The sequence below is a fragment of the Loxodonta africana genome, unplaced genomic scaffold, assembly GCF_030014295.1.
Source record: "Loxodonta africana isolate mLoxAfr1 unplaced genomic scaffold, mLoxAfr1.hap2 scaffold_325, whole genome shotgun sequence".
Lineage (NCBI taxonomy): Eukaryota > Metazoa > Chordata > Mammalia > Proboscidea > Elephantidae > Loxodonta > Loxodonta africana.
In genome coordinates this window covers 34350-106438 of record NW_026975041.1, presented here as the reverse complement: position 1 = coordinate 106438, position 72089 = coordinate 34350, and the positions used below count along the sequence as shown (strand labels likewise).

General features: G+C 42.8%; 1 long non-coding RNA gene across 2 annotated transcripts; it reads left to right on the top strand.

Moving 5' to 3' along the window:
• Positions 1 to 15541: 15541 nt before the first annotated feature.
• On the top strand, positions 15542 to 44214 carry LOC135229509 (uncharacterized). 2 transcript variants are annotated; one of them, XR_010320192.1, is made up of 3 exons: positions 15542 to 18042; positions 34715 to 34862; positions 41968 to 44214. It is a non-coding gene; the product is annotated as an uncharacterized LOC135229509 (long non-coding RNA). The 2 variants fall into 2 exon arrangements; XR_010320193.1 differs by lacking the exon at positions 41968 to 44214 and adding an exon at positions 34978 to 36167.
• The last annotated feature ends 27875 nt before the right edge of the window (positions 44215 to 72089 follow it).

Genomic DNA, 72089 nt, shown 5'->3' with positions numbered 1-72089 from the left:
GTTCAGGCACACCTTAGTCCTCAAAGTGACATCTTCGATTTTTAACACTTTGAGGTCTTTTGTAGCAGATTTGCCCAATAAAACATGTCATTTGATTTCTCGAAGTCTGCTTCCATGGGTGTTGATTGTGGATCCAAGTAAAATGAAATCCTTGGCGACTTCAGTATTTTCTCTGTTTATTGTTCCAGTTGTGAGGATTTTTGTTTTCTTTATGTTGAAGTGTAATCCATACTGAAGGCTGAAGTCTTTGATCCTCATCAGTAAGTGCTTCAAGTCCTCTTCACTTTCAGTAAGCAAGGTTGTGTCATCTGCATGTCTAGGCTGTTAATGAGTCTTCTTCCAATCCTCGTGCCCCTTCTTCTTCATATGATCCAGCTTCTTGGACTGTATGGATTACATGTTTTTTTAAAGACACTGAGTTTTTGGTAATTTACTATGGCAGCCCTAGAAAATGAATACAGAGCCCTTCACCAAGGACAAGTCAAGTTAGCACCAAAAATGCTCCTGTAAGGGTAGCCACGTAACATGAGACATGGCAGTTTTTAAAAAGTATGAAGTAAAACTTTCAGCTTTGACAAAGAAAGGGCTCCTCTAAGTCCAAGTTCTAAGTCCATTGCTGTTGGGTCAATTCTATCTCATAGCGACCCTAAACGACAGAGTAGAATTGACCCATAGGATTTCCAAGGAGTGGCTGGTAGATTCGAACTGCTTGAATAAGTATTGTGAAAAAATACAACCCTGACACACAACTTTTCTGAGCTTAGTATTAAAACAAAACAAAACAAAAGTCGCTATTGAGTGGATTCTCACTCATAGGGACCCTATAGGACAGAGTAGAGCTTCCCCACAGGATTTCCAAGGAGCGACTGGTAGATTCAAACTGCAGACCTTTTGGTAGCAGCCAAATGCATAACCACTGCACCACCAGTGGCTTTCAAATCAGCTATAGGCTGATGATCTTCAAATTCTTAGAACCCAGAAAACTACTCTACCTCAGAGTGGTATCCACAGCTGGGAACTGTTCTCCACACTTGGATGACCTCAGACATCCAAATCTAACATGTACAGAAAAAAATCTTTTGGTCATTTTCTCAAGCTTGTTCCTCCATGGTTTTCCACATGGTAGAGAATGGCTCTGGTGACCATGCGCTCATGGTAGCCTGAATTCTAGAAGTCACCTTTGATTCTCCATTCCCCTCATCCCATACGTCTGATCGACCACCAATTCTTGGCAGCTCAAGCTCCAAAGTACACCTCAAGCCTGCCCACTGTTCCCATCTGCACTTCCACCATCACTCCTCACCCTGACCACTGCAGAAGCATCCTGACCGGTCCTCTGTATTTGCTGTCTTCAAGTTCTCCTGGGCTACAGTTAATTCCTGGGACACATTCTTTCTCAAGACCATTGAACAATAGAAGGAGAAGGGCATTTAGTTGTATGCTACCTCCTCCGCTTGAGCTGCATGCCCCTCAGAAATCACTTTTCAGTGTGCAGTCTATAATGTCTCTATCCCAATTTCCTGTCTTTGGCTGCACTGCTTTGATAGCGTGCATGCATGTGTGCTTCAGGGGTCATGTAGGCAGATGCTTGGAGGAATTTTTCTTAGTACAATCATGGTTGTGTGCCATCAAGAGATTCTGACTCATATCAACCCTGTATGACAACTTAGAACTGCCTCACAAGGTTTCCTAGGTTGCAGTCTTTATGGTGCAGCCCTGTTGGCCCCGTGGTTAAGAGCTCGGCTGCTAACCAAAGGGTGGACAGTTCGAATCCGCCAGTTGGTTCTTTGCAGAAAGACATGGCAGTCTGCTTCTGTAAAGACTTATAGTCTTAGAAACCCTATGGGGCAGTTCTACTCTGCCCTATAGGGTCACTATGAGTCGAAATTGATTCAATAGCAACTGGTTCGGATTTTGTTTGGTTAGAATCTTTATGGGAGCCCATCTCCAGATCTTTTCAACCCCTGAGCTGGTGGGTTCCAACGGCCCACCTTTCAGTTAGCCAAGCACTTAACCGTTGCACCTCCAATACTTAACTCTGCACGCGAGAGGGCCCTCTCCTGACGTCTCCCGTCTCCTCACCCCGCACACTTTGGCGTTGTCCTTGCTTCTAGACCCCACCCTCCCCTCTGGAGGCCCAACCCCCCCACGCCCGCCCCACACCCGGGCCGCTGGGCGGGGCCGGCAGCCATGTTCCTAGCCGTCCAGCCAGTTACTCCCGGAAGTGCTGGGACGGGTGGTGAGGGGCCCGGGCCGGATGGCGCGCCTTAGAGAGGATGGTGTTTGTGCTGCTTTCTGTGCCGTGGTTTCTGAAAGATAGGAAACTCCGGCAGCTGGGTGGAGGGACCCGCTCCCAGACTGAACAAGCCCGGCCCCTCGAAGGTGTGGAGGGAAGGTGCCAGGAGGGCGGTTCCCAGTCCCAGCAGTCTGTGGGCTCCAGAGGTTGGAGAGTCCGGACGTTGGGTTAGCAGCTGGCATCGCCCCCTCCGGCGTACCCCGTCCCGAGTGATCCCCAGGGGCGGACGCGGTGCGGGGCCGGGCGGACGCAGCCACTCTAGGGGCTGCGAGAGGGAGCCTCTGGCCCGGGAGACGCAGCTGGTCTGCGAAATTTCATCCCCATGGATTTGCGGGGGGGTGGGGATCCAGCTGCGGAGTGCCCTCGGGCCTGGGGGCTTGAAGGGCTTGGGGAGAAAGGCCGTGTCCAGGGCTGCGCCCAGGTCCCTCCTCTGCCCGGGGCGGGTTTGCGGGCCAAGCTGGGGGATGGGCGCCTGCCCCCCCGCCCCCCACCTGCTCCCTGTGCCGGGGGGGGGGAAACGAAGGCCCAGAGTTCGCCCGGGGGGGTGAGACTCCAGACTGAGGACGGGGCACTCGCCCCCGTTCGTCGTCCCACCCCCACCAGACTCCGTAGGGTGCCAGGGGCGGGGAGAGAGCGATCCCCCGCCCAAGGCCCCGCTGCCCCTTACTGTTTTGGGCGCTGTGCCTGGGAGGCTGAGGCACCCCGCGCCCGCGCCCGCGCCCGGCTGGTCTACTCTCGGGGCTGGGACGTCGGCGCGGCCCCAGCCCCACCTGGAAAGGAAGGGGTCCTGGGAATCTGTGGAGCAGCGCGGGGATCCTACTCCTTGTGGAAGCAGCAGCGATTCAGTGTGTGTTAACAGTGTGGGTGCCGGGTCCCGCTCCCCCTCTGGGTGGCGGGGGTGGGGGTAGCAGGAAGGGGTCCTGAGCGCCCATGTTGTTTGTTAACTTAAACGTTTGTGCGGCGCTGTGTAGCGGTAGCTGTGGACGCGGTCTCTGGTGCTGAGGGGATTTGAGGGTTCCTCAAACTGGTGGGATTTGGAGCCTCTACCCTGGTGGCAGTGGGTTCAGTGGGTTACCCTGGTGGCGTAGTGGTTAAGTGCTAAGGCTGCTAGCCAAAAGGTTGGCAGTTTGAATCCACCAGGCGCTCCTTGGAAGCTCTGTGGGGCAGTTCTACTCTGTCCTATAGGGTCGCTATGAGTCAGAATTGACTCGATGGCAACAGGTGTGGTTTTTTTTTTTAGGTTGGAGATTAGGTGTCTCTCGGGCTGACATTTGAAGGTCTGGAGCTGACGGTTTATGAGGGCTTGTAAGGGTTTTAAGCGCTCCAGCCATGGGCACCAACCCGATCTTCCAGCCCCTGCGGACTGACCGCCCCCCCCCCCGGGGGGGGTTGGCTGCTCTGGGACCCTGAGCCCAGAGGGCGATGAGAAGCTGACAAACGTGAGTGATGCCCTCCCTGCAGGCTCCAGTCGGCGGGGCAGCCCTGCTCACACGGTCTCAATAGGGGCAGTCGGCTTCGTGCCTGGGGGGTGGTTTCCGAATGTTTCCTCGTGGCCCACCCCCCCCCGTGCGGGGCGACAGCTCTCCCCTGGGCGGGGACCTAGTAGAGGCCTGCAGGGCATCAGGGTGTGGAGGGGCAGAGCTTGGGCGGGGAGGGCGCGGCCCTGCAGGTTCCTGTACATGACCACGGCAGGGGGGTGCGGGTCTTGAAGGCTGGGCCTGGTCGAGGACCCACTAGGTCTCACAGACGGAGTGGGTTAGGATAATCATAGCATTAATGGGAGTATTGAGAGAGCGCCCTGGGGCGTTGGGTCCCTCGGGAAGAAAAGCTTCTGCTGTCGCCACTGGAGCGGTACCCAGTTCGTCCCGTCTTAGGTCCAGGAGGTTCCCATGCTCGGAGGGTCTGGTGGGCAGAACAGAACCGGCGGTGCGCACGCCCTCTCGCGGCCTTGCGCCCAATCGCTGAGGTTCAGTGTCAGGTGATTCTAAGCCATGGTTTTGGAACTCAATAGTGAAGCAGAGCAAAGAAATGATGCAGTGCCTTGATGGGACCGGTGGAGACAACAAGAAGCAAAGCACAGCTGAAACTTCAAAATTCCACTGAGTGTTAGTAGGATTTGGAGGGAGAAAATAGACGGAGAGTCGAGAGGCCCAGAGATGCAGAAGGGTTAGAGGATTAGGGTTAGGGGTTAGGGTTTGGTGTTAGGGGTTCAGGTTTGGGGGTTAGAGGTTTGGGAGTTAGGTTTAGGGGTATAGGTTTTAGGTGGCTGGGGTCGGGGTTAGGGCTGGGGTTACTAGGCTAGGGCACAAGTGGTTTAGGGTTATGGTTAGGGTTAGAGTGAGGCTGAGGTTGATTCCCAGTCTTGTGTACCGTCTCTTCCTTCACCAGAGTTACCACATATCTGTCGTTTGGTTGGAAACCCTGATGGCATAGTGGTTAAGACCCACCAGTGCTAACCAAAGGTCTGCAGTTCGAATCCACCAGGCGCTCCTTGGAAACTCTATGGGGCAGTTCTAATCTGTCCTATAGGGTCTCTATGAGCTGGAATCGACTCGACGGCGGTGGTTTGTTTTTTTTTGGTTATTATTTAGTTAGCTTTTCTCTACCCACTCTCCGTCTGCCTGGTGAACATCAAGGATTGTTTCTGTGTGTAAATGTTTTCATGAGTTTTTATGATAGTGGTCTCTTAGTGTATATGTCGTTTTGTGATTGACTTAGTCAGCATGATGCGCTCCAGATTCATCCATGGTGTGAGATGTTTCAGAGATTCATCATTGGTCTTCGTTGTCGTGTAGTGTTCCACTGTGTGTATGTACCGTAGTTTGTTTATCCATTCCTCCGTGGATGAGCACTTAGGTTGTTTCCATCTTTTTGCTACTGTGAATAATGTCGCAGTGAACACGGGTGTGCATATGTCTATTCCTGTGACTGCTCATGGAAACCCTGGTGGCTAGTGGTTAAGTGCTACGGCTGCTAACAAAAAGGGTTAGGGTTTGAGGTTCGGGATGTTAGGGTTAGGGTTGTTAGAGTTCTGGTTGTTAGGGTTTGGGGTTAGGGGTTGGGGTTAGGGTTTTGGGGTTAGGGATGTTAGGGTTAGGGTTGTTAGGGTTTGGGTTAGGGTTTTTCGGTTGGGGTTAGGTGTTAGGGTTAGGTTTAGGGTTTGAGGTTAGAGTTTGGATTTACAGGTTAGGTGTTAGGGGTTGCAGTTTGGGGTTTACAGTTTTGGGGGTTTAGGGTTTTGGGGTTTAGTCGGTAGGGTTTGGGTTAGGTTTTAGGGGTCAGGATTTAGGTTTAGGGTTGGGGTTGGTGTTGGGTTTGTTTGGGATATGTGGTTTGGGGTAAGAGAGTGGGTGTTAGAGGTTTGGGGGTTAGAGATTGAGGGAGTTAGAGGGTGAGGGGTTAGAGGGTGAGGGGGTTAGAGGTTGAGAAGATTATAGAGTGAGGGAGTGAGAAGGTGAGGGTGTGAGGGGGTAAAGGTTAGGGTTTAGGGTTAGAGGGTTTAGGCTTAGGGTTCAGAGGCTTAGGGTTAGGGGGTTAGGGTTTCAGGGTTCAGAGGTTGGGGTTGGTGTTGTGGTTAGGGTTAGAGAGTTAGAGTTAGAGGGTTAGGGTTGGAGGTTTAGGGTTAGAAGATTAGGGGTATGGTTTAGAGGTTTAGGGTTAGGGGTTAGGGCTAGGGTTTAGGGGTTCAGGTTTAGGGGTGTGGGATGGGTCTGGGGTAAGGTTTTAGGGTTTAGGGTTAGAGGGTTATGTTTAGGGCTTAAGGCTTAGAGTTTAGGGTTTCAGGACTTAGGGTTTAGGGCTTAGGGCTTAGAGCCTAGGGTTTAGGACTTAAGGTTTAGGGTTTAAGACTTAGAGTGAGGGTTAGGGCTGGGGGCTGGGGTTAGGGTTTAGGGTTTAGTGTTAGGGTATTAGGGTTAGAGGGTTAGATGGTTTAGCGTTTAAGTTTAGGGTTTAGGGGTTAGGGTTAAGGGTGTTAGTGTTTAGGGTTTTGGCATTTAGGGTGTTAGGGTTGAATGTGTTAGGGGTAAGGGTGTTAGGGTTTTAAGTGTTAGGGTTTACAGTTTAGGGTTAAGTGATAGGGTTAGGCTTAGACTCATTCTTAGGTTTAGGGCTAGGGATTTGAGGTTTAGGGTTTGGCGTTGGGTTTGGGGGTTGGGGTTAGGTTTAGGGCTAGGATTAGAGGGCTAGGGTTAGAGGGTTAGAGTTAGAGGGTTAGGGTTTCAGGTTAGCGTTAGAGGGTTAGGGTTCGAGTGTTAGGGTTAGGGTTAGGGTCGTTAAGGTTAGGGTGGTTAGGGGTTAGGTGTTAGGGTTTAGGGTTTAGGGTATAGGGGTTAGAGTTTGGGTTAGGGTTAGAGTTTAGGGCCTTGGGGGTTAGGACCTAAGGGCTTAGGGCCTTAGGGGCTTTGGGACTTAGGGCTTAGGGGCTAGAGTTAGAGGGCTAAGGCCAGAGGGCCAGGGTTATGGTTTGATTCCTGGTTGGCAATTTTTTTCCTTCAATATTTTGTATAAGTCATCCCATTGCCTTCTTGCCTCCATGATTTCTGCTGAGTAGTCCAAGTTTATCATTATTTACTCTCCTTTGTTGGTGACTTCCTTTATCCCTAGCCTCTCTTAAAATTCTCTTTATGTTTGATTTTGGCAAGTTTGATTATTATATGTCTCGGTCACTTTCTTTTGAGATCACCTTATGTGGAATTTGATGAGCATCTTTCATGATATCAGGGAAGTTTTCTGCCAACAAATCTTCAACAGTTCCCTGTGTATTTTCTGTTAGCCCTCCCTGTTCTGGTACTGCAATCACTCATAGTTATTTCTCTTGATAAAGTCCCACATGATTCTTTGGATTTCTTCATTTAAAATTCTTTTATCTGGTTTCTTTTCAAATATATTGGTCCCAAGAGTTTTATCTTCTATCTCAGTAATTCTGCCTTCCAGTTCTTCAGTTGTGCTCTTCTTACTTTCTATCGAGTTTTCTAACTCTGTAATTTTATTGTTAATCTTCTGAATTTCTGATTGCAGTCTCTCTATGGTTTCTTGCAGCTTATTAAATTTTTAATTATGTGCTTGAGTAACCTTTTTAATTTCTTCAGCTGCTTTATCTTTGCGTTCCTTGGCTTGTTCTGTATTTTGCCTCATTTCCTTCCTGATATCTTTGAGAGTTCTGTATATTAATCTTTTGTATTCTGTATCTGGTAATTCCAGGATTGCACCTTCATCGAGAAGATTCCTTGAGTCTTAGTTCTGAGAGCTTGTTGAAGCAATCATGGGTCAGCTTCTTTTTTTTTTATTTTAATAATTTTTATTGTGTTTTAAGTGAAAGTTTACAAATCAAGGCAGTCTCTCACATAAAAACTTATACACAACTTGTTACATATTCCCAATTACTTTCCCCCCAATGGGACAGCCCACTCCCTCCTTCCACTCTTTCTTTCCGTGACCATTTTGCCAGTTTCTAAGCCCCTCTACCCACCCATCTCCCTTCCAGGCAGGAGATGCCAACATAGTCTCAAGTGTCCACCCAAACCAAGTAGCTCACGCCTCACCAGCATCCCTCTCCAACCCGTTGTCTAGTCCAACCCATGTCTGATGAACTGGCTTTGGGGATGGTTCCCGTAGTGGGTAAACGGAAGGTGTGGGGGCCATGATCACTGGGGTCCTTCCAGTTTCAGTCAGACCATTAAGTCTGGTCTTTTTATGAGAATTTGGGGTCTGCATCCCACTGTTCTGCTCCCTCAAGGGATCTCTGTTATGTTCCCCGTCAGGGCAGTCATTGGTTGTGGCCCGGCACAGTCTAGTTCTTCTGATCTCAGGATGATGTAGTCTCTAGTTCATGTAGTCCTTTCTGTCTCTTGGGCTCGTTATTATCTTATGTTCTTGGTGTTCTCCATTCTCCCTTGATCCAGGTGGGCTGAGAATCATTGATGCATCTGAGATGGCTGCTTGCTAGCATTTAAGATTCCAGATGCCACTCTTCAAAGTGGGATGCAGAATGTTTTCTTAATAGATTTTATTATGCCAGTTGACTTAGATGTCCCCTAAAACCATGGTCCCCAAACCTCTGCCCCTGCTTTGCTGACCTTCGAAGCATTCAGTTTATTCAGGAAACTTCTTTGCTTTGGTTTAGTCCAGTTGTGCTGACCTCCACTGTGTTGAGTGTTGTTCTTCCATTCACCGAAAGTAGTTCTTGTCTATCTCTTTAGTAAATACCCCTCTCCTACCCTCCCTGCCTCCCCCCCTCATAACAACAAAGGAATATGTTCTTCTCAGTTTAAACTATTTCTCAAGATCTTATAATAGTGGTCTTATACAATATTTGACCTTTTGCTACTAATTTCACTCAGCATAATGCCTTCCAGGTTTCTCCATGTTATGAAGTGTTTCACAGATTCGTCACTGTTCTTTGTTGATGTGCAGTATTCCATTGTGTGAATATAGCATAATTTATTTATCCATTCATCCATTGATGGGCACCTTGGTTGGTTCCATCTTTTTGCTATTGTAAACAGTGCTGCAATAAACGTGGAAGTGCATGTATCTATTTGTGTAAAAGCTCTTATTTCTGTAGGATATATTCCGAGGAGTGGGATTGCTGGGTTGTATGGTAGTTCTATTTCTAGCTTTTTAAGGAAGCACCAAATTGATTTCCAAAGTGGTTGTATACCATTTTACATTCCCACCAGCAGAATATAAGTGTTCCGGTCTCTCCACAGCCTCTCCAACATTTATTTTTTTGTGTGTTTTGGATTAATGCCAGCCTTGTTGGAGTGAGATGGAATCTCATTGTAGTTTTGATTTGCATTTCTCTAATGGCTAATGATCGAGAGCATTTCCTTATGTATCTGTTAGCTGCCTGAATGTCTTCTTTAGTGAAGTGTCTGTTCATATCCTTTGCCCATTTTTTAATTGGGGTGTTTGTCTTTTTGTGGTTGAGTTTTAGCAGAGTCATGTAGGTTTTAGAGATCAGGCACCGGGCAGAGATGTCTTAGCTGAAAACTTTTTCCCAGTCTGTGGGTGGTCTTTTTACTCTTTTGGTGAAGTCTTTAGATGAGCATAGGTGTTTGATTTTTAGGAGCTCCCAGTTATCTGGTTTCTCTTCGTCATTTCTAGTAATGTTTTGTATTCTGTTTATGCCATGTATTAGGTCTCCTAATGTTGTCCCTATTTTTTCTTCCATGATCTTTATCGTTTTAGATTTTATGTTTAGGTCTTTGATCCATTTGGAGTTAGTTTTTTGCATGGTGTGTGGTAGGGGTCCTGTTTCATTTTTTGGAGGTGGCTATACAGTTACGCCAGCACCTTTTGTTAAAAAGACTATCTTCTCCCCAATTAACTGACACTGGGTCTTTGGCAAATATCAGCTGCTCATATGTGGATGGATTTATATCTGGATTCTCAATATTGTTCCATCGGTCTATGTGTCTGTTGCTGTACCAGTACCAGGCTGTTTTGAGTACTGTGACAGTATAATTTGTTCTAATATCAGGCAGAGTGAGTCCTCCCACTTTGTTCTTTTTTAGTAATGCTTTACTTTTCCGCGGCTTCTTTCCCTTCCATATGAAGTTGGTGATTTGTTTCTCCATCTGTTTAAAAAATGTCATTGGAATTTGGATCGGAAGTGCATTGTATCTATAGATGGCTTTTGATAGAATGGACAATTTTACAATGTTGTCTTCCTATCCACGAGCAAGATATGTTTTTCCAATTACGTAGGTCCCTTTTGTTTTTTTTGCAGTAGTACCTTGTAGTTTTCTTGGTATAGCTCTTTTACATTTTTGGTAAGGTTTATTCCTAAGTATTTTATCTTCTTGGGGGCTGCTGTGAATGGTATTCATTTGATGATTTCCTCTTCAATGTTCTTTTTGTTGATATAGAGGAATCCAACTGATTTTGTGTGTTTGTATTGTAATCTGAAACTTTGCTGAACCCTTCTATTAGTTTTCTTGAGGATTCCTCAGGGTTTTCTGTGTATAAGATAATGTCTTTGGAAATAGAGATAATTTTATTTCTTCCTTACCAATCTGGATGCCCTTTATTTCTTTGTCTAGCCCAGTTGCTCTGGCTAGGACCTCTAGCACAATGCTGAGTAAGAGCAGTGATAAAGGGGATCTTTGTCTGTTTCCCGTTCTCAAGGGAAATGCTTTCAGGCTCTCTCCATTTAGGATGATGCTGGGTATTGGCTTTGTATCAATACCCTTTATTATGTTGAGGAATTTTCCTTCTATTCCTATTTTGCTGAGAGTTTTTATCATGAGTGGGTGTTGGACTTTGTCAAATGCCTTTTCTGTATCAATTGATAAAATTATGTGGTTCTTGTCCTTTTTTTATGTGGTGGATTACGTTAATTGTTTTTCTAATATTGAACCAACCTTGCATACCTGGTATAAATCCTACTTGGTGATGGTGGATTATTTTTTTGATATGTTGTTGAATTCTACTGGCTCGAATTTTGTTGAGGATTTTTGCATCTATGTTCATGAGGGATATAGGTCTGTAATTTTCTTTTTTTGTGTTGTCTTTAGCTGGTTTTGGTATCAGGGTTATTCTGGCTTCATAGAAGGAGTTAGGTAGTATTCCGTCCTTTTCTATGCTTTGAAATACCTTCAGTAGTAGTGGTAAGTCTTCCCTGAAAGTTTGGTAGAACTTTGCAGTGAAGCCATCAGGGCCAGGGCTTTTTTTTGTTGGGAGTGTTTTGATTACCTTTTCAATCTCTTTTATTGTTATGGGTGTATTTAGTTGTTCTACTTCAGTTTGTGTTAGTTTAGGTAGGTAGTGTGTTTCTAGGAATTCATCCATTTTTTCTAGGTTTTCAAATTTGTTGGAATACAATTTTTTGTAGTAATCTGATATGATTGTTTTAATTTCAGTTGGATCTGTTGTGATATGGCCCATCCCATTTCTTATTTGGATTATTGGTTTGTTTTCCTGTATTTCTTTAGTCAGTCTGGCTAATGGTTTATCAATTTTGTTCATTTTTTCAAAGAAGCAGTTTTTGGCCTTGTTAACTCTTTCAATTGTTTTTCTATTCTCTAATTCATTTAATTTTGCTGTAGTTTTTATTTTTTGCTTTCTTTTGGTGCCTGACAGTTCCTTTTGTTGCTCTCTTTCTCTTTGTTCAAGTTGTAGGGACAGTTCTTTCATTTTGGCTCTTCTTTAATATGTGTGCCTTTATTGATATAAATTGACCTCTGAGCACTGCTTTCACCATGTCCCAAAGGTTTTCATAGGAAGTGTTTTCAGTCTTGTTGAATTCTGTGAATTTCTTTATTCCCTCCTTAAGGTCTTCCATAACCCAGTCTTTTTTGAGCAGGGCATTGTGCAGTTTCCAAGCATTTGATTTCTTTTCCCTGGTTTTTCTGTTATTGATTTTTGCTTTTATGGTCTTTTGTTCAGAGAAGATGTTTTATAATATTTCAATGTTTTGGGTTCTGCAAAGGCTTGTTTTATGACCTAATATGTGATCTATTCTAGAGAATGTTTCATGTGCACTAGAAAAGAAATTATAGTTTGCAGCTGTTGGGTGGAGTGTTCTGTATAAGTCTATGAAGTGAAGTTGTTTAATTGTAGCACTTAGATCTTCCGTGTCTCTATTGAGCTTCTTACTGCATTTCCTATCCTTCACCGAGAGTGTTGTGTTGAAGTCTCCTGCTATAATTGTGGAGGTGTCTATCTCACTTTTTAATTCTGTTAACATTTGTTTTATGAATGTTGCGGCCCTATCATTGGGTGCATAAATATTTAATACGGTTATATGTACCTGGTAAATTGTCCCTTTAATCTTTATGTAGTGTCCTTCTTTATCCTTTGTGGTGGATTTAATTTTAAAGTCTATTTTGTTGGAAATTAATATTGCCTCTCCTGCTCTTTTTTGATTGTTGTTTGCTTGATATATTTTTATCCATCCTTTCAGTTTTGGTTTATTTGTGTCTCTTAACTCTAAAGCGTGTCTCTTTTAGGAAGCATACAGACTGATCGTGTTTTTTTATCCAGTCTGCAACTTTCTGTCTCTTTATTGGTGAATTTAGTCCATTTACATTAAGTGTAATTATAGATAAGTATGAGTTTAGTGCTGTCATTTTGATGCCTGTTTTTGACAATTTCATTTTCCATTTACCTTTTTGTGCTGAGTTTTTCTTTGTAGAATGTGTGTTCTTCCTTTTTATAGTAGTTGAATTTATTTTGGTGAGTCGTTATGTTTATCTTGGTTTTTATTTTGAAGTATGGAATTGTTAGACCTTGTTGTGGTTACCTTAATATTTACCCTGGTTTGAGTAAGTAAAAACCTAAGTTGTTTCGCCCTGTATCACCTTGGTTTCCTCTCCATATGTAATTTCTAAGCCTCCTGTATTTAGTCCCTCTTTTTTCACTATCGTAATCTTTTACATAATCACATCAATGATTCCCTGTTTTGAGTAATTTTTTTAATTAATCTTATTTTGTTTTTGTGATTTCCGTATCTGGGTTGATATCAGGATGTTTTGTTCTGTGACCTTGTGTTGTGTTGGTATCTGATATTATTGATTTTCTGACCAAAGAATTTCCTTCAGTAATTCTTGCAGTTTTGGTTTGGTTTTTGCAAATTCTCTAAGCTTGTGTTTATCTGTAAATATCTTAATTTCACCTTCATGTTTTAGAATTTTGCTGGATATATGATTGTTCGCTGACAGTTTTTCCTCTTTCAGTGCTCTATATATGTTATCCCATTGTCTTCTTGCCTGCATGGTTTCTGCCGAGTAGTGCAAACTTATTGATTCTCCTTTGTAGGTAACTTTTCGTTTATCCTTGGGTGCTTTTGAAATTTCTCTTTATCTTTGGTTTTGGCAGGTTTGATGATATGTCTTGGTGATTTTCTTTTGGGATCTATCTTGTATGAGGTTCGATGAGCATCTTGGGTAGATATCTTTTCATCTTTCACAATGCCAGGGAATTTTTCTGCCATCAGATCTTCCACTGTTCTCTCTGTATTTTCTGTTATCCCTCCCTGTTCTGGAACTCCAATCACACGCAAATTACTCTTGATAGAGTCCCCCATGATCCTTAGGGTTTCTTCATAGTTTTAAATTCTATTTGATTTTTCTTCAACTATATTTGTGTCAATTGTCTTATCCTCCAGCTCCCCCACTCTGCATTCCAGTTCCTCGATTCTGCTCCTGTGACTTCCTATTGAGTTGTCTGATTCTGTGACTTTATTGTTAATCTTTTGGATTTCTGAATGCTGTCTCTCTATGGATTCTTACAGCTTATTAATTTTTTCACTATGTTGTTGAATAATCTTTTGGATATCTTTAACTGCTTTATCCGTGTATTCCTTGGTGTTTTCTGTAGATTGCCTTATTTCATTTGTGAGGTCATTCCTGATGTCTTGAAGAATTCTGTATATAATTTTTTTATATTCTACATTTGGCAATTCTAGGAATGTATCTACATCTGGGAATGATTTTGATTCTTTGATTTGGGGGTTTGTAGAAGCAATCATGGTCTGCTTCTTCATGTGATTTGATGTCGACTGCTGTCTCTGAGCCATCTATAAGATATTGTAATATTTTCTTTTATATTTGCTCACTGAGTCTTATCTTCTTATTTTGTTTTGTTACAAGACACCCAGATGGGCTACTAGATTGTGGTATCGTGATTGATTTAGCTTTTGAATCACTTACGTCCTATTACCAGCTTGCCTGAGCTGTTACCAGGTATATAAGTGTATGAGTCCATTCACTATTCTTGAATAGAATCAGCTCAGGTGTCCTGATAGCTGGTCACCTAGTGTGTGGTGTAGGCTCTCACGTATTATCTTAGAGGAGTAGTGGTGATGGTTGTATGCACCAGTTTCTATTAGTGGCAGGGGGTCACATTTCGAGGAGGGCAGGATGCTGACAGCCTTCCTTCAAGTGACAGTGAGGTAGGTGTGGCTCTATTCTCTAGAGCACTCTGGTGCGTGGGCTTTGCAGCTGTATCTTAGGCACCCAATGCTTGGGTAGGCGTCACTATTCTCAGACCCCTCTAGCAGGTGGCTAGGTGATGTGGGTGGAGTCTCAGCCCTCAGTTCACTGGTGTGGATCAGCGAGGGCTCTGTTTAATAGGTAGAGAGGTATCTGACCTCCAAAACTTGCCTTTCCACTGCTGAGCTAAAACAATTATGGTCAGATCTCTATCAGAATTGCCTTTACATTGTAATAGCCACCTAGTTACCTGTAGGGTGAAAGCCAAAGACTATGGGTCTGTTAATGCCTGGATGGAGCTGATTCTGTACTGTTATTTCAGTTTAGGGAAGTCAGGGAAGGATTTTTTCTTTGATTGTTAAATGCTGCTTTTCTCAGGCCAGGAGAATGGGTTAGAAAAGAAAGAAGAAAAAAAATCCAGCAGTGCACTTCACTCTCTGGCACAGAGAATTCCAATGTTAATGAAGCTGGCTGGGGCAATGAGGGGTGGAATCAGATATATAGAAGAGAGTAGCCTGGCAAAATATAGAAAGTTACTTATGTTGTTTGGTGAGGACTGTTTTTTCTGAGATTCCAGAGCATTGTGTCGCTCGTGTGTGGTGGCTGGATCCCTGCTGAGACTGTCCCAGAGGGTTAGGGCTGCGTCCATGCTCACACCGTCTCAGGAAGCCACAATCGGCTCCCCCACACTTAGTCCAAAGCCCAGCACCAGGGTTTCCTTTCTGGGACGCTGCACTCCAGGCTCCAGAACCAGTCGCTGCTTCCCTATAGTTTTTCGTTTCCCTGTCAGCCACGTCTGTGTGGAGCCTGTGTGTGCTGCCTGGGTCCCCTCTGAGGTTGGTCCTGAGGGTTGGGCCTATATCTGTTCTTCCGTGTCTCAGTAAGCCACAATCAGCCCCACCACTCTGACACCAGGAAACCACGAGGGCTCAAGGCTGTGGCGTGGGACACTGGCTCTGGAAGTGGTCCCTGCTGCAGCGTGGCTTTTCGCTCCCCCGTCACTCAGGTCAACTCCTTAGTTCTGTGTTTGATGGTCAGGGTTTGTAGATTGTCCTTTATGTAATCAGTTCACTTGTTTTTTCGAGTCTTTGTTTCAAGAGGGATAAGCGGAATCTTCTACCTAGTGAGCCATCTTGGTCCTGCCCCCGTGTCTGCCTCTTTATGTGATTTGATATTGACTGTTGTCTCTGAGCCATCTGTAAGTTATTGTATTAGTTTATTTTATGCTTGCTTTTTGTATCCTAGCTTCTTGCTTTGTTTAGTTTTGGTATGCCCAAATAAGCTGCTTGAGTGCACTAGGTTGATTATTTTCACCTTTGAAGCTCTAATGTACTATCACCAGATGGCTAGCACTGTTACCAGGCATATGAGCCTAGGAGTTCATTTATTTTTCTTGTATGGATTCAACTCAGGTGCCCAGGTAGTTGGTCATAAAGTGTGTGGTACGGGCTCTGTCCTACAGTCTTAAAGGGGCAGGGGTCATTGGTGTAGGCAGAAGTATCTGGCTGCAGTAGGGGGTCAGGCTCTGATCAAGGCAGGGGTCTGACAGCTGTGCTCTGAGTGTCTGTGAGGAAAGTGCATCCCTGTTCTGTAGAGCACATGGGTGGGTTCTGCAGAAGGGCAGTGGGTACCCAATGCTTTTGGTTGTAAGTTCTGGGCGGTACTACTTATCCTTGGAGCCCTATCACAGGTGGCTAGGTATTGTGGGTGGAGCCAGCAGTCCTTATGCCCCTGATGTGGGTAGGTGAAGACCCTGTTTAATAGGCAAAGCAGTGTCAAACATCAAATACCCATCTTTCCACCGTTCAGGTGAAACAGTTGCAGTCTGGCAACAAGGGCCTATTCTCCTGAAATGGGCCCACACAGGTCCATGCTGGGGTGAAAGGTATTCAAAGCCCATGGACTGTTTGTGCCTGAACAAGAGCTGCTTCTGTCCTGAGCTCCCCAGCTTAATTGAGCTGGCAGATTATCTTTCCCCCAGTTGTGAACTTATACCTTCTTCAAGGATGGAAAAATGGCTCAGAGTGGTACCAGGGCCTATCTCAGGCCCAGGGAAGTTGACAGCCACTGAAGCCGGCTTGGGGGCTGGGGGCGTGGTAAAATAAACACAAGTAATTAGCTTTTGCTGAGAGTGCCGTTCTTCTCTTGTTCTGGAGGTGTGAGTAGTCTGTGCAACTTGCTGTCCTTCCCTGAGCTAAACGCCTGTGGAACGCCACTGCCAGCCCCACTGCAGTCGCTCCAGGGAACGGTGCCTGAGGGTTCCTGGCTATTCAGGTCCAGTAACTCCTCTCCACTTCTGAATAGTCTCTCCCTCCCCCTGCCGCTGAGTCCATTTTCTAACTTTACCTTTGATGTTCAGGGCTCCTAGCTTCTCATAAATATAATCGCTTCACTTGTTTTTTCTGGTCTTTTTTGTAAGAGGGATCACTGGTGGCGTCTCAATACTCAAAACTTCATCATTTCTTCCTTTCACTTTAGCTACTCGACATTCAAGAGCAACGTTCAGAGTCTCTTCCGACATCCGTTTTGGTCTTTTCTTTCTTTCCTGTCTTTTAAAGGATCTCTTGCTTTCTTCATGTGTGATGTCCTTGATGTCATTCCACAACTCGTCTGGTCTTCAGTCGTTAGTGTTCAACACGTAAAATGTGTTCTTGAGGTGGTCTCTAAATACAGGTGAGATATACTCAAGGTCATATTTTGGCCCCTTTTGACTTATTCTAATTTTCTTCAGTTTCAACTTGAACTCCCATATGAGCAATTGACAGTCTGTTTCACAATTGATCCCTGGCCTTGTTCTGACTGATGATATGAGTTTTCCCATCTTCTCTTTCCACAGATGTAGTCAGTTTGATTCCTGTGTATTCCATCTGGTAAAGTCCACGTGTATAGCTGCCGTTTATGTTGGTGAAAAAAAATATTTGCAGTGGATGAGTCACTGGTCTTGCAGAATTCTTTCATGAGATTTCTGGTGTCATTTATTTCATCGATGCTGTATTTTCCAACTACTTTTCCTTCTTTGTTTCCAACTTTAACATTCTAATGACCAGTAATTATCAATGCATCTTGATTGCATGTTTGATCAATTTCAGGCTGCAGAAGTTGTTTAAAATCTTCAATTTCTTTATCTTTGGCATTAGTGGTTGGTGCATCAATTTGAATAGTCGTATAAACTAGTCTTCCTTGTAAGTGTATGGATTTTAGCCTATTAGTGACAACATTGTACTTCAGGCTAGATCTTGAAATGTTCTCTTTGATGATATGTAACGTCATTCTTTTGACTCTAGTGGAATATCCATGTTTGTAAGACTGCTCACAGACTGTTTCACCAGAGAGTTTTCTGGTACTGCAACATCTACCACTAATCTCTGTGATCCCTGTGAATTGGCAAAATAAGAATAGTGCTATAGATTTCTTCCAAATACAGAAAACATAAGTATGAAAATGTTCTTGCTGTTGATTATATTCTTTACCAATCTGTTTGTGTGGGATTTTTGGTACTTCACTTGAAAAATGAGTCCAAGGTACTGTGATGTGATTGTTTACTTTGTGTGGCCTTTCTAGCCATGGTCTTATAACATCCACCCTGGTGCTTGGGCAGGACTGTGTGATAGGGTAATTGTGGCTCACCAAGGGGATTGTTTATTTTCCCTTCAAAGAGAACCAGTTCCAGAGCAAAGAGGAGGATTCAACTCCCATCAAGGAAGAACAGCCAAGAGCCGAGCGTATATTATGGACCTGAGATCCCTGCACTGAGAAGCTCCTAGAAGCAAGAGACTGAGATAGAGAGAGGAAGCTGTAACCCTGAAGATGGTAAGATGCCATGGCAGGAGAGACCGAGCAACAGGGACCTGGCTATAGGAGATGATGGCCCATGGAGAAGGAAAGCTGAGTGCCTTTGGAGAGAGGCCGGCCCAAGGCCAGGCAGAGGCACGCCTATCAGCACAGGAGGGAAGAGGCTGTCCTGATAGAAGAACTGTATTCTGAGTGTCTTTGAGCCTGAGCTATAACTGTTACTTCCCTAATAAACCCCATAATCGTGAATATGGACTATGAGTTCTGTGTGGCCATTGCAATGAGTTATTGAACCCAGCAGAGAAGTAGGGAGTGCTGTGTGAGGGACAGTTGGTGTCAGGGTTAGTGAAGATGGTGGAGAGAGGATAGTTTTTCACCAATGCCTTCAATGCAGCTTCGATTTCTTCCTTTTATACCATCAGTTCTTGATCTTATGCTACCTATTGAAATGGTTGAAAATTATCCAGTTCTACTGCAGTGGCTGTATTAATATCAGACAAATTATACTTCAGAAAAAGGAGTATTATTGGGAATAAGTAGGGACATAACATAATAAACGTTCAATTCTCCAAAAAGATACAACACTCCTAAATGTGTATGTGTCTAACAACAGGGCTCCAAAATACAAAAACTAATAAATCTGAAAGGGGAAATGGACAAATACGCATTTATAACTGGTATCAGTACTTTTCTATCAATAATTAATAGAGCCCTGCTAGCTGAAGTCCAAAGCATCTGTATGAACCACTCATGGATGTCTATGTGTGTGTATGTGTGTATGTATGTATATAGTATAAAGAGAAGTAATACAGAAATAAACATAGATACATGTTGTAGTCCTTGGGAGGTACAAACGGTTAATGCATTCAGCTGCTAACCAAAATGTTGGAGGTTTGAGTCCACCCAGAGGCACTTTGGAAGAAAGGCTTGGTGATCTACTTTTGAAAAATTAGCCATTGAACTGACACACTTGTGTGTCAGTACTACTCTGACACACATGAGGGGAGGGGTCACCATGAGTCAGATCAGCTTGATAGCAATCGAATGATTTTTTTATGCATTCTGCCAATGTTTGTCTTTTAATTGGTATCTTAGGCTGGGTTCTCTAGAGAAACAAAACCAGTGAGGTGTATATATATATATTTATATATAAATAGCTTTATATCAAGAAAATGGCTCACGAGGCTGTAGAGGCTGGTAAGTCTCAAGTCCATGGGTCAGGCTTGTGGCTTCTCCTGACTCACATAGATGCAGGGACTGCAGAACTCAAGATCTGCAGGTCATACAACAGGTCTGTGGCTCACAGGCTGCAAAGGCTGACAGATCTCAAGATCGGCAGGTAAGCTGGCAGGCCGTGGCTCACAGACTGCGGAGGCTGGTGAATCCCAAAATTGGAAGGTAAGCTGAGAGTTCAAGTCCCAAAATCTTGAGATCAGATGAAGAGGAGCCAGCTGCAGGATTCCGAGTGAGCAAAAACTCAAGAGCCTTGCCAGAAAGTCCACCTATATTGGATGCAGTCCACACTCCCGAGGAAACTCCCTTAGATCTGATTGGCTACTCACAGCAGATCCCATCATGGAGGTAATCACATTATATCACATCTCATCATGGAAATGATTGCATAGTTATACGACTGCTAAACTACATCATAACTGCCAAAGCACTGAGAATCATGGTCCAACAAAGTTGACACACAACTTTAATGCTCCCAATTGTGAATTTAATCTATTTAAATTTAGAGCGATTAATGATAAGGAAGGACTTATGTCTTCTACTTTGTAGTAGGTCATATACGTATTTTGTTTCTCATTTTCTTCACTACCGTCCACTTTTGTGTTTGACTGGTTTTTTTCAAGTGTACAATTTTGATCCTCTCCTTATTTCCTTTCCTTATATTTTTTAACTTCTTAGTGGTGATCATGAGGATTACAATTAATATCTTATGTTTATAACAATCTTCTTTTAATTAATACAAATTTAGCTTCAACAGTATACAACATTCTGCTTTTATTCAGCTCAGTTACCTCCCCTACTTACGTTGCTGTTACAAAAATTGCATCTTTATACATTGTGTGTCCGTTAAGAGAGATGTATAAGTATTTTTATGCATTTGTGCTTTAAATCATATATGAGAAAAAGAGAGGCGTGATATAAAAATATTACTGACTTTGTTTTATCTAAGTAGTTACCTTTACAGAGTCTTCGTTTCTTTTTATGGCTTCAAGTTACTGTCTAGTGTCCTTCCGTGCCAGCCAGGATGATTCCCTGTAGCATTTCTCATAAGGCAGTTCTGCTGCTAACATACTCCCTCAGGTTTTGTGTATCTGGGCATGTCTTAATTTCACCTTCATTTTTGAAAGATAGTTTTGCTAGATATTGACATCTTGGTTCATAGTTTTGTTTCTGTATTTTTTTTCCAGTACCTTAAATACATCATTCGACTATTTTCTTGTCTCAATGGTTTCTGATGAAAAATCAACAGTTAAACTTGTTGAGACTCTCTTGTACATTAAAAAAAAAATTTTTTTGTACATTAGGGGTCACTTATCTGACGCTGCTTTCAAGTTTCTATCTTCGTCTTTTGACATTTTGATTATGTCTGTCTGTGGATATCTATGTATTTACTGTCCTTTGAGTTTATTGAGCTTCTTGGATATCTAGGTGACATTTGGGAAACTTCCAGTCATTACATTTTTAAATATTCTTTCTGTCCTTTCATCTTTCTTTCCTTTCTGGGACTCCTTAATGAGTATGTTGGTATGCTTGATGTTGTCCCGCAGGTCCCTTAGGCTCTGTTCATTTTCTTCATTCTTTTTCCTTTATGCTCCTCAGTTAGAACAATTTCAGTTGTGCTTTTTCAAGTTTACATTTTCCTGCTTTCTTGCTCAAATCTGCTGTTGAGCTCCTCTAATGAAATTTTTATTTCAGCTATTCAACTTTTCAGCTCTATAATTTCTATTTGGTTCTTTTGTATAATATTTCTTTATTAATGTTTTCTACTTGTTCATACATTCTTCTCTTGGTTTCCTTTTTTTGTGTGTGTGTCTATGGTTTGTTTAGCTCTTTGAGGAAATTTAAGACAATTGGTTTAAAATCTTTGTCTAGTAATCCCAATATCTGTGTTTCCTTAGGGATGCTTTCTGTTCATTTCTCTTCTTTCTTTCTTCTTAACAAATGAACCATCCTTTTCTTTTTTCTTTTTATGACTTAGAATAGTGTGTTGCAAACTGGATATCTTAAATATTATAATGTAACTCTGGAAATCAGATTCCCTCCTGTCATTAGGGTTTGCTTTTTTTTTTTTTTTTTTAATTGTTGAGGGCCAGTCATCCATTTGCTTAGTGATGTTTCCAAACTATTTCTGCAGAGATTGTATGTCTTCTCATGTGTGGACACTGAAGTTCTGTTCTGTTATCTCAGCAGTCAGTTCATGACCTGACAGTGCTTTCTTTAAATGCTTGTAGCCAAAAAGAGAAAGTAACATTATCCCAGTCTTTGCAGATTGGCTCTGAACTGGCGCGTTCTTTCAATGCTAAGCAAGAGTGCCTAAAACTCTGCCCTAGCCTTCACTTCCTGCCCCCATGGAGCCCAAAGATCAGCCAGAGGTGCAAGCCTAAAGCTTTGTCAGGATCTTTATGAGCATATCTTCATCCTTAGGCAAGAACATTGCACTTCAGATTCCTCAGTATATATGGTAGCCCTTCAAAGCCCTTAAACCACCAACCATTGTCCTCTCAGCCCTTTTTCCAAGCTTTTGGATGTCTCTGCTGTTTTCTCTGTCCTTCATCCTTTGACCCTGGAGGTAGGACCAATTCTTTTTAGCTTCGTACTTCTGAGTTTCCATCACATTATACATTTTTTCTTGTGTGCTGTTGAGTCAATTCTGACTCATAGTGAATATAGGATGGAGTAGAACTTCTCCAAAGGTTTCTAAGGCTGTAATCTTTATGGAAGGGAACGGTCATATCTTTCTCCTGTGGAGTAGTTGGTGGATCAAATCAAAAGGTTTAACAGCTGAGTGCTTAACCACTGCACTACTGGGGCTCCTTTTGACATCATGCATCATAATAGATTTTTAACACACCCCTCAGAAACATAGAAGTCCATAAATTATCAAGGATACAGAAGATTTAACATGTAAAAAAATACCAAATTGATATATGTGTATGTGTGTGTATTATCTAACCATGAAAGAATATACATTCATCTCATGCACATACATAGTGTGTATAAAAATTAACTGTATACTGTGTTATAAAGCAAGTCTCAACAAATTTCAAGAGTCTGCAATAATATAGAGGATATAAGTACAGCATAATTAAAAAAAAAAACCATCTTAGAAAATGAAAATACAAAATCTCCATTTTTTTTTTATGTAAGTACACCATAATTAAAAAAAAAAAAAACCATCTTAGAAAATGAAAATACAAAATCTCCATGTGCTCGGATATTTTAAAATACTATGAGTCAAAAAAGACATCATAATGAAAATTAGAATACATTTTGAAGTGAACAATTATGAACATAGTGCATATAAAAATTTGGCAGTACAGACAATATAATATAGGAAACTTATAGCCTTAAAAATATAATTGGAAAGAACAAATCTTGAAAAATAAGTGAGTTAAACATCCATTCAAAATGTTGGGAAAAAACCAGAAACAAACATTCATAGGAATTTTTGTTTCTGTTAATGATTGAATACATGCAACAGACGATCAACAAAGACTAAAGTTGATTCTTAGAAAATGCTAGTAAAATTGACAAACTTTAGGCAAGATTGATCAAGTGAAAAAGAATGAAGATATAAAAAACGAATATCAGGAATTAGAAAGAAAATGACTACAGATCTTGTACAACATAAAGATAATGTGAGAATGTTATGGACCGTATTAGCCAATAAATTTGCAAATTTAGGTAAAGTAGGCAAACGTATCATACCATGTAAGTTAATAACAACGATTCAAGAAGAAACAGGAAGCAAAAGTAATTCCACAACTGTTAATAGAATTGAATTAGAGCTCAAACTATTCTCAAAAAGAAAACTTCATATCAGATGGCTTTTCCTGCAAATTCTGCCAAATATTCAAGAAATATTTCACAAATTCTTCAATATAAAATGAAATATATACCCAAACTCATTTTATAAAGCTTGTAGAATGAATATTGATACCAAAACCTGACAAGAGAAGCAGAAGATGGGAAAATTACAGGCCAATGTCACTGATGAACATAGATGCAAAATATAAAAATAAATAGGCAAAACAAATCCAGCAATACTCTAAAGAAGAATATATTATGACCAAGTTGGGTCTATCCCAAGAATTCAAGGTTAGTTTAACATTCGAAAATGAATCAGTATAATTTGCCATATGTACAGGAAAAATAAATGTGATTATATTAATAGGTGTAATAAAATAAGTATTTGATAACCTTCAGCATCCACTCATGTTTTTTAAAAGAACGTCTAGCATGCCATGAGACCAGAAGAACCAGAAGGTTCCCGGCTGCTGTCGCTGAACATTTTGATCAAAGAGTCCATAGAAAAGCCCTGATCAAAAGGGGGAAAATGCAGAACAGAATTTCAAATGAACCCTAGACTTTTTGGAGCCACTGAGGGTGAATGAACTCCTGAAACTATTGCCGTGAGATAATCTTTAAACATTACACCAAAAGCATTCCCTTGAATCATCTTAAAACCGAAGTATGAAAAAGAAAAAACCAAACTGTTGCTGTTGATTCCAACTCAGAGACTCTGTAAGACAGAATAGCACTGCCCCATAGAGTTTCCAAGCTGCAGGTGGTGGATTCAAACTGCTCTTCTTTTGCTTGGCTACCGTATCACTTAACCACTGTGCCATGAGGGCTCCAGAACATTAGCTTACTTAACTAATAAAAATGGTCTACCTTGAGCATATGCTCTTTTAAGAACTGTCTACATGGCATCAGATTGACAACAGCTACTGAAAAGATTAGATAGGAACCTTAAGGAGCAGTGGGTTTATGTTAATGACAGAGGAACAACTCAGAAAAGGAGGGTAAGAATGGTTGCACAACTTCAAGAATGTAGCCAGTGTTATTAAATTGTACAGGTAGAAACTGTTGAGTTGGTGTATGTTTTGCTGCATATATTCTCAACCAGAAAAAATACAGGTAATAATTAACAAAAAATGTCAAGGAGAGCTAAATATTTTGAAAATAAGACAGAGTTGCATGTGAGGGAATGAGTGGGGTGAGCTGTTTTAGATTAATAGTAAAGGCTTCTGGGAGCAGGATATTTGAGGAGATAACTGACCTATATCAAAGGAGAGAATAGCTGTATGAAGTTCTGAAGGGAGGGATATTGCCAATAAAGGAAAGAGTTGTTTCTGAGGCCCTTAAATAACCAAGTGTTTTGGCACGTTTGAGGAAGCTCAGGAAAGAAGTCATGGCTAGTGTGGAGTGAACCGAGGGAAGACTGTTAGGAAATGAGGTTAGTATGGTGAGCAAGCCCCGCATCATGAAAGACCATGGGAAGGATTTGGGAATTTTTCCTAATTGCCATGAGAAGCCACTGAAATGATGCTGTTATGTAGATTGTAAGAGGGAAGATCGGTGCATAGAGTCCAGTTTTAACCAAGAGATGATGGTGGATGTAAGGTGGAGGTAGTGAGAAGTGGATAGAGTCAGGATTTATGTTAAGGTAGTGCCAAGAGTCCAGAATATGTCAATGGATTGGATGCAAGATTTGAATAAAGGAGAGAAATCAAGGATGATTTCTAGGTTTTTGTCCTGAACGACCCAGAGGATAGTGAGAACATTTGCTGAGATAAGGAAGACTGGGAGGTAGATAAGACACTTGGACGAAGAATTTTGTTTGAACCACATTAAGTTTGAGATGCCTAGTAGACATTCAAGGGGAGATGTGAGGTCAGCCATTGGTGAAGGAACAGGGCAGAGTATGTAAATGAGGGTATCCTAGGGCGCAGGTGGAATTGACTGCCATGAATTGGCTCAGATAACCTAGACAGTGAGAAGTGATGAGTGACGTTACTTAAACAGGGCATGGAAATCAATGAAAAAGGTGTGGGAATGGCAGGGAAGCTAAGGTAGAGAAGTTTCTCTCTCCCTAAACCTGATTAGCTGGATTTGAAGACATCATAAGTTCCTGTATGAGAAATATCCAGCAAATTACCAGTTGATTTAATAAATTGATAACAAAGTCCACCTTTCAGCCAAAGATTGAAAAGCAAACAAACCAATTGCCATCCAGTGAATTCTAACTCTTAGCAACCCTATAGGACTGAGTAGAACTACCCCATACGGTTTCTAAGGAGCAGCTGATGAATTCAAACTGCAGACCTTTTGGTTAGCAGCTTAGCTCTTACCCACTGGACCACCAGGACTCAGACCAAGAATAACACATGTGAGGAACTTACTCCTTAGTTCAATCAAGTATGTAGAAATTGAAATTTGTAATTTTGGAGATTCCCCTCTTTTTTTTTCGAAATGGGGGGCATTGAGATGGAGGATTTTCCTATGCCCACCATCCTAAGGGATTTAATTAACCCATAGTTGAGACATTGTAAACATTTGAAGAAATTATTACCTTTGAGAAATTTGAGGGTGAGTAGGCATATCACCTGGCACCTCTTAAACTCCTTTTAAAAACCTGACTTGAAGACTCACCTGCCTTTTTGAATAAGTGCCAGCTTGAATAGGCAGGGTTCAGGGAATTGCCAACCAAAGGTATGGTTTCTCCAGAGGCCTCCAAGGGGTGTAAAAGAAGAGCGGAGCCAGACCCCGTGCTTGGGACACACCCTTGGTATGAAATATTTGAGTGTGTGTGTGGTGAGGGAGCACTGGGTGTGGGAGAGTGGGGTGGGTGGGTAATAGGGAAATGCCTGGTTTTTTTTAAGAAACAGTTTTTTACTTTTTTTTTTTTTTTAATTACAGTGAACAGTTCAGTGGAGACACGTTCCTTATCTGCAGGGGCTAGTGGAAGTGCTGATAGCTGAGAATGTAGCCTGCTCCCCAAGTGCCAGTTGGCATTTTGGAGAGAAAACTTGATGTTTGGAGCACTGACTGGCCCTGCCCTTTCTAAATAATTAAGGGTGGTGGGGTGGTGGTAAGAGAAAGAGGATGGTCTATGAACACTGACCCTGGAAAATTAACCCGAGTGTGTGGGTTGTGGATAGCAGGAAAAGAACATCACCCGCAAATGACAGCAGTGCCTTTATTTATTTATTTATGCTTCTTTTTAGTTCTGAGTTGTTTTTAAGCCACAAATTAATGGGGCCACCATTAATTTTCAGAGAATGAGTTTTACAAAAATCTAAGTGTTTTAAATATTGCAAGGATTTACTTATATATGCTGTATATGAGAAAAGTCCTTCCAGTTATAGGGAGGAGAAAGAAAGTATATTCAGGAATTAAATTTTCACAGTTCTCTGAATTCTTATATTTCTCCTGTTGTCCATTTTTCTTTTTTTGTCCTTCATCCACCCCTTCCACCTTGACCCACTGTCTTCATCATCTAGTGCTGCCGTAACAGAAATACCATGAGTGGATGGCTTTAACCAAGAGAAATTTAATACCTCACATTGAAGTAGGCTAATAGTCCACATTCAAGGCATCAGCTCTAAGGGAAAGCTTTCTCTCTCTTTCGGCTCTGGAAGAAGGTCCTTGTCCTTAGCCTTCCCATGGTCAAGGAGCTTCTCAGGTGCAGGGACCTTGGGTCCAGAGGACATGCTCTGCTCCTGGTGCTGCTTTCTTGATAGTCTGAGGCCCCCAACTCTCTGCTTGCTTCCCTTTCGTTTTATCTCTGGAGAGATAAAAGGTGGTGCAGGCCACACCCCAGGGAAAGGTGACCTGAGTGAGGGTGGTGTTACAATCCCACCCTAATCCTCTTAAAGTAAAATTACAATCACAAAATGGAGGACAACTACACAATAGTGGGAATCATGGCCTAACCAAGTTGAGACACACATTTTTTAGGGTCATAATTCAATCCATGACACCCACCAAACCAAACTTGTCACCATCAGAGTTGATTCCAACTCATAGAGACCCTAGTTGATTCGAACTCATAGAGACCCTATAGCATAGAATAGAACTATTCCATAGAGTTTCCAAGGACTAGTTGGTGGATTCGAACTGCTGACCTTTTGGTTAGCAGCTGAGCTCTTAACCACTATGCCACCAGAGCTCCTCTTGATCCACAGTCCACCCTAATTCACCACTGTGTTAGAAACTAAGGTTTTGCTACTCTGAAATAAGAACCTTTTACTATACTTTTGTGTTAGTGGTTGCTTTTGGTACGTCTTTAAGCACTGAACAGTTACCTCATACCCGTTAAAAACCCATTGCCACTGCGTCTATTCCAACTCATAGTGGCCCTATAGGGCAGAGCAGAACTGTGCCATAGACTTTCCAAGGAGCGCCTTGTGGATTTGAACTGATGACCTTTTGGTTAGCAGCCGTAGCTCTTAAACAGTACACCACCAGCGTGGGAGGGGTTTAATTGATAACATGATGTCTGGGCTCCAAGGGAGATGGAATGGATGTGCAGGAGAAGGGCATGCAGAGTCTGCCTGTATAGTCCCCAGAACTCTGTTCAAGATCATAACACACCTCAGTAATCACTTGAATCTAAACATACAACTTTAACAGTTGATGTAAATGACTTTACACATGAATTTTGGAACTCAACTCTTTCTCAATGGAAGTTCCTTCAACCTAGCCGTTTGTTTGTATTCCCTTAATAATTATGAAAGCTAACAATTATTGTGTTCATTCTGTGTGTAAGGCCTTTTTCTAAGTGCCTTGTGTGTTTTATTTAACCTGCGTAAGAACCTTTTGCGTAAGACCCATTTTAGAAATGGGAAACTGAGGCAGTGAGAGGTAAAGTAACGTGCCCAGATCACCCAGCTGATAAACTGAGTTAGGATTTAAACCCAGGCAGTTTGTTTCAGAATTTGCTTATGTAATCACTGTACATGACAGCAGTGAGCCCTAGTGGCTCTGTGGTTAAAGAACTTGGCTGCTAACTGAAAGGTCAGTGGTTCGAACCCACCAGCCTCTCTGTAGGAGACAGATGTGGCAGTCTGCTTCAGTGAAGACTTAGAGCCTTGGAAACCCTATGCGGCAGTTTTACTCTGTCCTTTGGGGTCACTGAGTTAGAATCGACTTGATGACAGTGGGTTTTGGCACATAATACTAATGTGCAGTGTATTCTGTATGCCGTGTATATGTTCAGAAACTAATTTTCCGAACATTTATGCCATATATAGATTACCAATCCAGTTTCCATTGTGTAGATTTTCACTCATGACGACCCCGTGAGTTTTCAGAGTAGGACTGCCCTCCATGCGGTTTTCAATAGCTGTGACTATTTGGAGGTAGATTGCCAGGCCTTTCTTCCAAGGCAACTCTGAGTGTATTTAAACTGCCAACCTTTCAGTTAGTAGCTGAGCACTTAACTCTTTGTGCCACCTAATACATATATATACTAGGAGGTTTTCCTCCTTATTTGTACTTTAACGTTTTTTAGACTCTTACGAATACTTGTTCCTGGCAGTGAACTAGATGCTAAAGAACAGAATAGGCACATGTAACCCTCTCTCACCTTCTCCCTCCCCTCTTCCACAGAGATGAAATGAAAAGGAATTAATGAAGACAGATCACTGGATTAGGGCCCATACTCCGGGCTATAACAGCATGGGGAGTTTCTCCTGTCACTTCAGTTCTTGTTCAGGAATTGGTACCTGCTTTTTGTGAATCACAAAGACCAGTGCTGTATATCAAGCCATTTAGATTTGGGGTATGGAGCAGTGATGTAAAAAAATTAAATTTTATTTTCAGAGATTTTTTCTATTAATTGTTTACATTTATTTTAATTGTGTATTCTAAAACCCCTACAAAAAGGCATGAAATAATTGTTTAAATTTTAATTCATATGGGTCAAAATGTATGTTAAACTACCTATCGTCACCTTCACAGTTGTCGTTATGTTTGAGCCAATTGTTGTGGCCACTTGTTACCAAGTATGACCTGCTTCTCCAGGGACTGATCTCTCCTGACAACATGTCCAAAATATGTGGGATGAAGCCTCGCCATTCTTGCTTCTAAGGAATATTCTGGCTGTACTTCTTTCAAGACAGATTTGTTCATTCTTTTGGCAGTCCGTGGTATATTCAATATTCTTTGCAAACACCGTAATTCAATGCCTTCAATTTTTCTTTGGTCTTCCTTATTCATTGCCCACCTTTCGTGTGCGTATGAGACGACTGAAAGCACCGTGGCTTGAGTCAGGCACACATTAGTTTTCAAGGTGACATCTGTACTTTTGAACACTTTAAGAGGCCTCTGGCAGCAGATTTGCCCAATGCAATGTGTCGTTTGATTTCTTGACTGCTGCTTCCGTGGGTGTTTATTGTGGATCCAAGTAAAAATGAAGCCCTTAATGACGTGAACATTTTCTCCGTTTATCATGATGTTGCTTATTGGTCCAGTTGTTAGGCTGTTAGTCTGTAGTCTTTGATCTTCAGCAGTAAATGCTTTAAGGCCTCTTCACTTTCAGCAAGCAAGATTGTATCATCTGCATATCTCAGGTTATTAATGAGTCTTCCTCCAATTCTGATGCCTTCTTCTTCAGACCAGCTTCTCAGATTATTTGCTCAGCATACAGGTTGAATACATATGGTGAAAGGATACAACGGTGATGCACACCTTTCTTGACTTTAAACCATGCTGTATTCCTTGTTCTGTTTAGATGACTGCCTCTTGTTCTATGTACAGGTTTCTCATAAAAACAGTTAAGTGTCCTGGAAATCTCATTCTTCCCCATGTTATCCATAATTTGTTATGAGCTGGAGTAGGTCTCAGAAATAATGTACCATTTCTTCCAGTTGGTTGTGCATGGCTGCCTACTTCCCTAGGTGGTAGCAGCTAAGGCCTGTCTCAGAAACACTCTCCTCCCCACTTAGCATGAGTTTTCACACTGCTCCATCTTCTTTCCCTTGTGTGTCTCCTGCCCTCCTCAGTGGCTGGGGAAAATGATAGTAGTCCACTGATGAGATTTATTCTTTTATTATACTTTATTTTATTATTTGTTTTTATAACATAGTTCTGTTAAAATCAAGGGTAATAAAAATGTTTGTATGATGGAAGTGGATAATCTCACCCACTGTGTCCATCTAAAGTTTCATGAGAAAACTGTGCCCACAACAGAGGGCTCCCACTCCTCTGGCTCACTGTATTTTCTCCTTGTTTATTTGCTCTTCCCTCTTTCCTGATGGATGCATGGAACCACTGAGCTTCAGGGCTCCACAATTCTGCTTTTCATACCAGTGTTACTGTAATCTTGGGTTCCTGGGCTGCCTTGCCACAGATTTACTCATTCTGTTTCTGTTAATTATTTCATTACTTAAAAATCTCTCATGAATTTTTCCAGAAGTACATTCTATTCCTCAAAAACTTGGAAGCAATGGGAAAGTATGCAAAAAAAAAACAAGAAAACATACGTAATGCATAGAATAAATTATTAACGTTCCGATATGTCTATTTTCTTGCTTATATTGGCATGTATGTGTATTAGAGTCTCTGGTTGATGCAAATGGTTAATATCTTGAGCTGCTGACAGAAAGTTGGAGTTCAGGTCCACCCAGAATTGCTATGAAAGAGAGGTCTGGCAGCCTACTTCCGAAAACTCAGCCATTGGAACCCCTATGGAGTACAGTTCTACTCTGGCACACTGGTGTCATCATGAATCAGAACTGACTCAGTGGCAACTGGTTTTATGTGTGTATTAGCACACACAGTTATGTATATTAACACAGATATTATATCCTGATATTTTCATTCAACATTAGTCTTTTCATGGTAATTTTTTTTGTTTTTTTTTAATGAGGGCATTAAATTACTTTATAATATTCTGTGTGCATGTAGTATATGTTTTTTAGCGATTTGACTATAGTTGCAATAATGTGCATGTTTCTAGTAATCTTTAAGCTATACTTACATCTTTTTAACATACATCTCTGCCATTAAATCTCTTTGTTTAAGTGTTGTTTAACACTCATTACGCCTAAGGGATGGTCTCAGAAGCAGCCCTGATCAATTTTTCTCCCTCTTACTCATGAAGCCCCTTAATGTATTTCAAGGTATCAACTACGAAGGATTTTACGTCCTTATCGTTTGTTTATTTTTCATTCAGTCAGTGTATTCCATGGGCCAGAAGTAGTCTATGTTATGCAGATACAGTGGTGAAAGGTACACACTGTCCCTGTCGTCATGAAGGGGACAACCCAGTGCAGGTGGGAGGAGCACTGGGGAAATGCAGCTGAGAGCAAGGACAGACAACCCTCCAGGAACCACACTGGACTTCAGAGAGGCTTGTTGGCTGCTGTTCACCTGGCAGGCTTCTAGATACCCGAGTACCCTTGGGCTTGGTGCCTACTCCTCTCTCTATTGACACCCTCCCTCTAGGATGCCTCAGTGAGTTTACTGCTGTCTATTTGTAGCTAAGGACGTGAGGTTTATACCTCCATCCATTCAAACTCCTCCTGGGTCCAGACTCATATATTCAAATGTCAGCCTAACTCTCTGTAATGACCTCTTTATGCATTATAATGATACATTCCTCATATGGCCATCATGAAAAGCAAACATGAAAGGAAAGCACAGGAGTGCCTGGCACCAGTGTAGGTACTCAATGAACATTAGCTGTTGGTATTATTCTTGACATCTCCGTGTGGGGTGAAGTTTTATTACCTGACATCTCCATGTGGGTATCTAACAGCTGCACCATGTTATCTAGGCTATGAAACAATTCTTGGTTCCAACCACCATTCCGTTCTTATCGATGAATTTCTCAAGGCTTCGGTGATGGGAGTGTGTGTTTTTCCACACAATGGACATGATTAGGAATGGTAGGCCAGGTCCTGCACAATAAATTGCTCCAACATTCCTATGGGTGACCATTGAGACAAGTTTCAGCCACTGAATGTAGCAAAGAATTGGAACTACTCTCAGCTGTTCATGTGACTACTCTCAATCCAGAATATCTGGTAAGTCGACTGTTAGGGATTGAATTGTGTCCCTCCAAAATGTATGTGGAAATCCTAACCCCTGTACCTGTAATTCTGACCTTGTTTGGAAATAAGGGGCCTGCTTTTATTATGTGAATGAGGTCATACCAATGTAGGGCGGGTCCTAAGCCTAACTCTTCTTAGTTATAAAAGGAGCAGAATACACACAGACACAAACGGGTGAAAAGGAAGACAGACAAAGAAGACAGATGCTTCTAGAAGGCCAGGAACACAAATGATTGCTGGCATCTACTAGAAGCTGAGGTAGACAAGGAAGGACCTCCCACTACAGCCATGCCCTGAATTCGAACTACTGCCTGCTAAACTGTGAGAAAATAAATTTCTGTCCTTTAAAAGCCATCCAGTTGTGTTATTTTTTGTTATGGAGGGACTAGGTAACTAACACACATACCCGTGCTTATAAGTTCAGCCCAGTGCAGAACAGTTTTCTTCCCTCCTTGGTCTAGCCCACCTGAACCTGCTCTTTCCCTATCAGTGTCCTTTGCTTTCACCTAAGAGCTATGACAGAGTCCGCTTGATGCTGACGCATTGAAATTTCAATTTATTTTTTATTTATGATTACTATTAATTCCAATATTTTCTACGGTTTTCAATGGAGACAGTCCTATAATCTATGAATAGCAGTTATACTTTTTTTGTATTAGCTTACACTTCCAGTGTTAAATGTTTAATAAAAATAATGATAGAAGCATCCTTATTTTATTGTTTATTAATTTTAAAGAGAATGTCCCACACGTCACCATGAACTATCATGCTAGTTGTAGTTTTCCACGTTCGGGAACTCCTTTTCTGTTCCATGTTTACTCCTAGTCCTTATCTCTCCGTGTGATTGGATTTTATCAACCTGCTTTGCCCCCATCTCTTGAGGTGAGCATATGTCTTCTCTTCTTTCACCTATGCATGTGGTGAATGAAATTACTAAATCTTTAATGTTCACTCAAATTTGTATGCCTACAATAAACCGCCTTGATCATGGCATGTTACGTGGTTTACCCTTTGCTGGATTTCCTTTGCTGGCATCTTGTGTAGGGTTTTGCATCTCAGTTACTGAGTGTGCTTGTCCTCTAACTCTTCTTCTACCTTCTTTCTCTAATTTGTTATCATTTTTAAACTAGCCATAAGGATCAAGTTAGGGGAGTGTCTCATGGTTTTCTAATCTCTGTTGACTATGTACTAGATTAAAATGACTGTTTCTTGCATGTTTGCTGGAACCTGACTGGAAACAATCTAGGTCTGCCATTTTCTTTGTAGGGAGATCTTGAACTACTGACCCATTTTATTTAGTGGTTAAAGGCCTCTTCTGGTGCTAATTTACTTGTAAAAAATTCTGATGCATGTTCTAGATTGCTCGAATCTCATCTTTAAATATTGATTATCAGGGCTTGTAGCCTCATGCAAGCCAATTAATCAATCCCAGATTTCCCCAAAGTCAGGCCCTGCAACGATTCCTGGTACCAAATTCCCTCATCTAAGACTTATTTGCAAAGAAAGAGACAACAGTATGCTATCTACGCAGTTGTGTATCCGCAGCCTTCTTGAGTCCATAACGTGAGGTTACAGTCTTCTAATACTTTTTTTGTAATTGTTCTCTTTCTTATTTTTTTTTTCCTTTTTTCACTGCCAATACTGCCCCCCCCCCCCAGTCTAGTAGTTTTAAAGTTGTGCGTTTCAGGTTCAAGTCTGTAATCCAGCTGGGATTCTGTGTGTGCTGCATGTGTGCATCAAAAGAACACGCTTCTAGAAGCAGTAAGCAGGCAGTGGGACTGTTGGGTGGTTGGCGGGGCGGGGGGAGGGGAGCTGCTGCCCAGAGAGGGCGTCCGAGGGAGGCAGGAGATGCCGGGCTGCCCACTGCAAGCCTGCAGACTCCAAGGGGGCGGAACCTGCGTGCGCCATGAGCCTTTTGAGACAGGCCCTAGCCCGCCCAGCCGGGTGCTAACCTCGCACCCGCCAGGCTTGCGGGTTCCCCCAGGACTAGGGGAAGCCTGAGGCCAAGGAGGGCAAGACCTAGGGTCTGGACCTGGGAACTGGTTCTGCCACGTGTGATCGCAGCACTTATGCTGGGAAGGGGGGCAGGAAGCATATCGCAACGTGCGTCCGGGCGATGACCCAGAAGGGCAGGAGTTGTGGTCACCCACGGACTCTGCGTCTGCATATGGACGCCCCCCCAGGGTGCAATTCCAGGAGCACAAGGCAAAGCCACAGAGGCCACAGTGCACCTCGCCGATGCTCCCCAGGGGCATTGCCCCAAATCTGGGAAACAGTCCCTCCTCTGGGCTAGGGACTTTGTTTCCTCCATTGTCATCACTGACTGTGAGCAGACTCTTGTCTAGGCAGACTAATGAGGAGTTATCAAAATGAGCTTAAAAGTCCGGATTTGAGTTAAGGATCATAAATTAACACAGAGAAATACGACTTTAGCAATAAGTGCCTGCTTGAAGCCCAAGTTGCCTGAAAACACGGAATTTCAGTCTTTCAGCTCCTCTGCTAATCTAGGGACTAAGAACTGGATCTCACTGGAGCTCAAAGATGTGGGGCACTGGAAATACTCCTGGGTCTGTCTGCTCATGGCTGATTGCCTGATTCCCAGTTTTATTATACAGCTTAAATACAGACCAGAAGAGGAGTTTGGGGCTTGACACCTGACATCTTAACACCAGTTCCTGTTTCTTGAGGAAGGAAGAGGTAAAATAAATCAGCGTTTACTGTTTCCTTCTCCATCCCCGGAAGTCCTGATGAAGACCCTCTCAGGTAAGGACTGGCAGGGAGTGGCTTGGTTTACTATTCAACTTTGTCCTTCAGTCACTTTGTTTATGTCCTGCATGTAAACTATTGTGCATTGAGAAGCATTCTAATTCTTGTGCAGAAGGACTAGACCTCCTGCAGAATGACTATATTGTGCCTCCCTCGGGCACCCCTGTCTGCGCAGCACCCCCCAACGCCAACTGCCCAACCGCCTCTCTCCTGGCATTCTGCTTCTAGAAGCATGTTCTTTTGATGCAGAGATGCAGCACACACAGAGTCCCAGCTGGATTACAGACTTGAACCTGAAGACCTTATGCAGAATGACTATTTATGAACCACTAAGCTCAGTACTAAAGCAGGTACTTACCCCTCAGAGAAGGCCCTGGGGGAGGTTGACACCTGCATTCCCCAGCGCTCCTGCTGCTCTAGAAGTGCCTGAAATGCCTCTCTGGGAAAGGCCTTCAGAGTAGTAGGCTCATGGCCCAGGTGGGAATTCAGGCCTATTTTTCTGTTAGAACATCTCATTTCGCTCTGAAAATATTATTATCCAGTTTATTCACCAGGCATGAGTACAGACATCTCATATTTTCAAAATTAACCCCATTCTCTAATACTAATTTGCCACCAAGAGTATATTCCAAAGTTTTTCCAATAGGCTAGAAAGTCTTTGCAAAGAGGGGAGTCCTGCGCCATGTTGTGCAGTGACAACAGGGTTAGCATAATATGTTTACCGAGATACCTACCACTTTTTTTTTATTTTTTATTGTGCTTTATTTGAAACTTTACAGAGCAAATTACTTTCTTGTTCAACCATTTATACACAATTGTTTTGTGACATTGGTTGCAATATTCATGATGTGTCAATATTGTCCTCTCCTGTGCTCCAGTTCCCCGTTTCCATCCACCATGATTCCTGTTCCGTCCTGCCCTCTTTTCAGTGCTTTTGGGCTGGTTTTGTACTTTTGGTCTCATACACATGATTGAACTAAGAAACACTTTCTTCACGTGTGTTATTGTTTGTTTTATAGACCTGTCTAATCTTTGGTGGAGGGCGAACTTCCGAAGATACTTTCCACTTTGTTGCTTTCCATAATTGCTGAAATTCCAAGCCTGCCACCTGAAGAACTTCCTTTAGTGTTTCATTTAGAGCAAGTCTGGTGGCGATGAATTCTCTTAAGCGTCTTTCACCTGAGAATGTCAATATTTTTCCTTTACTCATGAAGGAAATAACAGCCTATAGAACACTGGGTTAATGTTTCTTTTCTTTCAGTGTTGAAAAAATGTTGTTTTCACAGCCTTTTGGCCTCCATGGCTTCTGATGGTGAATACAGAGTCATTCCAATTGTTTCTCCTGTGTGAGATGAGTTGTTTTCTCTCTAGCTTCTTTGAAGATATTTTCTTGGTCCTTGTTATTCCACAATTGACAATGAGGCATTTGGGCGTAAAATTATGTGAGTTTAACTTGTTGGAGTTTGCATAGCTTCTTGAATCTGTAAGTTTATGTCTTTCAACAAATTGGGAAAGTGTTGAGCCAGTATTTCTTCAGATACTTTTTTCTACACCACATATTTTCTCTACACCTTATGGAATTCCAATAAATAAATGTTAGATATTTTTGAATTTTTTTGAGGCTCTGTTCATTTTTTTTCAATATTTGTTCTCTGTTTTCAGATTGGATATTTTCAATTGAACTGTTTTCATCTCACTGATCCTTTTGTCTGTCAACAGCATTCCGCTGTAGAGCTGATCAAGTGAATTTTTTATCTCTATTTTTCTGTTTTTCCTGTCTAAAATTTTCATTTGTGAATGGTTTCTATGTATTTTTCTATTTTTCTAAGTTGTGCCTGTTACTTCTTTGAGCATGGTTAAAGTAGCTTTTTAAAGTTTTTGTCTGTGATTCCAAGACTGTGTCTTACTTCAATCTTACAGAAAATGTCGATGTTGTTTGTTTTAGGAATCACTTGACCCAGTTATGTTCAGGCTGCAGGTTCTTTCCCAACTTCTGTATGCTGTGGCTCAGATGTCAGTTCAGATTTTGAAGACTTTGCAGTGATATTTGGATGTAATCTATGGGAGTGTCACTCAGTCTGGGACCTTGTTGGTGTTCTAACCCATAATGCAGTTCTCAAAGGATTGATCTACTTCTTAGGGTCAGAGCAAAGCATATGCAACTGTGGGAGTGGGGAGGGGTATGAAAAACAACTTTATGGTATCCCTCTCTTGAGCCGCCTGGTCTCTGTCTCTCTAAGGCTCTCTGATGTCTGAGCAGCTACCTTCCTGGTCCACTGGCAAGAATGTTGGGGCTTTAATCTCTTCATTCTGCTGCGCAATTAAGTGACTGGGTCTGCGTATGAGGCCAAATAATGGTAAGATGGAGAAAATGTAACAGAGATTCCTGTACATTATTTGGTCCTTATATACTTAGGTCAGAGAGAAGGCACACTGTTTCGGGTGATACTTTGAAACAGGTATGGAGAAAAAGGCATTAACAGGTCGATAGCTGCATACTCGGTGTTACGGATTAAACTCTGTCTTCCCAAAATGTATATATCAGCTTGACTAGGCCATGCTTCTCAGTATTGTGCGATTATCCACCATTTTGTCAGCTGATGTGATTTTCCAATGTATTGTAAATCATACCTCTATGATGTTAATGATCGAGGATTTGAAGCAGTTATGTTAAGGAGGCAGGGCTCAGTCTACAAGATTAAGTTGTGTTTTAAGTCAATCTCTTTTGAGATATAAAAGAGAAAAGAGCAGAGAGACAGGGGGACCTCAGTACCACCAAGAAAGAAGTGTCAGGAGCAGTGCATCCTTTGGACCTAGGATCCCTGTGCTGAGAACCTTCTTGTCCAGGGGAAGATTGGTGACAAAGACCTTCCCCTAGGAGTGACAGAGAGAAAAAGCCTTCCCCTGGAGTTGGCACCCTGAATTTGGACTTATAGCCTTCTAGACTGTGAGGGAATAATTTTCTTTGTTAAAGTCATCCGTTTGTGGTGTTTCTGTTACAGGAGCACTGGATATCTAAGACGCTAGGTACCAGGAGATGTACATTTCCCAGCTCTTTCACTCCCAGGGACACTATGACTAAGTAGCCAATGCCATAAATCCATGCGAGCAGACTGTTCTGATTACTGCTTTGACTCTACTGTCTGTTATGGTAACCACACCCACCTTGTCTTTGTTGATTGAGTGCTACCATTTGGCTGCTACCACCATGGGGTCCAGTCAACTGCATTGTAGTCAGGTGTCTTAATTCAGTTAGGGCAGTTCTCACTGTGGACTCTTACTTACATAAAATAGCAACCACAGAAGTCTTCAATAATGCTGGGGCTTGCTTCCCAAATTTGTACCTTACTGCTATGGTAAAAAGAGAGCCCTCTGGGCACTCCGTGTGTGGGTCTGTGGGTCCAGCCTAATAAATCCATTCTAACATGCCAATTTCCCTCAGCCTTTGGATACCTTCTCCTACAGTATACAATGGCAGATCTGCCATTTCCACTTGATTTATTTTAGGCCACCACTTAATCCATGCTTCAGTAAACCAGCCAAATAAACTATGAGATCCTTTTCTAACCTCTCAAGCTGAAACACTGAGTGAAGAATCTATGCTTCCTGGGCCTATATCAATAAACTCAGACTAATCCACCTTTATGTTGCTTGCACCGTTATCCCACACCCATAATAGCCATTCCCACACATATTCACCAGGTTTCTGTATGTATATATTAGAAAAATCAAGCAGTTCTTTTGGAGTTTAGCATAGCTTTTCCTGGGTCACACTTCATAGCTCACCTTTTGGGGCTTGTTGGGACTGAAGCCTAGGTATAGGTCTAGAAGGAAAAATGGGCAGTGGCAGTGGGATGTTCAGCCGTGTCTTATAAGGCATCTGCCTAAGGTGATGCCCCAGGCAATGCCCCAGACACCACCCCAGGAGACAACTCAAACAAGACACTTCAGGCACAGCTGGGGTAATCTCATCAGATGGAGGTGGAAGGGATAATTGTTTTACTGGGAAGGGTGCCTTAGCAGGCAAAGTTAGAGAATCTCTTCAGATGGAGTAAGAGGTCTGGTTCTGTTAGGAAGAGCGATTCAACAGAAATTGGAGGTTCATTGTCCCCCACTTCCTGACTATCTGCCCATATGTCCTCATCCCAAGTTTCAGGATCCCATTTCTTCCCAATCAGTGCCCTTACTTTAACTTCAGAAACCATTTGAGATTGGATATTCAACTGGCGCTTTAATTCAGTCACTCTTATGATAAGAATCTGAGTTTATTTTTGGCAGCATTAGCCTTGTTACTATAAGAAATACGGTTTTCTTTCTGGGCACAAGTGGCAGCTTTCAGGTCTTGTATGTGGTGCTTGAGCTTTGAGTCCTTTTCTTTCATTCACCAGTGTGGCTAGCAAAAGCAGGACCAACCAAGCAGCTTCCTTATTATTCTTATTCTGACAAAATTATAGAAAAGTATCAAATATGTAATCAGGCAGAGCCTTGTCTCTCACAAATATTTGATCCAGTGGTAGTAGTATTTTGCGTATTTCTATTGTCACCTCCCACCATGGATTAGCAATAGCCTGTTTACTACTGGAGGCAGTCATCAGTGCCTTTAAGATTAGCCAGACTTGAGAATCAATTCAGAAAACTCGTCCTTAAGATTTGGTTCCTCTGGAACCACTGTAGGTACCAAATATCTTAGCCTGGGATCTCTAGAGATGCAAAACTGGTGAACAGAATATATATATACACACATATATATGAAAAAAAAAAAAGAGTGTGTGTATATATATACGTGTGTGTATATATATATATATATAAATTTTTTTTTTTTTATATGGAAACCCTAGTCGCATAATGGTTAATAGCTATAGCTGCTAACCAAAAGGTTAGCATTTCGAATCCACCAGGCGCTCCTTGGGAACTCTGTGGGCCAGTTCTGCTCTGTCCTGTAGGGTCACTATGAGTTGGAACCGACTCGACGGCAATGGGTATACACACACACACACACACACACACACACACACACACATATGCTTACATATGTTAGTTGTGGCTCTTAGAGGCCATCGATCCTGTGTAAAACAGAATGAAACACTGCCTGATCCTGAACCATCCTCACAATCATTGCCATGTTTGAGCCCATTCTTGCAGCCATTGTGTCAGTTCATGTTGTTGAGCGCCTTCCTCTTTTTTTCTGACCCTCAGCTTTTCCAAGCATGATGAGCCTCTCCTGGGACAGGTCCCTCCTGAAAATATGTCCAAGGCACGTGAGACGAAGTCTCGCCATCCTTGCTTCTAAGGTGCATTCTGGGTGTACTTCTTCCCAGATGGATTTGTTTATTCTTCTGGCAGTCCATGGTATATTCAGTATTCTTTGCCAACACCATATTTTAAATGAATCAGTTCTTTGGTTTTCCGTATTCATTGTCTAACTTGCTCAAGCATGTGAGGTGATAGAAAATATCATGGCTTTGCTCAGGCACACCTTAGTCCTCAAAGTGACATCTTTCCTTCACAACACTTTAAGGAGGTCTTTTGCAATAGATTTGCCCAATGCAATACATTGTTTGAATTCTTGACTGCTGCTTCTGTGGGCATTGATTATGGATTCAAGTTAAATGAAATGCTTGATGACTTCAGCATTTTCCCTATTTATCATGGTGTTGCTTACTGGTCCAGTTGTGAGAATTTTTGTTTTCTTTATGTTGAGGTGTAATCCATACTGAAGGCTGTAGTGGTTGCTCTTCATCAGTAACTGCTTCAAGTCCTCTTTACTTTCAGCAAGCAAGGTCGTATCAGCTCCATATCATAGGTTGTTAGTGAATCTTTCTCCAAAACTAATGCCATGTTCTTCTTCTTACAGACCAGCTTCTCAGATTATTTGCTCAGCATACAGATTGAGTAAGTATGGTGAAAGGATACCGCCATGACACACAACTTTCTGATTTTAAACCACACGGTATCCCCTTGCCCTACTCAAATGACTGCCTCTTGGTCTACGTAGATATTCCGCATGACTACAGTTAAGTGTTCTGGAATTCCCATTCTTTGGTAAGCTATTCAATTTGTCATGAGCCACACAGTTGAGTGTGCTTGTATAGTAAACAAAAATAGGTAAACATCTTAGTGATAGTCTCTACTTTCAGCCAAGATCCATCAGACATCAGAAATGATAACCCACGTTCCATGTCTTCCTCTGAATCCAGCTTGAATTTTTGGTAGTTCCCTGTCTGTGTACTGCTGCAACTGTTTTTAAATTATATTCAGCAAAATTTTTCTTGCATGTAATGTTAATGACATTGCTCGATAAGTTCCGCATTCCGTTGGACCACCTCTCTTTGGAATGGGCACACATATAGATCTCTTTCAGTCATTTGGTCAGGTAGCTGTCTTCCAAATATATTGGAATAGACAAGTGAGCACCTCCAGCACTGCGTCCGTGTGTTGAAACATCTCATTTGGTACGCCATCAATTCCTGGAGCCACGTTTTTTGCCAATGGCTTCAGTGCAGCTTGGAGTTCTTCCTTCAGTACCATCAGCTCTTGATCCTATGCTACCTCCTGAAATGGTTGAACGTCGACCAATTGTTTTTGGTGTATTGAGTCTGTGTATTCCTTCCATCTACTTTTGATGTTTCCTGTGTTGTTCGATATTTTGCCCATAGAATCCTTCAGTATTGCACCTAGAGGCTTGAATATTTCCTTCAGTTCTTTCAGCTTGAGAAATGCCAGGTGTTTTCTTCCCTTTTGGTTTTCTAACTCCAGATCTGTTCACATTATATTATCATACTTTGTCTTCTCCAGCTTCCCTTTCAGGTATTCTATTGAGCTCTTTTACTTTATTTTTCCTTCCATTCTCTTTAGCTACTGTACATTCAAGAGCAAGATTCAGAGTCTCTTGTGACATCCTCTTTGGTGTTTGCTTTCTTTCCTGTCTTTCTAATGACTGTTTTTTTCATATATGATGTCCTTGCTATCATCCCACAACTAATCTGGTCTTCGATCATTAGTGTGCAGTGCATCAAATCTATTCTTGAGATGGTCTCTAAATTCAGGTTTGATATACTCAAGGGCATACTTTGACTCATGGACTTGTTTTAATTTTCTTCAGCTTCAACTTGAACGTGAATATGAGCAACTGATCATCTGTTCTGCAGTCAGCCCCTGGCCTGATTCTGACTCATGATATTGACCAAGTGAAGAGTGATTCAGAGAAAAACATGGGTAGAGTGTGACCTAATTTCCATAAAAACAAAGAAATGAATGTACTTACATGTGTCCCGGCAAAAAGAAGTGTGTAAAAGGGTACATATGTATCTTTGGACACTGGACACTTCAGGGGAGCAGGTACAATATACTTATGTGGGGATGGCTCTTATTAAAACTTCTATATACAAATCTCTATTGTTAAATGTGTTATAAGAATGTAAAAGCTTTTAAAGTTTAATAACATCATACGTGTATGTGTGTGTATTTGAAACTTTTTTTTTTTTTTACTATTTTATATATGTGTTTTTTAGTTATCTAGTTTTTTTTTTAGTGTGGCTATAGCAGAGATACCACAAGTGGATGGCTTTAACAAACAGAAACTTATTCTCTCACAGTTTAAGAAGCAACAAGTTTGAAGTCAGGGCACCAGGTCTAGGAGAAAGCTTTCTCTCTTTGTGGCTCTGGGGGAAGGTCCTTGTCATCTATCTTCCCCTGGCCTAGGAAATTCTCAGCGTGTGGACACTGGGTCAAAAAGACGTGCTCCACTCCAGACACTTCTTCCTTGGTGGTATGAGGTCCCTCTCATTTCCGCTCACTCTTCTCTTTGTATCTCAAAAGAGACTGACTCAAGACTCACCCTAATCCTGTAGATTGTGTCCTCCCTCATTAACCTAACTGTCTCTAATCCCGCCTTATTAACATCACAGAGGTTAGAATTTACAACACATAAGTAATTACATCAGATCACAAAATGCAGGACAACCACACAATACTGGGAATCATGGTCTGGCCAGGTGGGCACACATTTGGGGGGACACTATTCAATCCATAACAATAGAGAAAACACTGTCTTCAATGCCAGATTCAGAGACTTTTATCCATCTATGAAGGGCAAACACAGAAATTGAACAAAATTCAGACCAGCGAATTATTGCTTGCTCTTGTAACTAATGACTTCTTCTGGTCTCTGTACCTGGAAATGGCCAAAACGAATTCTGTGAGGATTAATTCAGTTATTGCTAAAACATCTACTGCATTTACATGTCTACAGATAAGGAAGAATGCTGGACACCATGTGTGATTCATTAAGTAACACAGGGACTATTAGACTGTTGTTCTCCTTCTCTGATATGCCACTATCACCTTCTCCCCTTGTTGCTCTCCTGAAAAACCCACACTTGTATATTCTAGGCTTTTTTCCAGGATTGAATTTGCAGGAAGTTGAAGATATATCTTTGAAAGATAAAAAAGACTTTGGCCACATTGTCTTTAGACAGTCAAACTTCCCAGCCAGCCTCTGTGCAGGATGGGAATTCACAATCCCTCCTACTCAGTACCTCTGAGCAGGACAGGATTTCTGTTTCATTATCAGGAGACTGTGGAATTCACCCCTCTTCAGAAAACTTACTTTCCTTTGCCTCAAACTGTCCCTCTCAGGATCTGTCACGGTCACTCTGAGAAATTCACATGGGCAGCCTGTATGGAAGTGCCCATCCTAGAGACCCTGCCCTCCCTTCCTTGCTCCGTAGGGCTTCCTCTGACACTTGGGGTCACATCTCCCAGGGAGTACATACCTCTGGCACTTCCAGGGATTCCCAGGCCCTGGGATACTGTGGATGGGACTTGGAACTCAATCTCTTTCTTCCCATCCTCACCTTTGGTTATCTGTGTTCTGTCTTCACCAGATTTAGGAGGCCTTGTCTTCTCTTTGCTCATTTCATTTCAGTCAGGCTTTTCTATTCCAACTCTCTGATCTCAGGACAGATCAGGTTAGACCACAGAAAAGAGAAAGACCAAGCAAACATCACTGATCTGTGCAGAAGCTGCTGGGAAGGGATTCGATTCTCATTGGTTTAGGGTTTTATGCCCACTGCTCACCGGCAGGCAGGTTCCCCCCAGAGTCTGGGTTCTGTCTGGTACCTTGTACTACAAAGAACTCAGTGACCAGCCCACCTTCACAATCACACCTCCCTTAGAGCTACCTTTGCAGAGGCTCTTTCTCAGACTTCCATGTCCCACTGAAATCCCATTTCTCTTCCCTTACAAACATTGTGCTCATTCTCAGGGCCCCGAGACCTTATCTGCAGGTGAGTCTTGTCCTCTTCTCTCCTTGGCTTTTGAGTGGACCTCATGTCTTCAGACAGCTATCCTGGGGCTTCTTCCACCCTGGTGCTCTGGGGCTGGATCTCTCCATGTACTAGAGGAGGCGTGGAAGGGGCACAAGGCTAAAAGGATGGATCTTCCAGGTGAGGTGGGTTTAAGAAGCCTGAATGAAGTTCTTCCCTGAAGGGTGCATATTTTGCAGTCCACACATCCTGCTTCTCTCAGTCTGAGAGTCCTAGCATGTCTTCATGTGCTTTCTCCTTTGACTTTGAGGCCATGCCTGCACCCTCTGCAGCCAGGTCTCCCACATGTGTAGCAGCACCAGTAGGTGTGGTAGCCTCTTCAGCCCCTGTCTCCTCCTCCATATGCTCCTGGAGATACCTGGCTCTTCTTGCCAGGACTCCAGGATGCTGACCAGGAACTCAGTGTTGGTTAGACTGAGGGCAGCCAAATCACAACCATGCCTCCTGTGGGTGGGGGGGGGCGGGGGGCAGGGCTTGAATATGTCAGCATAAGGGTCAGTATTTTTCTGAGTATGAGGGAATGATTGGCGAGTTAAGGAAGAAAGAGAAGGAGTTTGGGAGGGGAATGTAAGCTCCAGTGACAGACAGAAGATGGGGTGGGGGATCTCTCAAAGGGTATTAGAGGCCAGTCAGAAAAGCAGGAAGCAGCAGGAAGCAGGGTCAGTGGAGGGCAGCACTGGGTGGAGGAGGACAGCAGAGGTAATAGTAGTGGGGAGGGGAACAAAACTGGCCTGAAAAGAGTGATACATGACTGATCCTAGATGAAGCTCAGGTTGAGAAAAGTAGGAAAATAAAAAATTCTATCCTGTAGCCATGTTTGTGGTTAGGGGTTGTTAGGCTCTTGAGGGAGGTGGGCAGGAGACACAGGAGGGGAAGGGGAGTTCCTGGATCTAGGGAGGAGTCTACAGCCCTTCTTCTGCCCTCAATGATATGGGTTCTGGGCTGTTCAACCTACTACTCCCAGAACCTCCTGAATAATTTCCTTAGTTCTTCACATGGTATATTAATTCCATCTCAGTAGAAAATATAATAATGAAGTACGCTTCTTCCTACCCACCCTTTCCACCATCCTATACTCTCTGCCCCAGTTGCCCACTGGCTTCCTTCCCTTCCATCATGTTCAGATCCAGAACAAAAGAGTGCCTTGTCTGCAGCTATTCTGGAAAGCTCTCAAACTTACAATTGAATTCTTTTGTTTCATCCCTCATTTATTCCTACATTTCTTATTGACAAAATAAACTTTGGTTAATTATCTACTAAATGACAGAAAGTGCTTTCTCAGGAGAATCTTCCTTATGACCTTATCCATTCATCCCAAATCCTTCGTCTTGTCCTACCATGGCTCTCTTTTCTGGTGGAAGTCAGACCTTTTGTTCTGTAGCACTCATCAATCTGGGTCGATTTTTCCTCATCTTTATCTACAGTCTTAGAGAAAGGCCTTTTCCTCGTGTATCACTGTTTCATCCTGCCTGGGTGAAGATGTCCAAACATAATGGTCTCTGAAGGACATTTATCCCTTCTCCCAGCAGGACCCTTTGATAACCTGGGGACTCTGGCTTGCTCCTGAATTTCCTTGATTCAGTAGCTAAGGTTTCTCTCCCACAAGAACTGAGATCGGCACCCTTTTCAAAAAGCAGCTGAGATCTGAGTTAGCACCAAGGCTTCCGTAATCCTGTGTGACATCATTGCTGACAGTGCTGAGTTCCATGGGCCCAGTTTGAAGCTAAACAGGGCAACCAGAAAAACATGAAACTGTCAGGTAGGCACTTGAGAAGTGCTAGTGCCAATGTGGGAAGAAGGAGATTAGATACTAAAAATGAATTGCAATTTTTCCGTGCCGTGTAAGGGGTTACTATCCCCTGGTGGGTAAAGAGAGCACAGGGAATGATAACAGTATAATGGGCAGCTGCTTTCTCCCAGTCCTCTCATTTGACTCTGTTGGAATCATGTCTCTCCAGCTCTGGTTATAAAATGTCCACTCTGAGCCACTCTTAGGTCTCCTTAGCCTCTGAGGCTTCACACAGGCTCTGCTCTCTGACTAGGAGATGTTCTCTCCCTTCCCGTCTGCTGGCCTACTCTCCCTGGTGAAGCGTGAAGGTGAAGAAAACTGTCCCCATTGGAAAGATTAGGCTCATGACTTCACCAAGAAGCCCTAAGACTCAGGAGTTTTGTGGTCAGTCAGAATGGGAAGTTTGAGAGTTGACTTGGGGAACTGCTTTTGTTTAGGAGGCCATTTAGAAGAGAAAGCAGCAAATGGGGAGACCATTTGAGGAGGAAATTAAGAAGGTTGGGGTGGTGATGAGGAAGGAGGAGTCTTCTCCAAGGAAAATAAAAGTTTCCACATGGGGATGGTAGGGGCTTGTTTTGTGTGACCCCAAAGGAGAGAAGAGGCAGGAATGGTAGGGAAACAATAGAACAAAAGATAATCTGTGCCTGTTCACAAATGTAACAAATGCCCCAGTGTTTTCAGCCTGTTTCCTCAGACTTTTCTCATCAAGCCATCCCTCCCCTTTTACTGAAGCCTCTGGAAAATACCTGAGGCTTCCTGGATGCTCGGCCTTTTTTCACCCCTTAACTATTCAGTCATATTCCCAACTTGGTTCAGGCATCACTTCCTGGTTGTAGTCTTGCCTGAATCTTCTCCTGGTAGATGAGTCCACTTCTTGCTCTGTACTCCATTGTACCCAGGAAACCCTTTACTGCAGCATAAAACACAATTGCATTTACTACACATTCTTCCTCTCTCTGTGCCCACGCCTTCTATGAGACTCCAGAGCACCTTTCATTAGCAGTAGGAGTCTTCTTCTACCTGTTGAAGGCCGACCTTACGGTTGCTTCAGCCATTGAAATAGTAGCAGAGATGATACAAGGAGAGAATTGAAAAGATTTTACATTGAGTCTTGCCCTTTTGTTGCTCTTAAACCCTGAGAACCTGTGGGAGTGACCCCAGGCCAGCCTGCTGAATGATGAGGGACCATTGGAAAGAGGATCCAGCGGTTTCCCTGAGTTGATTTTATGAAACTGGCTCGCAGGTGACCTGGAATCAAATTGTAGGCACATGAGTAAGCCCTGCTGTGAGCCGCTGTGGCTGGCCCAGATCAGAAGAACCCCAAATTGACAACCTGAAAAATTGTGAGCTTAGTAAATGGTTGTTTTTTTAAGACACTACCTTTTGGAGTCATTTGTTACACAGCAATACGTGACTGATACACCTGTTAACTTGGCCGTTTCTCTCACCAGGCAGTGAGGCAGCTTCTGTAAGTCATTTCATCACTAAGAGCATCTGGCCTAGGGTCTGACATGTAGCTGTTTATACAGGAAATCTTTGTTGACTTAATGCATGAATGAGTAATACGAATTTTATGTGCGAGTCTGCACAAAATCATGTATGAATAAAAGCATGATTTTTTAAAAAATAAAATGAATTGAAGCTCAGAACTACCTGCTTACAAAATTGAGGGGAGTTTTTAACCTCACTTACTTTTAGGGTACTCCCTCCTCCAGATATGCAATGATTCCCAGGGTCTAATGAAGGACCAGTGCTTGGAGAAGACCTTGAACACACCCATTGCCTCAGCGTATGTGGGTGATCTCTCTAGAAGCATTCGTTCTGCTGTTTCCATTCTCAGCTGGATCATGAGAACCTTGGTGGGGCTGTCAACAGCATAATAGGGTTTGTCTACTTATGTGCCTGCATCAGCCTTTGAGGTGCTGTAACCCCCTCCAGGGCACTATCAAGAAGGAGGTCCTACCCCTTCCCAATGTCTAGGACCCTACTATCTGACTGTCACTCTTCCCCTGGGCTCCGGTTCACTCAGTGTGATCACCTCAGTGAGCTGAGGCTTTTACCACAGACTCTTCAGAGTCTTGAAGTTTCAGGGCTTCAACACTGTGAGTCCAGCTATCTCCTTGAAATGAGGTAGGGAAGGAGGAAAAACGTAGGAAGATTTTATTTTCCATTTAATGTTGCAATAAAATTTCTTGCCCTGCATTTTCGAAGGGTCCTGCCTAACAATTCCCTCTGTTCTCTTCCAAGATGTAGGACGATGAAGAGTGAATGTTTGTTGTGTCATAATCTGCAGAAGGATGCAATGTGCACATGGGGTCCATTCCCCCGATGCTCACACTAGAGCACCCCACCCATGTGGAAATCTCTGCAAGTGTTACTGAGTCCCTCCCACATCCACAGTGAACAGCCTTCAGATTCTTATAAGAGGGAATTGTGTCCTAACACCAGCTGCTCCCTGGAAACCCTATGGGGCAGTTCTACTCTGTCCTATACGGTCTCTGAGTCAGAATTGACTCGATGGCTACGGGTTTGGTTTTTTCTTTCAGCCGAGTGGTGAGAGTTTGATGTCAGCTCCATAATCATGTTATTAAAAAATAATGACAGGGTAGCAGGTGAAAGTAACAAAACAAAACTGAAATGTAATGGCTTTTTCACATTTATTGGCCCCACAGAGTTCCTTCGAGGTGTTTACTTTTCACTAGATTCGGAGAAATCTTTGTGAGAGAGACAACAGCTTGAGATAGCTCCAAAATTACATGTTTCCCTCCTTAATGTTAGGTTACATTAAGAGCTGGTTGGCTGATTTATCATCTGCCTGCTTCACAAAAATAGAAGGCCCATGCAGGCAGGAACTTGTCTGTTGTGTTTGTCAGAGCATCCTGGTACCTGGCACCTAAGAAGTGCTAAAAAATGATTTGAGTGAATGTGGGTGGGTTTTTATAAAAAACACTGTGTTGCTGTCTTTATTTAGTTAAATAGTGAAAACAGGGATAAGGAAAATGGAGACAATTATTTGTATAATTTAGAGTTACATAAGATGAGAATAGAAGTTGAATAATGAAGAGATAAAAAAAATAAGCTGTACGGATGGAATGTACCCCCTTCCCTTTGCTTTGGAGGGAGACGTTTTAAAATTGGATTGTTTTTTCCCTACTGATTTATAGGTTCTATATGTTAATTGAAAAGTTAGTCTTTTAGGAATCACAAATACTTCTATTGAGATACAATTCACCTGCCGTAACACTGCCTTTGAAAATATGCACAATACCGTGGCTTTTAGTATATGGGCAGACTTGGCACAACAGTCACCACTTTCTAGCTTCAGAATATTTTCAGTGCCCCGTAAATAAAGGCCCTTGTTAATAAAGGCGTATTAACAGTCATCCTCATTACTCCTTTCCTCCAAGCCGTAGCAACCACTAATCTACTTCTGTCTGTGTTGGTTTGTCTGTTCTGGACATTTCATGTAAATGGAATCATACACGATGCGGTCATTTGTGTTTGGCTTCTTTCATTTAGCGTAATGTTCTCAAGGTTCGTCCATGTTGTGGCATGTATCAGTACTTGGTGCCTTTTTGTGGCTGAGTAATATTCCAGTCTATGAATATACCACATCCTGTCTATCAGGTCATGACATGTGGGTTCTCTCCACATTTTGGCTGTTACGAATAACACTACTAGGAATCTTCTGTGTGAGTTTGTATGTGAACATGCTTTTGATTCTCCGGGTGCAGACCTAGGAGTGCAATTGCAGTGTTGTATGGGAATTCTCTGTTTAACTTTCTGCAGAATTGCCAAACCATTTTCCAAAACAATTGGATCATTTTACATTTCCACCAGCGGTATTCCAGCTTCTCCACATCGTCGCCGACACTTGTCCATCCTGTTGATTTTAGCCATCTTAGTGGTTTTGAAATAATAGTGCACTTTAGTTTAGATTTGCATTTCCCTGATGACTAATGAGGTTACGCTTCTTTTCCTGTGCTTGTTGACAGTTTCTACATCTGATTTCGAGAAATCTCTATTCAAATCCTTAGCCTGCAAGCTTTTTTTCAGCTCTTTGCCTGTATTTTTACTCCCTTCATATACTTTTTGATATGCCAAAGATCTATAGATCTTAACAGTTTTAGCCTTCATATTTTGGGATTTTTAAAAAGTCTTTCTCTTTTATCAATAAAAAGAAAATAAAAACTTCTAAAATTTTTATGGTTGCATATTTTAATTTTAAATATTCGATCCATCTGGAATTTTGTTTTGTGTAAGGTATGAGAAAAAGGATGAAAACATTTTTACAGGTGGTCTGAGTGATTACCAGATTGCTACAAACGCTCCTTTTCCCATGACCCATATCTTAACTGCATTTTCCCGTAGTCTGTACAGAGACGCCTTTTTACAAAGGGAGGCCACCATTCCCAGCCATTTCATTTTAAGGTTTGTTTTCTGCAATTAAATCCCTTGTGTATCTTATCTACACACCTTTTCTTTTAAGCTAATACAAATTTTGTGTGAGTAGGACCTTGGCGAGTGTAAGATGGGCTTGAATTTCATAACTGGTTCCGTGTGGTGCAGCCCAGCAGACGGACAGACAGAAGCAAGGGCTGCAGAGGCGACAGAAGCTATGAGAACATGAGCCTCTAGAGATGTGCTGTGGAATTTCAGATAAAGATTCCACGTGCCAGGAATAGTCTACATCATGTGGACGCAGTGGTGAAAGTACACATTGTCCCTGCCATTGTGAAGGGGACACCCAGTGCGGATGGGAGGGGGACTGGTAAAATGCAGTCCAGAGAAAGGACAGACCATGCTCCAGGAACCACACTGGACTTCAGAGAGCTTTGTTGGCTGCCGTTCATCTGTCCGGCTTCTAGATGTCAGAGTGCCCTCAGGCTCAGTGCTTAGTCCTCTCTCTCTATTGACACCCTCTCTCTAGGATGCCTCAGGGAGTCGGTGGCTGTCTGTCTGTAGCTGAGGATGTGATGTTTACACCTCCATCCATTTCAACTCCTCCTGGTTCATGACTTCTATTCAAATGTCAGCGTAACTCTGTGTACCGAGTTCTTCATCTGTAAAATGTGCCTTATAATGATACATTCCTCACATGGGTATCATGCAGAGCAAGTATCTTAAGAGAGGAGAAGCCCTCACAAGAGTCCTGGCACCAGTAAGTGTTAGCTGTCAGTATTATTACCTGCCATCTCCACGTAGATGTCTGACAGCTATGCCATGTTACCAACGCCATGAAACAATTCTTGGTCCCAACCCCGTTCCACCCTTATCGATGAATTTCTCAGGGCTTCAGTGATGGGAATGTGTGCGTTTTTCCACATAATGGACACGGCTAATAAAGGTTGGCCTGGTCCTTCATAATAAGTTGCTCCAAAGTTTATATGGGTGGACTCAGACAAGTGATAGCCAACTAATATAGACAAAAAATAGAACTCTCAGCTGCTCATATTTGTACTCTCAGCCTAGAATATCTTGTGAGGGTACTATATGGACTGAATTGTGTAACCCCAAAGGTACGTTGAAATCCTAACTACTGTACCTATAAATGTGACCTGATTTGGAAATAGGGGATTTTTAAAATTATTTTAATGAGGCCATACCAGTGTAGGGTGAGTCCTAAACCTAATCCCTTCTGAGTTACAAAAAGAACAGAATAGACACAGACACAAACAGGGGAAGAGGGAGACAGACAAAGGGGAAGATAATCTACAAGGCCAGGAACGCAAAGGGTGGCTGGAAGCTGCTAGAAGCTGAAGTAGACACGAGCCATGCCCTGAATTCCTACTTCTAGCCTCCCGAACTGTGAGAAAATAAATATCTGTTCTTTAAAGCCACCCAATTGTGTTATTTTTTTCTTATGGCAGCACTAGATGACTAACACATACCCATGGCTATACATGAAGCCTGGTGTAAAATAGTGTTCTCCCCTCCTTGTCTAGCCCACCTGAATCCTGCTATTTCCTTGTCAGTGTCCTCTGCTTTCACTAAGAGCTACAACAGAGTCGGCTTGATGCTGATGCATAGAAATGCAGTTTATTTTTTAGTTTATATTTATGATTGACTAGCGTTAATTTCAATGGTTTGTTAATTTTTCCGTGGAGGCATTTCTGTAATCTATGAGTAATAGCAGTTGCAGCTTTTCCTTCTTTTTGTTGTCATTTTGTTCTAGCTTGGGCCTCCAGTGTTAAATATTTAATATAAATAATGATAGAAAGCATCCTTATTTTTTTAATATTTTTGTGTGTGCTTTAAGTGGAAGTTTTCAAATCAAGTCAGTCTCTCACACAAAAACGCGTATACACCTTGCTACACACTCCCAATTACTCTCCCCCTAATGAGGCAGCCTGCTCTCTCCCTCCACTCTCTCTTTTCGTGTCCTTTTCGTCAGCTTCTAAACCCCCTCCACCCTCTCATCTCCCTTCCAGGCAGGAGATGCCAACATAGTCTCAAGTGTCCACCTGATCCAAGAAGCTCACTCCTCACCAGCATCCCTCTCCAACCCATTGTCCAGTCCAATCCATGTCTGAAGAGTTGGCTTCGGGAATGGTTCCTTTCCTGGGGCAATGGAAGGTCTGGGGGCCATGACCACCGGGATCCTTCCAGTCTCAGTAAGACCATTAAGTATGAATTTATGAGAATTTGGGGTCTGCATCCCACTGTTCTCCTGCTCCCTTAGGGTTTCTCTGTTGTGTTCCCTGTCAGGGCAGTCATTGGTAGTAGCCGGGCACCATCTAGTTCTTCTGGTCTCAGGATGATGTAGTAGCTGATTCACGTGGCCCTTTCTGTCTCTTGGGCTCGTAATCACCTCGTGTCCTTGGTGTTCTTCATTCTCCTTTGATCCAGGTGGGTTGAGACCAATGGATGCACCTAAGATGGCTGCTTTCTAATGTTTAAGATGCCAGACGCCAGTCTTCAAATTGGGAAAGCATCCTTATTTTAATGCTAATTAATTTTAAAGAGAATGTCCCACATTTTCCCATGAACTATCATGCCAGTTGTATTTTTCCAACTTAAGGAACTCCTTTTCTGGTCCATGATTGCTCAGAGTCCTTATCTCTCAGTGTGATTGGATTTTATCAACTGCTTTGTTCCCATCTCTTGAGGTGAGCATGTCTTTTCTTCTTCCATCTATGCTTATGGTGAATTAAATTATTAAATCTTTAATGTTCACTCAAGCTTGCATGCTGACGATAAACCCCCTTGATGATGGCGTATTACATGGTTTATACTTTGCTGGATTTCCTTTGCCAGTATTTTATGTAGGTTTTTGCATCTCAGTTACTTGGTGTGCTTGCCCTGTAACTCTTCTTCTATCATCCTTGTCTAATTTGGTGTCAATATTAAACTAGCCTTAGGGATGAAGTAGAGGAGCATCTCATCTTTTTCTCTTCTTTTCTGACTTTGCACAAGATTAAAATGCTCTGTTTCTTGCCTGTTTGCTGCAACCTGAATGAAAGTTGTCTCGGCCTCCTATTTTCTTAGGGAGATCTTGAACTACTGACCCACTTTGTGTAGTGATTAAGGTCTTTTCTGGTGCTACTTAGAAAAATTTCCACTGCATGTTCTAGGCTGCTAGGATTTCATCTTTAAATGTTATGTTGTTATCACAATTTTCAGTCTCATCCACGTCAATTAATCAATCCCAGATTTTCCCTCATTTTTCCAAAGTCAGACTCTACATCTCTTCCTGGCACCAATTCCCTTATCTAAGACTTGTTTGCAAACAAAAATACAACCCAGCATCTTTGAGTCCATGATGTGAGAATACAGTCCCATATAACTTTTTTTGTAACTGTTGTTAAGTGTTTCTCCTCTTTTTTTTTTTTTTTTGTTCATTTCCCACCTATCTAGCAGTTTCAAAGTTGTGCAGTTAAGGTTGAGGTCATTAGCTGGATTGACTCCGTGCAGGGCCATGGGGTGCTAGTTGCAAATGGACATCAAAAGAGCACTCCTCTAGAACTAGGAGGCAGGAGGAGGTGGTTGGGCGGTTGCGGGAGGGGGGAGGGAACTGGGCAGGGCTGTGTGGAGAGGGACGCCCAGGGGAGGTGCCAGGTCGGAGGCTGCCCCACCACAATCTCAGGTGCATCAGGAAGGAGCTGGCTGCAGGAGCCTTTCACGAGAGTCCCAGCCCACCCAGCCTTGGCCTGAACTCAGACCCGCTAGGCTCACAGGTCCCACCAGAACTAGGGGAAGCCTGAGGCTACCGATGTCAAGTCCCAGGGTACACCCCTGAGCCCAGTCACAGTGCTTATGCTGGGATAGTAGGGCAGAGGAGGCGTATGGGGACTTGGGTCCAGAGGGTGACCCAGAAAGGGTGGGAGAGTTGTGGTCACTCTAGGACTCTGGCTCCGCACGTGAAGGGCCCCAGGTTGCACTTCCAGGAGGAGAAGGCGAAGCCACAGAGGCCACACTGCTCACACAGCAATCCCCCACCCCCCTCCGCCCTTTCTCCAGGCGGGACGCCCCTCCTGTGCTGTCCTCAGAAGGGCTCTTCAGGGACCGCACCCCTAGTTTGCGGAGCAGCAGAGCCTGCCCCAGTCTGGACCAGGGACTTTATTTCTTCCACTCTCACCACTGGCTGAAGGCAGACTCCTGTCTCCACAGACTAAAGAGGAATTATCAAAATGAGCTCGAAACTCTAGATTTGAGTTAAGGATCATAAATTAACACAGAGAAATACAACTTTAACAACAAAGACCTGTTTGGAGCCCCAGTTGGAATTAAAAAAAAAAAAAACTTGAACAGAGGGAGTGATAAAGTCTTCCTTCTTTTGCCACCCTCTCTCGGTGGTCCCAAGCTTTCTCATCTCCCACCTCACAAGACTGTATCAACTGCTTTGAGACTTTTAGAATAAAGATCCCCAGGCATATCACTGCTGTCACCCTGTGAGGATTTCCCCAGTGCTGGGTTAGAGTAAGACAGAATCCTTCCAAGGCTTCCAGGACCTGTGTACTGGACGGTCAGCACACGGAGCCTCAGAGCCCACTTCGTTTTTCCTGTAGTTGGGCATGACCCCAGGGACATGACCCTGAGAGTGCTGACACTTCCTGAAGCCAGTGACCCTCCCCCTGGGCTTCTCTCTGCATGGGTCTCAGAATCTCTGAGGCCAACTTGTACCCTTGGAAGTGTTTCTGCTGAAGGACACGTAAACAGCACTGTGGATTTGTGTCCTGCAGTCTGCAAAACTGCCTCCCCTGAGTGGGGTGAGGAGCTACTGAAATACTGAAATCATTGAAACTAGCAGAAGCCACAGCTCATGGTGCTGGGAGAAAACTGGGAAGGACGGAGAGGTGAAGAGGCTATAAAGGCCCAGTCATGAAGGCGACCATGGGCCAGGATGTCCTGAAGTCGCAAAGCTGACCAATGCTGAGTGCCCTAAAAGCTGCCACTCCTGTGCCCATCTTTTCTTTCAATGGACAAAGTCTTCCCCTGCTCTTATGTGCCTGGCCTGGAAGGGCCTTTGACTTATAACATGAAGCAGCCTCCAGAGCCTCTTGGGGCAAGTGATGGTCAAGGAGGCTCTGCCTAACCCCACCCTGCCCTTCCCACTTGTCAGAGGACCAGGAATTTCAGTCTTCCAGCTCCTGGGCTGATCTAGTGACTTGTAACAGGATTTCGCTGGAACTGGAAGGTGTTGAAGACAGGAAGTACTCCTGGGTTTCTTCACCCAGCTGAATGCCTAGTTCCTGGTCTTATTACACGGCTTACATTCAGGATAAGAAGAGGCATTTGGAGCTTTACGCATGACCTCTTAGCAGAGGTTTCTGTTCAGGAGCGAAGAGGTAAAAAGAAAGCAGTGTCTACTAAATCCTTTTCCAAGAGTCTCAGGAAATTCTCACGAAGACCTTCTCAGGTAAGGACTGACGGGAAATGCCTTGGTTTAATATTAAACTTTGCCCTTGACACATTTTGTTTATGGAGGGCATATACAATGTTGTCCGCTCAAGGAAGCACTGTAATTCTTATCTAGACTTTATGTAGAATGAGTATATATAAAACCTAAACTTGGTCCTTAAGCAAGGGGTTACCTCTCAGAGAAGGCCTATGGGAAGGTTTCTACCAAATTCTGTGGTGCTGCCATTGCTCCAAGGAGCCCAGGTGGTGCCAAGTTTGAGCACTCGGCTGTTAACCGAAGGTTAGTTTTTTGAACCCACCAAAAGGCTCTAAGGAGTAAAGACCTGGCGAACTGCTTCCATTAAGATTACAAACCAGGAAACCCTATCGGGGAAGTTCTCCTTTTACACTGGGCCACAATGACTCAGAAACCCACTCGATGGCACCTAGCAATATCAACAGGAAGCCGTTGCCCCACATGTGCTTGAAATGCCTCTCTGGGGAAGGTTGGCCTTCAGAACCAGCTCATGGCCACACGGGAACTGAGACTCATGTTTTGTTACCACACCTTAGTTTCAGTCAGTAAATTTATTTTCCAGTTTATTCACTAGACTTGACTACAGACATCTCTCAGGTATTGTCAAAATTAATTCCATTCTCTAATAATGATTTGCCAGGATGTATTTCCAAGCGTTTCCAAGAGACTGGAAAAACTTTCCAAAGAGGCTTGTTCAGTGCCATGTTGTGCAGTAACTACAGTGTTGACATAGTATATTTATCCACATAGTTTCCACGTTTTCTGCTTTCCATAAATACAACTGAAATTCCAAGTCTACCACCTGAAGTACTTCCTTTAGTGTTTCACTTAGAAGTCTGGTGGTGATGAATTCTCTCAGTTTTCTTTCCCCTAAGAATGGCATTATTTGTGCTTTACTCCTGAAGGTAATGATTGGACATAGAATTCTGGGTTAATATTTCCATCTTTCAGGGTTGAAAAAATGATGTTTCACAATCTTTTTTTTTTTTTGGCTTCCATGGCTTCTGATAGTGAATACAGAGTCATTCAAATTATTTTTCTCAGGTGAAATGTGTTGTTTTCTCTCTACCTCCTTCCTGAGTATTTTCTTGACCTTTGTTATTCTGCAGTTGATTATGATGTATGGTATTTTTATGCAAGTAACCCATGTTCTATATATATATGTGTGTGTCAACTGTTTTTCCCCTCCCGGGTATGTCTGTGAGTACAGTATACTGTTTTTTTCTTTTTACATACTGCTGTTAAAAAAAAAAAAAATTAGAGTAATGTACTTACAAATATACTTGGGATGTGGGGTAAGGCCCACTGGGTTGGCAAAAAACCCATAACCCGCAGAATATTTTTGTGAAAATTCGGTATTGGGGCATGGAATTCTTTAACTTGCTGTGGTTTGCTGAACTTCTTGAATCTGTAAGTTTATGTCTTTCACCACATTTGGAAAGTGTTCAGCCAGTATTTTTTCAAATACTATTTTCTTCACCACACGTTTTGTCCACTTCTTCTGGAGTTCCAATAAATAAGCTTTTTGTCTAGTTCTTGAGGCACTGTCCATTTTTTTCCATATTTTCCTCTCTGTTTGCAGAATGGATATTTTCTACTGATCTATTTCAAGTATTTAGTTTTTTTCTCTGTCATCACCATTCTGCTATTGTGAAAATATCAACTGAATTTTTGATTTCTACGATTGTACTTTTAACATGTAAAATTTTCATTTGCAAATAGCACCTATTATCTTTCCATTTATTTAAAAAGTGTCCCTGTTATTTCTTGGATTAGAATAGCATTTTAAAATCTGTTTCTTATGATTTTGAGAGTACAAGTCCTGCTTAAATTTTATGGAGAATTTTTTTGTTTTTAGCAGTCAATTGACCCAGTTATGTTCAGGCTCCAAGTTCTGTCCCATCTTCTGTATTCTATGGTTCAAATGTTAGTTCAATTTTTGAAGGCTTTGCAGGTGTATTTAGGTCTAACCTATGTGAGCGCCACTCAGTATGGAACCTTGATGGCATTCTAACCCATAGTGCGGGTCTTAAAGGATTTGATAATGCTTCTTAGGGTCAGGGCAATGGATACGCACCTGGGGGGTGAACCAGGAGTTCATAGCAAGTCTGCAGAATCTCTTTCTTGCACAGCCTCCTCTTTCTCTTCTGCTCTCTGAGTTCAGAAGGAGTGCTTTCCTGGCCCACTGGCGGGAATGCTGGGGCTTTAATCTCCTCATTCTGTTGTGCACATCAGTGACTGGTTCTGCCTATGGGGCCAAAGCACCGGACAACCAGCCAAAAGGCTGGCACTTTGAACGTGTCAAGAAGCGCCTCAGAAGACAAGCCTGGTGATCTGCTTTTGAAAAGTCTCACCCTTTGAGGCAGAATTGACTAGGTGTCAGTTAACAGCAGAGAGAGAGAAAATGTAATGGAGCTTTCTCTACAATATTTGGTTCTTCCATACTCTGGTCAGAGAGAAGGATTCTCCTCTGCCAGAGTTTCAGGTGTCTGCCCACCTGCCCAGCTGCCTGTCTCTCTCCTTTACGGACCTTCTATCCCATTTATATGAGAGAGGGCTTCTCTCGGGGCTGTTTCTGTCCACAACGGGTGTGCAGCTGTGAGATTTGGGCTCATTTAATTTCAGCCTCTAGAATGTTCATACTTTATGTTCTGGTTCTGCCCTGCCCCCATCCACCTTCAACACTTTCCTTTGCAGAGTCCTGAGATAGTGTCCCATGCATTTGTCCAGATACTTAGTTGTCAGATACCAGCATAGCCACCAGGGGCAGTGCTGTTGTGGTTGAGGGGGGAGGGACTGTACACTGAAGGAGCTGCAAGACCTGGCTGCCTTGTGTGAGCAGGACGGGGGTGTGCTGAGGAGTGGGTGCTGAAGGTGCTGAGTCAAGGGGAGTTAAATATAAAGTTGGGTCAAGGATAGTTTGTTGACAAGGATTTATTGCCATAGCAAGGGTTCTGGAAATGGGTTTAATATGCTGTGGGATTGCTTTTGGAAGCTTAGAAAAGGCAATGGCCCACATTCTCTGAAATGGAAATGCCAGACCTGCTAGGTCAGATGTTGGAAGAGGGATTAAAAGCCTCCAATATGTGGGCATGTCTGAGTTAGTCTTCTATAAGACCATTTCTTGGAGGTCCTGAAGGATACCCATTTCATCAAAAGAATAAGGAATGCGGAGATGAGGGGAGCACCAGCAAGATAGAGCTTACCAATATGTATACTTTGTAGGGAGTCCCTGGACGCCACAAACAGTTAAGTGCTTGACTATTATCTGAAAGTCTGGCAGTTTGAACGTACTCAGAGGGTCCTTGGAAGACAGTCCTGGCCATCAACTACTAAAGGATGAAAGCCTTAAAAACACTATTGAACAGTTAGTTCTACTATGCCCACATGGGGTGGTCATGAGTCAGAAATGACTTGATGACAACTAACAGCAACAATTGTCTATAGGCTCAGGTTGTTAGTGGGAGCTGGGCTGCCTAGTAGCAATGCAAATCATGGGATCCCAGCTCTACAGAGGCCAGGTGAAAGTACTTAACTGTCAGAAACAAGTTGTGTGTGATTCCAATAATGGTCAGCAGGTCACAGTAGTAGTTATCTATTGGGGCATAATAGATTCTCCCCAAACTTAGCAGGTGTGAGATAAATGGAAAATTAATATTCAACTCATTCTGATAAATTTGGAACTAGACAAAAATTTTGGTATCACTCAACATAGTTTTCAGGTGAAGGAATAAACTAGAAAATTTAAATAACTAGTATAAGTATAATAAGAGATTTTTCAAATAATGATGATATAATTGCATACCTGAATAAAAGACAAATACATCAAAATCAATGGTTTGTCTCCAGTATAGACATGAGGGTCTCAAATTGGCAAGGGTGAGAAGGGCAGACCGTTCTCTTTCCCCTACTACTTGACTGGATCAAACTGTGTTCAAAACTGTAAAATATTTAGGAAAACATTGTTTTGACCAGAGCATCAAAGGACCTCTATGACGAAAACTAATGTACTAAAATACATAAAATGAAACCTGAATGTATGCAAAAAATATGCCATATTTTCAAATGAGAAGTCTTGTCAATGAAATGGAGGTCCCTAAAACTAATATATAAGTGGAATGTATTTCCAGTCGGAATATTAAGATAGTTGTTTTTGAATTGTATACAGTAATCGTATGCTACAAATAGTACAGTAGATAGCAGAGGATGTTGCTGGTGTTAGGAGACTTGGAGTCCATTTCTGACTCATAGTGATCCCATTTCACTGCCCCATAGGGTTTTCTAGGCTGTGATCATTATGGGAGCAGAACAACAGGTCTTTCCCCTCAGTGCCCCCTGGTGGGTTCGACCTGCCAAACCTTCTTTGGATTAGCAGATGAGCACTTAATCACTGCAACACTACGGCTGCTTTAAAAGGTATAGAGAAGAAAAACATGAAAAAGCAGGATACTGACACGTGTCTACCTCTTCAGGTAACAGAACAAATTGATATTACATAGCATAGAAACTGACAAGTCGACCAATGAAACAAAATCTGCTAAGAAGTCACAATAAACATTGATATAAAGGCGCTATTTTGAGAAAATTATATTTATTTAATAAACGGTGCTGACTCAAGTGACCGTTCTGGGGGACAAAGTTTGCAAAAATGTGATACACAAATGATAGATTTGGAAAATCATGTGAAATGGAGATGACAAGGCTTAATAACAATTTCCATTTTACACAGAAGGATAAAAGTTAAGCACGTGAAAAATGAGCAGTGAATTCAAAAAGATCGTTCACAGGAAATCCACATGCCCAATAAACATAGTCCAAGTTGCTCAAAAACACTGGTAGTTAAGAAAATATCAAAGTCCCAGTGAAACTGGCACAATTTAAAAATCAACACCATCTATGGCTGGCTGGGCTGTGGGGAGAAGGATACCCTGAGACATGGCTGGAAAGGTGCTTTAGGACAGCCTATAGGGGAAAGACATGGCCATGGCTCTGTACTTTTAAAACATACTTTGAGCTGGAAATCTCACTCTATGGAGTCTATTGCACAGAAACAGATCCTGTAGTATACAACGGATAGTTATTATTAGTGTTGACCAAACGTTGACTGTACATTGATGGTTGAATGATAGATAACTTATGGTAAAGCTACATCATCAATAAATGAGTTGTAGTAGTTGAGTGGGAAAAATCTCTGTGAAGTATTATTGAAGTATTACTGAAAAAATCTAGGTGCAGAGAAGTGTATATAAAATGAGCACATCTGGGTTAAACAATATCAATTGTTTGAATATGCTTGGATACCTGTTTATGTTTATGAGTGTTATACACATAAACGATCTTTTTGAATTCACTGCTCATTTTTCACGTGCTTAACTTTTATCCTTCTGTGTGTGTGTATAAGTCTGTGTCCTTGTTTAAGCAAGGATAAGAGAGACTACTTACCACATTGTTAACCTGAATTATCTTGGATTCACTTGCAGGAAAGAACAGGGGGAGGAGAGGTAGAACACGCAGGAAGAGTGGACTTAAAAAGCATGGATGATAATGTTTCCATTTTAGTAGTGTTATGTATGAACGAACAAATCTGTCTTAAAGGGAGAAAGCCAGAATATTTCTTAGAAGCAAGGATGGCTTTGGCCATGTTATCAAGAGGGAGGGACCAGGCCCTGGAAAAGGACATCATGCTTGGTAAAGCAGAGGTCCAGGGAAAAAGAGGAAGACCCTCAATGAGATTGATACAGTGGCTGCAACAGTGTGCTCAAATATAGCAAAGATTATTAGGATTGCACATGACCGGGTGGTGTTTTGTTCTGTGGTGCAAAGGGCCACTGTGAGTCAGAACTGACTTGATAGCTTCTGACAAGAACATGTAGAAGTACAGATAAAGTGTACTGAATTGATATCATCTATTTAAATTATTCATGTAAGTTAAAAGATCAAAAAATATAGTGGCAGTGCCATATCTAATGACTTACAGAGAATCAAGGTAGAATATCAAGTGAAATAAGGGGCGAGAGCAATGTGGGTGGAGTGTGACCAGGCTTTCATAAAAGTAAACACCCCAGCAGATATACCTGTGTACCTGTGACTGTGTATATGTGTCCCTGCAGAGAGGTGTAGGGAAGGTTACACATGTGTCTATTAACATTGGATACCCTGGGGGAGCAGGACCAAATTACATATGAGGGTGGGACCCTGACATTAATTTTTTTGTCATACAAATCTGTGATCTTGCAAATGTGATAAAAAACAATTTCAGAGCTTTGGAAATTCATAAACATCATAGATATATGTATATTTTAACATGTTTTGTTAGATATTTAAAATAGGTGAAAATTCTCCAGAATGACAGACAAAAGATTTGAATCACTGGCAGGAGAGCACACCGCAGAAAGTAATAATCAGATCCAGTGGATTTCTTGTTGTTCTTGGAGCCAGTGAGTTCCTCTGGTCTCTATAACTGGAAATGACCAAAAATAATTTTGGGAAGTCAGTAGAGTTATCCCTCAAACACGTCTTGCAAGCACACGTCTACAGCTAAATGTAGAAGGCTGGACACCATGTGCAATTCACTAGGTAACTCATGCGCCTCTAGAAGATTCTCTTTCCTGGATATGCTGCTTCCACCTCCTCCCTGCCTAGCCCCACTGGATAACCCACCTTTGTGCATTTTAGGCCCCATTCAGGTCTGAGCCTAGATCATAGAGGACATCAACTGGGAAGGTAGCTTTTAAGAAGAAAGATGTTGATGAAAAGATTTCCGAAAGCAGCACCTCCCCAGCCAGCCTCTCCCCAGCCTGGGAATACCAACCCCTCCCACCCTGATACCTCTGAGAATCTCTGATTTTTCGTTTTGGATGCTTAGGAGACTGCAGAATTTACCTGGTCTGAACACCTTGGTTCTTTTCTGCCTGTGACCCTCTGCCTCGCAGGAGCCGTCTCTGTCACTCTGAGGAATACACACAGGACAGACTGTGGACGGAGGTGCCCATCCTAGAGGCCCTGCCCTCCATTCCTCTGCCCCTGGGGGGTTCCCTGTGATACTTGTGGTCTCATTTCCTAGAGAGATGGATACACCCCTGTCATGTCCAGGGCTTCCCCAGACTTGGGATTTGATGTTGTGACTGAGACTGGGGCTTTGTTGTCCACTGTTGAGTCTGGGCCTGAATCTGCCCCTTCCCACCATTACCTCTGATCACCTGTGTTCTCGCTGTTCTCCCTGGGTTTGAAGCCTGTCCTCTCTTTTGGTTCTTTCACCTCAGAGGGCCTTTTTCTTCCAGTTCTTTGACCTCGGGACAGGTCAGATTTGACCACAGGAAAACAAAAAAAATTAGCAAGTTTGTTTGACATGTCAAGAACCTTGATTTAAAGGAGAAGAAAAAGTTCCAAAGCTCTACTCCTTCCCCTAGGACATGCTCTACAGGAAATATCCTGCAAGCCCTGGATCAACTCTTATCCAGAAATGGTTAACACCCAGGGGGATTTTTCTACACCACCTCCCACTTACATTCCCCTAATGTGGCAAAATGGATGCATCCCAATTATAAACCCAAATTCACCCTAGGAGACCAGAAGACATCGGTGGGGTGAGTTCATTTTCCTTCAACCTGCCCTCCTCTCCTCCTACCAAGCCCTGCCTCTTTCTCTGCCTCTGTACTGCTGGGAAGGGACCCAGAGTTGTTTGTTTAGGGCTTTATCTCCACTGCTCACCTGCAGGCATGTTTCCCAACAGCCTGCCATCTCTCTGATTCCTTCTCCTCCAAAGAACTCAGTGACACCCCCTTCACCATCACACCTCAGCAGGGCCCCCCCCCAATCCTCCCAAGTCCCACTGAAATCCCATTTCCCTTTCCCTATTTATGCTGCGCTCATCCTTAGGGTCCCAAGATCTCACCATCCAGATGAGGCCTGTCCTGTCCTCTCCTGGGCCAGGGGAGCCTCTGAGGGGACCTGGTGTCTGTGGTCAGCTATCTGGGACTTCTTCCATCCAGATCCCCCTTAGGGCTGGAGTTCTCTGTGCACTTGGGTTGGGAGGGTTGGGGTCACAGGGGGAAGGACGGTATGATCTTCCAGGGGAGCTGTGTTAAACGAACCTGAATGGAGGTCTCTCCTGGAGGGCCCACGTTTTCAGCCCAAAGGCCCTGCTCCTCCTAGTCCCGGGGTTCTAGCTCGTCTTCAGGCGCTTCCCCCTCTGGCCTCGGTGGTGCGCCTGCTCCTTCTGCAGCCTGGTCTCCTGCCTCTTCAGCCTGTCCAGCTGGTGCCTCAGCCTCTTCAGTTCTTCTCTCTGCTTCTCCAGCTGCTCCTCCAGGAGTCTGCAGACCGCTCTCTTCTCCCTCACCTCCCTCTTCTTGGCGGCCATCAGGCAACGCCTGGCCAGCTGGTGGCAGCGTCTGGGCCTTCGCTGGACTGAGCGTGGCAGCCGCCTCTCCAGCAGCTCTTCAAAGAAGACCCGGCAGCTGAAGCCCTGAGTCACACCATGCTCCGCGTGCGCAGCCAGGGCCTCCCGGGACTCAAACACGCGGCAGCAGGCCACGCAGCGGAAGCCGTGCTTACGGGTCACCAGCCACTCCGGGGTGGTTGCGCGGGGTCTCTCCCCATGCTCCTCCCCTTGGTCGGTGGGCTCCTGGGTACAGGTCTGGGGCCCCTCCTGCCAGGGCACCAGGTTGCTGACCAGGGACTCAGTGTTGGCCAGACTGGGGGCAGAGCCGATGGTGCTCTCCTCAGAGAGCTCGGCTTCAAAGACCTGGGGCATATTGCCCACGGGGGCAAAGGAGGTTTTGGTCTGCCAGGAGACCGCCACCCCCTTGACCGTGCGCACGTTGGTGAAATATGCGCACCTGACCCATGGCTTTCCTGGGGCAGCCCCGTAGCTGGAGGAGTGAGAGGTCTGCTCGGTGAAAGACGACAGAAAAGAGTTCTCAGATTGTTTTGGAATCTTCCTGGGCCTGGAGCTTCGACTTTTTTCATGGGATGTTGTTGACTGTTGCACATTTTCCTCTTGGATAGAGACCTCTGAGAATAGAGAGTTAATTTACTTGAGCTTTCAGGGTCCTTATTCTCACCTGTGACCCCAAAGCTTTGGTCATAGGGACCCCTGGAGGCCTCTCCATCACCACATCCTCCACCTCTGCAGACCCCATGGTTTCTTTCTTCTTCCCCAGAGACCCACCACCCTTTGGGGGCACTGCTGTGGAAGACAAAGTCTCCATTGTAAAGTGGCACTGTTTATGGTAGTTCATTTTTTAAGAAATTATTTTTCTTTAATTCCACATTTATTGAATTCCAATGAATTTGTTCCTTTGGAACTTAGAAATGACCTCATTCCCATGAAGCTTCATAATAAATGTGTGACTTGATGTTTTGTATGCGGGTGATATTCTTAGTAAATTTGGAGGGTAAACACTCCAGAGCAATGGTCACCTCTTTTCATCCTCTTTTTACTGAAAGGCTTTTTATAGAGGAGTTATATGTAAAGAGAAGAATGTGTATATTTAGTTATGATTCTTACATGTGTACCTCTTCCTTGCACCCTTCTTAACCCAGCCACAGTAGAAGATGAAAATTGTTTTTCTCGGAATAGAAGCCCAGTCCTTAGTAGATGAAGTGAGGCAGAAAGAGATGGCCGTATCTGAGAACCTTGATGTGAGAACTTCAGATGGAGAACACACAGCCTCCTCCGCTGTGTATGTCTCAGTGGGTTGTCTGTGTCAACCTAAAGGTCTGTGTATGTTTCTGAATCTGTGGGAACGACTGCAGAGTTCAGGATGCAGAAAGAGATGGAGCTAGGTCGGGTGCGTTGGATGGAGGGAAAGCTTGAGAGAGAGACAAGATTCAGAGATGGAACATGCCAGCAGTTGGTTAGAAGGATACAGAGATCAAGGAGGGAGCAGAAAGCAGGGCTCAGCCACTGAAGGGCAGAATGGGGCAGCAACAAAGAAGACAAGGCGGGGGCACACTAGTCGGTGAAAGAATGGATGACTAAGAATGATAGCAGAAACTGAGGTTAGCTATAGTTGGAATTTTAAAATTCTTTCCTGCTAGACTTGGAAAACATCATGCTAAATGGAATAAGTTAGTATTTGCCCTAAGTATAGGGCAAATACTGTACGATCTGACTTACATGAAATAAGCAAATATATAGAAAGCAAGGATTATTGGTGGTTGCCAGTTGTGGGCAGGGGGAAGGGGCAGTTTTTCCATTGGGGCATTGAGGTTATGTTAATGGTTGTAGAAAAGTTTGGAGAAAGGTATTGAGAATGGTTATATGACTTGAAGAATGTAATGAGTATCACTGACTCATACATTAGAAATTATTCAGTTATGTTTTATGTATATTTTCAACACAATTTAAAAAAATAAAACTTTGCAATTACAAGAGAAAAAAAAACGATCTATACTATAGCTGTCTTTACCTAGAAGAAATGTCAAACCCTTCGGTAAAGATGGTCAGGAGACCTTGGAGGAGAAGGGAAATCCCTAGAGCTAGAGGGGCAGGGCCTTCCTGGACCTTCTTCTGCCTGCGTCCAGGCTGAGGACTGTGGCAGCTTACATTGACTGGGAACTCTGAATGAACGTGTGGTACTGTGCTCCATCACACCACCCACTCCCAAAACCTCCTGATAAATTTGATATATTTTTTTTATTCGCATGATATATTAATTCATTCTCATGAAAAAATGAAGTACAAGTCTCTGTAACCACCCTTCTCCCTGGTTCTATACCCACTGCCCCAGTTGCCCACCTGCGTTCTTTCCGCTAACAAAGCAGGAGAGTTCACAAATCTGACTTGTCTGCTACTGTTATGGAAAGCCCCTCAGATGACAGTAGAATTCTATACTTCACTCACATAGTTATTCCTTCATTTATTTATTCACACTATAATTTCTTACTGTTTACTAATTGACAGGAAGTTTTTTCAGGGGAAAGCCTCGATGATCCCTTGTGGTCCTTGTTTCCGGGGTGAATCAAACCCCTTGCTGCCCAGCACCCATCGCACAGACTGAATTTTCCTCCCACCCTTACCTCGGGCCTTAGAGAAAGGCCTCTTCCTCATGTATTGCCGCTCCATTCTGGCTGGGTGAAGATGAACCAGGAAGGACGGTCACTGGCAAGATGTTTCTCCTCCTCCCACGTAGAGATGATGTCCCAAACTCTCACAAGTTGGGGACCTTGATTTAGGCAGAACCGTTTGTAATTTGGTATCCAAAGTCGCTCTCCCACAGGAGACCTCAGACCCACGAAGAGCAGTTGGGATCTGAGTGAGCACCAAGGTTTCCAGTAACCCTTGTGTGACATCATCGCTGACATCGCTCAGTTCCAAGGGCCCAGTTTGAATCTAAACAGCGCACTAGGAAAAAATATGGCAACTGTTGTGGGAGAGGCTAGGAGGCTGGGAGGAGGGAAATTATATCTTAAAAATGAATTGAAATGTTCACTTAAAGAAGTCAGCATCTAAGAGGAAGGAAACTGTGAGTTGAGGAAATAGAAGAGTATAATGAGTCGCTATTTCTCCCAAACCTCTTCTCTGGCCCTGAATCAAATCTCTCCAGCCCTAGAAACACAATGTCCACTCTGAACACCTCTCAGGCCTCCTTTGCCACTTAGGCTTCACACAGGCTGTTCCCTCTGACTAGTAGACATTCTCTTCCTTCCTGTTGACTGGTTCCTCCTCCAAGGTACCCAGTCTGTGCTTCTGGTTTATGTATTCAGAGCACCTAGTAATCTTTTAGTAATCCTCCATCATAGCACTGAGTCATAGGAGATGCTCAATTTCCAATTTGTGTCTTCCAAATGTGTTGTAAATAACTTGGGGACAAAGACAAGGTCTGCCTCATATTTGGCAGTCCCAGAAAGTGAGACAGAACCCCACCCATAGGAGATACCCAATATATATCTATTGGTTAAATAAAAGAAAACTCTTTCAAAAGACTCACCCTTCGTAGCCATCCGTGCAGAATGGAGTTTTTGGTCTGTTGCCTGGAGGTACCATCACTCAGTGGTGGTGTCTAGGCCACTCTCTCTTGACCTCCTGACTCTCAACCCTGTGAAGCCTCTTGGCCTGTCCACATGCTTCTCCCTTGGAGCCACTAAAAAGGGTAGGATTACATCAACACAGAAAAGTACTGAGACTCCGGACGACGTCTATGGTCAACCTGCCTGGGAGGCTTAGGTGAGCCCTCGGGGAAAGGTCCACTGTCCTCTGCTTGATCTCCTTTTTTGTCCAGGGGGCAATTAGAAAAGGAAGAAGCAAATTGTTGAAACATTTTAAGGCAGGGTTTGGGAAGTTGTGCTTGGTAGGTAGAGGAGAGCCTGAGGATTTGAAGGAAAATGAAAGATGTCAACATGGGAGCAGAGGGCTCGCTTTGTGTGACGACAGATGGTAGAATGTGGGCAAGTGGTTGGAAATATATAAAAAAAGAAAATCTCCTAACCATCCACTCGTATTTCAAAATTTAGGTCAAGCATCACTTCCTGGTGGAAGCCTTTCCAACCCTACACCTGGTAGAATTTCCCACCCTGCTCCACACTCTATTGTATTTAAGAAACGCTTCTGCCACAACTAGGGACAAACTTGATTGCATTTACATGTTGTGATGGATAGCAAAAATGGCCACATGTTCTAATATGTATGTATCCATACATATTATATGACCTACAGCTCCCTTTCTCAAGAGCAAGATTCTTCCTCCAGTCCTTGAATTTGGACTGATCTATGATTGCTTTGGCCTTTGGGACAGTACAAAGACCAATAGAAGCAGAGACCGAATATAATTAGACACATCGTGACTTGCTCTCTTACCAAAAACGAAACCCACCACTCTCAAGTATATTCTAACTCATAGTGACCCTGAAGGACAGAGTAGAACTGCCCCATAGGGTTTCCAAGGCTGTAATCTTTACAGAAGGAGAGTGCCATGTCTTTCTTCTGCAGAGCAGCTGGTGGGTACAAACTGATTACCTTTCCTTTAGCAACTGAGCCCTTAATCACTGCAGCACCAGGGCTCCTCCTTGCCCTCTTGCTGCTCTTCAAACACTGAGAACCCATGGGAACATCCCAGGCCACCCTAATAAATGACAAGAGACCATTAGAGAGAGAATCCAGCTGAGAAGATTTCAGGCCCTCTGCCCGCCAGCTGACATCGTGGCTGATTCCCGATACATGAGGGAGCCCAGCCGAGAGCGGCTGAGTCTGCCCCAGACCAGAAGAACCCCAAACTGCCAACCCGCAAAACTGTGAGTGAAGTAACTGCTTGTCCTTTTAAGGCACTTCATTTTTGGGTCATTTCTTATACAGCAATTGATAACTGATTTGTTAACTGGGCTGTTTCTCTCACCAGACTGCAAGGAATCTTTTCTTAATCATTTCTGTATCAACAGTATCTGGCAGAGGGTTGTTCATGTAGTCATTAGACAGTAGAAATTTCTTCATTTACATAATTTAAAAGTTTCTAACATTATGTTTTAACTTTCTTTTATAAATAAGATATGGGTGGATTTGCAAGTCTAAGCTGAGTGTACATCTTTTTCCTTAGGTATTAATCCCTTTTTCTTGCTATTACTCATACATTTAGACATAATTCCAATATTATACTTCATATTCACTGTTCTTTTTTTTATTATTATTATTCTGCTTTTCCTGTTTCTTTTTTTATTGGAATGATGAAATTTCTCTTACTTTCTTTTTCCTTCTAGCGATTTGAAAGTTGTATTTTCAATTCCTATTCTTTTATAGTAAACATGAGATCTTTGAACATTTTAATATTTGGTATATTGTATCAAGTTCATATCTCAGTTCTCCTCTCAAACAGTAATTTTTTGCTAGCTGCCATTGAGGTGACTCCGACTAATGGTGAACTTAGGTACCACAGAACTAAAGGTTGCCAGGTCCTGTGTCATCCTCACAAGTGCCAGCAATTTAGATTCCATCATTATGGCTAATGTGCCAGTCCATCTCACCAAGGGTCTCCTACAGCCTTGTTGGCCTTCTTCTTCACCAACCATGATATTCTCCTCTAGGACTGATTAATCTCTCCTGATGACATGTCCAAAGCAAGTGAATTGGACAGTATTCTCTTGTGATCTGTAAGGGTTTAATTGTCCAATTTTCAGAAGTAAATCTCCAGGTCTTTCTTCCTAGTGTGTGTTAGTCTTGAAGCTCCACTGAAACCTGTCCACCATGGATAACTCTGTTGGTATTTAAAATACTGGTGGCCTAGCTTCCAGCATCATAGCAACATCCAAACCACCACAGTACAGCAAACTAAGAGACAGGCAGTGAGCCGAACAGGGTATTGTTGTTGTTAGGTGTCATCAGGTCAGTTCTAATTTATCGTGACCCTATATACAGCAGAACAAAACACTGGCCAGTCTTGTGCCATCCTCACACTTGTTATTATGCTAGAGCCCATTGTTGCAGCCACTGTGTCAATCCATCTCACTGAGGGTCTTCCTCTTTTTCACTGTCTACTTTACCAAGCATAATGTCCTTCTCCAGGGCCTGGTCTCCCCTGATAACATGTCCAAAGTATGTGAGACAAACACTCACCATCTGTGCTTGTAAGGAATATTCTGGCTGTACTTCTTCCAAGACAGATTTGTTTGTTCTTCTGGCAGTCTATGGTATATTCAATATTGTTCACCAACACCATAATTCAAAGGCAGCACTTCTTCTTCGGTTTCCCTTATTCATTGTCCAGCTTTCACATACGTATGAGGCGTTTGAAAATGTCATGGCTTGTGTCAGGCACACCTTAGCCTTCCGAGTGACATCTGTGCTTGTCACCACCTTAAAGAGTTCTTTTGCAGCAGATTTGCAATACATCATTTGATTCCTTGATTGCTGCTTCCATGAGCGTGGACTGGGGAACCGAATAAAATGAGATCCTTGATAACTTCAATCTTTTCTCTGTTTATCATGATGTTGCTTATTGGTCCAGTTGTGAAGATTTTTGTTTTCTTTATGTTGAGGTGCAACCCATACTGAAGGTTGTAGTCTTTGATATTCACCACTAAGTGCTTCAGGTCCTCTTCACTTTCACCAAGTTTGTGTTATCTGCATATCATAGGTTGTTAATGAATCTTCCTCTAAACCTAATGCCACATTCTTCTTCATAGAGTGCAGCTTTTTGGATTATTTGCTCAGCATACAGATTGAATAAATGTGATGAAAGGATAGAACCCTGACACAAACTATTCCTGATTTTAAACCACATAGTGCCCCTTGTTCTCTCTGAAAAACTGCCTCGTGGTCTATGTACAGGTTTCACATGAGCAAACTTAAGTGTTCTAGAATTTCCGTTCTTTGAAGTGTTACCCGTAGTTTGTTATGATTCACACAGTATAATGCCATTTCATAGTCAATAAAACGCATGGAAACATCTTTCTGGTATTCTGGTATTCTCTGCTTTCAGCCCAGATCCATCAGACATCAGTAATGATATTCCTGATTCCATATCCTCTTCTGAATCTGACTTGAATTCCTGTTGCAACTTCTTTTTAATGATCTTCAGCAAAATTTTACTGGGTTTTGATATTAATGATATTGTTTGATAGTTTCTGAATTTTGTTGAATCACTTTCTTTGGAATGTGCACAAACATGGATCTCTTCCAATCGGTTGGCTAAATTATTCAGCCAGTGCTGCATCTGTTTGTTGAAACATCTCAATTGGTACCTGTCAGTTCTTGGAGTCTTGTTTTTTGCCAATGCCTTCAGTGAAGCTCGGAGTTCTTCCTTCTGTACCATCAGTTCTTGATGACATGCTACCTCCTGAAATGGTTGAACATCGACCCATGCTTTTGTGTGTGTGTGTGTTTGTGCCGTGACCCTGTGTATTCTTTCCATCTTATTTTGATGTTTCCTGTGTTGTTCAATATTTTGCCCGTACAATCCTTCACTACTGCATCTCGAGGCTTGGATTTTTTTCTTCAGTTCCTTTAGCTTGAGAGATGCCAAGCATGTTCTTCCCGTTTGTTTTTCTAACGCCAAGTCTTTGCACATGTCATTATCATACTTTGTCTTCTCAAGCCGCCCTTTGTAAATCTTCTCTTCAGCTCTTCTACTTCATCATTTCTTTCATTTCCTTTAGCTACTTTACGTTCAAGAGCAAGTTTCAGAGTATCTCTGACATTCATATTGGTCTTTTCTTTCAGTATAAGGGCTGTATTTGAGGGTACCATCATTTTTATAACTTGCTAGTATCCTCTGTCAGGGCAGTTATTGACTGTAGCTGCA